Source organism: Arachis ipaensis, chromosome B05 (genome assembly GCF_000816755.2).
Source record: "Arachis ipaensis cultivar K30076 chromosome B05, Araip1.1, whole genome shotgun sequence".
In the NCBI taxonomy this organism is placed as follows: domain Eukaryota; kingdom Viridiplantae; phylum Streptophyta; class Magnoliopsida; order Fabales; family Fabaceae; genus Arachis; species Arachis ipaensis.
Genome location: NC_029789.2, coordinates 75,502,707 through 75,569,845, shown reverse-complemented (window position 1 = coordinate 75,569,845; position 67,139 = coordinate 75,502,707). Strand labels below are relative to the sequence as shown.

The 67,139-nt window shown below is 38.7% G+C and overlaps 1 long non-coding RNA gene and 1 pseudogene across 2 annotated transcripts; both read right to left on the bottom strand.

Moving 5' to 3' along the window:
* Window positions 8,758–26,366, bottom strand: LOC110272042 (annotated as a pseudogene).
* Window positions 54,544–57,972, bottom strand: LOC107641906. 2 transcript variants are annotated; one of them, XR_001620503.2, is made up of 4 exons: window positions 57,515–57,972; window positions 57,246–57,413; window positions 57,022–57,165; window positions 54,544–54,579 (listed from the first exon to the last, which is right to left on the bottom strand). It is a non-coding gene; the product is annotated as an uncharacterized LOC107641906 (long non-coding RNA). The 2 variants fall into 2 exon arrangements; XR_002363106.1 differs by having other exon boundaries at window positions 57,266–57,413.

Below are 67,139 nucleotides of genomic sequence, written 5' to 3'. Positions count from 1 at the left end.
TTTTTGAAAATGATTTTTGAATTGAGTAACTTTAACAAAAGAGATGTGTTTCGAATGCTTTTATAAATTATTGAAGAAGATCGGATTCTTATGATTTTGTTAACTTGTTATTTCAAACTCATTAGATTTCTAAAAACGAAGAGAGTTTTGATTAATTAGTCAAAAACTTTAAAATAGCAATTTATATATAAATTTGAGGGTTTGGGAATAAGAAAGTAAGTATATATATATATATACAACATCCCAGACCCTGACCTGTTCAAGAAGTCCCTAAGCTGGCACCCAGGCTAGCCTAGACTCTATTCTCACCTAGTCCCTCTAAACTACTAAAGCGAGGGAAAGTATGTTCTAAGTCTTCAAAACTCAAGTCAGGTGAAACTTCATCAAAAGGTGGAACATCATCTTCTACTCCTCTGCACGATCAGATATTGCCATATGACATCACTCCAGTACCTCATCAAGTAGCCACATAACAAGAGTCTCGTACATAGGATTTAGGTTAAAGTTCGCGTACAAACGGGGTGCAGACGTTGGCTGGTCTCACAGTATATACATATGAACAGAGAAGGGGATTCACCCTAGACTCAGAAGACTACCTAGAGTAGAATCCTCTTTGTGAACGGTCATCAGCGAACTACGGAAGTGTACCGAAGCTTCCATCTGAAGGGGGAAAGGAGAGAGAAGGGGTAAGAACTTGGGAGTTCTTAGTAGGGTCGGGGTTATTAGTTAAGTTCATTAATTCCATGTTGTTTAGCAGAAGAATAGTAAAATACCGAGAAGTAGTGAACAGAAGATACAGGTAAATAGAGAAAATAGAGAAAACAGAAAACAGAACATAAACAGAAAAATACAAGAAAATACAACACAGACACAAAGAATAGAATACAAACAAGAAAAGCATACATTCATACAACAATCATAACAGAGGAAAATGCACAGCCAAGTATGATGCATGTCTAGCCCTAGCGCAGGTAATGAGCTCATCTGTCGGTTACATACCCGCTCCCGACGTTACCCAGCAACCTCTGTCTGGAAAAGGCTTTCCTGTTGGCAATATCCACTGCAAGCAACCTTTGTCTTGCAGGGTATCCACTGCAAGCAACCTTTGTCTTGCAGAGCGGCACTTATTAGCCGATATACGCCCAACAGACTCACTGTAAGCAACCTCTGTCTTACAGGAGCAACAAGATACTCACATTAAGCAACCGCTGTCTTACAGGAGCAACAACACACTCACTGTAAGCAACCTCTGTCTTACAGGAGCAACAACACACTCACTGTAAGCAACCTTTGTCTTACAGGAGCACACTAATCTCGATACCTCTGTAAGCAACCTCTGTCTTACAGCAAAGCATTATAGCAAGGTATCCCAGGAAAGCGTTCTCAATGGTCGTACCACCATCTATCTGATTGCCTTCACGCAGCAGTTCATCACATAATCATTCTCATTACCATCGTTCATTATTAGTCTCTTTATTCATCATTACTATCACATTCTTATGCAGTATCTCTTTCTTTCTCTGTTCAATCATGCTATACAAACTTTACAGCTTTTACTTTTACAACATCGTAACTCAAACCATTTCTCTTTATCACATTACTCTTTTCTCTTTGTCTTTTTACTTTGCTCTGATTACCCTTTTCTTTGTATCACTTTATTTTTCTCTGGTTACTCTTTTCTCTATATCTCTTTACTTTTCTCTGGTTACTCTATTCTCTGTGTTTCTCTACTCTGCTCTGATTTCTCTGTTTAACGTATATATTTAAAGCTTATGTAAATTTCGATATGAATAGTTAGCCTGTCCCAAGTATAGGTTCATTAAGTTTATACTGAAACAGTTTAACCTTTTATATAATACCTAACCCTAGTCGCAACTCAAGTACTAATTAAGTTGCCCTAGTTCGTTCACTAGTCTCTGTTTGTTTTTCTGTCGTAAAAATTTTACAGACTTTTTCTTTGGTTTTCATCTTTTCTTTAACTTTTTATCTTTTATTTATATTTGCCTCACTAATATGTTATTACCACTCCCTAAGTGTTTTATGAAGGTAATTATGAGATTCTGCGCTTAAAGTTGTCTTTCTAAAGCTTTTACAGAAAACTGCATTTTTCGCATTATTTTATTATTTTTATTAAAATATTTTTTTAATTAAATATTATTATTTAATATTTTATTATTATTTATTATTTTATTAATATATTTTTGAAAATTACCCCACTTTAACTTTTAACCTTTAAAAATTCACTTTTTACCACCCGTAACTTTTAATATTTTTACTTTAACCATCCTAACTTTCAGTAATTACAAAATAACCCCCCAAACACCAAATTAATTACTTCCTTGCCCTTTTATGAATCAAAAAGGTGTTCTTCATTGTTCTTCACTACACTCAAAGTGTTCTCCATGTTCTTCATAAATTCTTCAGATTCTTTCTCTGTTTTTACCCGTTTTTCAGTCTTTTCAGCAACCGATTTTTACTATAATTCATAATAAATTAGCAGCCACAAAAACCCAATCTTTTCTACATGATTTCAACATAAATTGAACCTCAATTTAAGCTTAGGGTTTCGTTTTTCCAGCTGCCCAAGAACATGAACTTTAAAGCTTGAATTTCATCAAATTTCATCAAAATTTCACCAAATTTTCACCAAGAATCAATCATATATGCAACCAATTTTTAGCACAACCCATTTATACAACATTCACACAACTCAAACACAAATAATCAAGATTAATTTCGTGACACCCTACCTGGTTTTGCTGCTCCTAATTCAATTAAACTTTTAGGTGGTCCTTAAGCACTTTTTCCTCCTAAATCACATCAAGAAAACACATATTTAACCATGTTTCCTTGAAACCGAATCAAAAGAGAGATGGTGCAGCCAACTCACCTTGATTCTAGCCTTGATAAGTCATATGATCATGTAGAGAAAGAAGAGAGGATCATTTTGGTCTGATTGAAATTTTGATTTGAGTTTTAGTTCAGCAGAAATCAAGCTTTGAAGATTTGGAACTAAGAACTTTTCTCTCTTTTTCTCTCTACCTATTTCCGGCCACAAAGTGAAAATGAGCCAGCCTTGGGAGTTTTGGGGGTGTAAGGTGAGTTGTGATTGGTTGGCTTGGAGGTGGATTAAAATAATATTAAAATATCTCAGGTGTATAACTACTAAAACTAGATGTATCGGAACACTTGCAAAAACATCTCTAAAAATTATTTTCTGAGCTACTAGCATAAATGACACTAGTAACATATTTATTATGAGAATAAAACATGAATAATGAGGCCTTAGCATTGCTAAAGTCATCAGAGAGTGCTGGTGCTAAGCTGCACCAGTAAATTGTGAACCCGGTTAAATCGATTTCCTGTTTTTAACTAAAACAGACTAGGTAACCTTATAATATCATTCAAGAAGATTCTAATACTAATATAATGATAATATCACCCTATTATCTCTCTTCTCTCATAAATCGAGTCCAGTTTGTCCAACTGAGACTATTTACGAAAAACCGAATCAAAACTCCTAACCGATACGGTTCAAAAACTAGGTTCTTCGTGACTGCGTTATTGAGCTTGCCTCATAAAAGGTTCTATCTTAAAGATGACATAATGACAATGAGGATTGAGATACTTGATGATATATCAGAGGTTCTTCCCTTACTGATCTTCCGGAGGATTCCGTGCCTTCGAAAAAGATCTCGTATACTCGAAAATCAGGGTTGTTACACCAATCCATTAATGCACGCTAAAATGGCATTGCTAACTAATAAAGCATGCATGTATTTAATTGAGAATGATTTAAATTAATGCCAAGGGGTTAATAGCATTATACATGCATGCATGAATTGACATATAAAAGAGAGCTTCATGGTAAAGCATGCATGCATTAGGCAAAGCATTATTCAAAGCATGCATTTAAGTGCCAATGAATGAAACCAATTGCCCAGCATTCATTATGCAAGGAAATGAATGAGCTAGCATTCATCAAATCAAAGGGAGCGCTCCGTTCAATAATTTAACTTCCTCGGGCCACCAAGAATTGCTAAGCCAAGGAAAAAGCAACGCGCACCAAGGGAAAGGGTGTTAAGTTAAATATTTTAACTGAGCGCCAATGCTTCACAAGGAAATTGGCACAAGGAAAATGTTGGAGGCAAAGCTTGAAGTTGGAGCTCCATTCCACAACAAAGGGCGCTTAGTTCCCTTACTTCACTGAGCGCCACTCCTCATGAATTATTAGCGTCAAGTTTGCTTCACCAAGGCCAAGGGAGCAAAGGTCTGGCGCTAAGTGAACTCTCTTAACTGAGCACCCAAGGAACCCAAGAAAATCAATAACGCTCAGTTAAGAGAAGTTAACTTTATCGTGGCTTGGCAAGAGAAAATGCAAGGCGCAATATTTGCTAGTGAAGCCACCAAGGATCGAACCTTGCACATGAGGAACCAAGAGGAAGCGCCACTACTTTAACTCCAAGGAAAATTAGCCCCAAAGTGGCCTCAGCAAGGATTCGAAGCTGGGAACCTCAAGGCACCAAGGGCGCTGAGTTAACCTTGTTAACTTATCGCTATGAAGGCACACACAAGGAGCTTGGACGCAACAAATTTTTGAAGGCCAAAAGCAAAGGGGGTGCTTAGTTGGATTAGTTAACTGAACACTCCCCTGGAGGTGCCTTGGTCCATTTTTCAATTTCAATCAAAAGCCAACTGAATCCACTCCTCTTCAAATCTAAAGCAAGCAAAGCCCATTGACTCAAAGGCACAAGAACAAGCTAGATTAGGAATTTCATTTATTTGTAATTTGTTTTCAATTTCAATTTCATTTTCATCTTGTAAAGCCTATATAAAGGTATTAATTTCATTTCATTAAGGAGACTGGCTCTATTAGAGCATTAGGAGTAGGGTAGAATAGAGAATTCTCTTTGAAACACTTTTACTTTTTCTGCAATTGTCAATTTGGTTTATGAAGTTTAAGTTTCTGAATCTTCTCTTCTGCAAATTCCTCTTCTGCAATTTTTCAATTCAGTTTACATTGAGCTTGAGTTTAAATTCTCTATTTACATTGCTCCCAATTTAGTTTATGCAATTTACACATTCCTGCAAATTCTGTTCTTCTGCACTTTCACATTTTCGTTTCCCTTGAAGCTTGATTTACCTTTCTACACATTTATATTCTACACTTTACCTTTGAGCTTGCTGCAAATCTGATTTACTTTTCATGCCTTGGATCTATTGCTTTCTTTAAACTTCTAGCACCCAGCCCCCTTTACATTTGATGAAATTTACATTTCTTGTCATTCATGATTCTGTCAATTTACATTCCTTGCTCTTTAAGTTTTCTGTCCATTTACATTCTGTCGTTTACAATTTCATCCAATTTCACTTCAATGTTAGCTTGACTAAATTAATCACCCACTAAGGTTTCTTGATCCATCAATCCCTGTGGGATCGACCTCACTCTAAGTGAGTTTTACTACTTGATGCAACCCGGTACACTTGTCGGTGAGTTTAGGTGTTGGAAATCCGATTCCAACCCATCAGTTGCATCACGTTTAGGGGCGCGCACGTGCACTGTATGCGTACGCGCCGATGGGTGCACATGATTCACTTAATGCAACTCATGGCCAGCGATTTTAGAAGCCTTGTGGGCCCAATCCAACTCATTTCTGATGCTACTTAACCCAAGGATTGAAGAGGAATGAGACATGTTAGACACTAGTGTAGTTTTAGATTAGTTTTTGGAGGGAAAGTTAGGTTTTAGAGAGAGAAGCTCTCACTTCTCTCTAGGATTAGGATTAGGTTAGATCTAGATTAGAATTTCTTAGATCTAGGTTAATTTCATGCTTAGATTTACTTTTCCTTTTGTAATTCTTCTTCTTCTACATCTCTTCTCTCTAGTTTAGCATTTTATTCTTGTAATTCTCTACTTTTATATTGATGCACTTTTGTTCTTCTATTTCTCTTTAATGTAATTTATGTTTTCATGTTCTTTTATTGTTCATTTGATTTGTTGTTGGTTAATTCCTTGCAGTTGAGTAATGTAGATTTACTTTTCTTGAAATTTTACTATACTTTCCTTTTATGCCTCCCAAGTGTTTGATAAAATGCTTGGTTAGATTTTAGAGTAGAGTTTTATGTTCTTGGCTTGGAAAGGTAACTTAGGAACTCTTGAGTTACTAACGTCCAAGTAAATGACGATTGGGAGCCATTAACTCTAGATCTCACTAATTGAATTAGTGGAGAACTAGGACTTATGGACTTGGATTGACATAGCTCATTTGACTTTCCTTTACTACTAGTTAGAGGAGGATTTAATGGGGTTGATCCTTGCCAATTCTCATGTTGTGGTTAGTGATTAGGATAGAGATCCTTGACCACCAATCCTTGCCAAGACCTTGTTAGTTGTTAGTTTATTTTCATTGCCATTTACATTTCATGTCTATTACCTCAGAAACCCCGAAACATAATCCGTAACCAATAACAAGACACTTTATTGCAATTCCTTGGGAGAACGACCCGATGTTCCAATACTTCGGTTTATAAATTTAGGGGTTTGTTTTAGTGACAAATAATCTTTTGTATGAAAAGATTATTGTTTGGTTTAGAAACTATACTTACAACGAGATTTCATTTGTGAAATTCTAGACCGTCAAAAATCCGTTCATCAGGGGAATTAGAATGAAATTAAACAGCAGAAAGTAAATAGAATGGGTAGATTAGAGAATGGGGAATTCATTGGGTTCAGGAAATGTATAATTCTCCAGATCAAATTCATTTTCATCTCTTCCCAATCAAAGCATTCATTGATCTCGTTGGCAATCTTAAGTGATTGGATCCCAATTCCTTGGCTCACCAACCTCTCTAAGAATGAACAATTGCCCAATTCCTTGATTTAAGTGCTCATGGGAAGAGATGAAGTTTGGTCACCAATTATACCACACAAATTCATAGATCAAAGAGTTGGTAGGATTACATGTCACTATATCTATCCAAACCCCAACCTAATCTAATGTGAGAAAGCAATTCTATATGATCTCCTCATTCCTCTTCCAAGGTTCCGAGGAGATCCAATTATGAAGAGCTTCTTTCCCACGATAACTATCAATTTGGATGAAGACCAAAAGCTTTCTAGTAAAATAAAGAGAAAAGAAAGAAGAAGATGAATGAAAACTACTATTGATCCATTGAATTATACAGAGCTCCCTAACCTAATGAAAGGGGTTTAGCTATTCATAGCTCTCAAAATGGAAATTACAATTGGAAGATACATTCTGAAATTGAAATTGAACAGAAAATTCTAAAGTGAAAAGTGCAGTAGTGTAAAGAATAGCAAAAAATGGAAAAAAGGTCCTCTTTAACTCAAATTCTAAGCTATTTATACACTTTCTTCCATTGATCTTCAATCACTGAATTGGGCTTTTGGCCTAGATGAAATTGGGTTGAAAATGGCTCCAACTGATTTCTGTTGCTATTGAGAAGATTGTTTGAATTGTGAGTTCTGATGCTTCATGTTGGAGTCAACATTTGATGGCCAACGTTGACTCAAACACCATTTAGAACAAAACCAGAAAAAACCAGAAAGTTTGCTGTTATTGGCATTTGACTCAACATTGGAGGGCCAACGTTCTGCTAACCCATGCGTACGCGTGCATCACGCGTGAGCGTGAAATCTGAGATTTTGCTTATTCACGCATACGCGTACACCATGCTTACGCGTGCATTGCCTTTTTTTCCATCCACGCGTACGCGTCACTAACGCATACGCGTCGATTCAAAATTCTCAACTCCAACTTCTGGGCTTGGCATCGCGGATGTTGGAGGCAGCGTTTGAGGCAACGTTGGACCTCCAACGTTCGCTTTGTGACGCATACGCGTGAGCCACGCGTACGCGTGGATGGTCAATATTGCCATTCCACGCGTACGCACGACACACGCTTGCGCATGGATCTAAAAATTTTGCTTTTTCACGCGTACGCGTCATAGGCACGTACGCGTCGCTCAAAATTTATTTAGCTCCAAAATTGAATTTTTTCATCACCACGTTGGGGGTAACGTTGGAGGTCCAACGCTCCCTCAAACGTGAGCATCAGCCAATTGTGCAGAGACTTGCTCTGCTTCTCTTGCACGTTGGAGTCAACGTTGGTGGTCCAACTTGGCCACCAACGTTGCTTCTTCTTCATCTTCTCCAGGCTCCTTCTTCAACTCTTTCCATGCCTTTCTTCACCTGTCATCAACCACTATATGCATCAAAGCCTTGCTAAAGTCATGGGAATTCTCATCATTCTTAGCACACCAATATTTATAGCAAAATACTCATGAAATTTCAACCAATTAACCATGATTGAATGAATCTAGGCATACATGAATTTCTACCCAATTTGCTTACTTATAACTCAAGAAAGTGCATAGAACCTATTAAAAACAAAGAAAAAGGCTAGTGAAACTAGCCTAAGATGCCCTGGCATCGCAACACCAAACTTAAATCTTGCTTGTCCCTAAGCAAGCACTGAATTATTAAAGGTTATAAACATGGTGGATTGATATCACCTTGTCTCCAGGGGAGAAACCTTCTGTAGGAACCTTCTTGTTTCTCCATCCCCTTGGCAGTCTCTTCACAACTCTTTTCTCTTCTTCCAGTAGTGCTCCATTGACTCTTGTTGTGTTAGGGAGATCTTTGTTAGCTGCTCTTCTTGATTCGTGTGGCTTTAGCTCTTTCTTGAATTCTCTTGGTTGCTGTATCTCTTGAAATTCTTGCTTGTTCACCAAGGACTATTTCAGTGGTTCAGCTGCTGATTCACTGTTGCTTTCCCTTGTGCACATGTTACTGTGATCATCCTTTGGCTCCTTTGGTTCTGGCTCAGATTCGGATGGAAGTTTGAATGCATAAAAGGTAAGATGTTCATCATGTATTCTCAGGATTAACTCTCCTTGTTCCACGTCTATCAGGGCTCTAGCAGTGTCTAGAAATGGTCTCCCCAGAATAATGGGAGGAAGATAACTTTCCTCCATGTCCAAAATGACAAAGTCAGTGGGGAGGAAGTAGTTCCCCACTTTCACCAGCACATTTTTTACTACTCCTTTGGCTTGCTTCTGAGTTTTGTCTGCCAATTGGATGATTACATCCGTAGATCTCAGCTCATGGATTTGCAACTTCTTCATAAGAGATAGAGGCATCACATTTATGCTAGCTCCTAAGTCACAAAACCCTCTGTCAATTTTTGTTTCTCCTATGGCACATGGAATATGAAAGCTCCCTGGATCTTTTTTCTTCAGGAGTACGTCCTTCTGAATAAGAGCACTACATTTCTTATTCATCACCACTATTTGGCCACCCTTCAGGTTGCCCTTTCTGGCTAGTAGCTCTTTAATGCACTTGATGTATGTGGACATCTGTTGGAGAATTTTGATGAAGGAAATGTTGACACTGAGAGATGCAAACATATCTAGGAATCTTGAATATGACTTTTCTTCCTCACTTCCCTTTAGTCTTTGAGGAAATGGTGCTTTTGGCACATAAGGTTTCGGAGTTTCCTCCCTTGTTGCTTCTTTGTTTTATATAGATCCAATTCCTTGTTCCTTTTTCTCTTAGTTGCTTTAGAAGCTTCCTTTGATGTGCTCTGTTGGTTTGCTGGTATCTTCATCTAGAATTTATTCATTTGCAAGTGTAACTGCCTTACACTCTTCCCATCTCACCTTCTTCATTTCCCCTCTTGCATTCTTCTCAGTGTCACTTGGGAAACTATCAGTGGGCTTCGGAATCTGCTATAAAAGATGTCCTACTTGAGATTATAGATTCTTAATAACCTCTCCTTGGCTTTTTAGACTCCCCTTCACCTCTTCCTTGAATTTCTTCATGTCTTCAAATTCCTTGCCTAGTGTTGCAAGCATAGCTTCAATCCTGGCCATTCTGTTCTCATCATGTGGTGCTGATTGGTTGGAATTGGGGTGTTGAGATTGGTTGTTGTGACTTTGGTATGGTGGCTGTGAATAACTATTTTGTATGGTCTGATATGATTTTCGGTTGGAGTTTTGGTGAGTGGAGTTATTGTACTGGTTAGGATTATGAGCTCTGTGGTCATGGCCTTGGTTTTGTTGGATCTCCCACCCAAAGTTTGGGTGGTTCCTCCAACCTTAATTATAGGTTTTAGAGTATGGATCATTAGTTTGCCTAGATGAATTCTCAAGGTAATTAGCTTCCTCCTAGTTAACTCCTTCTTCTGTCTTCAACTCTTCTTGGGGTGATGATTGAGTGTGGATAGCTGCAGCCTGATTCTTCTCCATGCGCTTGGTCAATTCAGCCAGTTGCTTGGTGATCATCTTGTTCTGGGCCAGGATTGCATCCATATGGTTCAATTTCAAGACTCCCCTGTTGTTGCTTCTGTCCGAGGCATAAAAATACTCATTGTCAGCCACTGTCTCTATAACATCAATGGCTTCTTCAATGGTCTTCTTCTTGTTTAGGGAACCTCCAGATGAGTGATCTACAGCCTTTCTTGATTCATAATTCAGCCCTTCATAGAAGATGTAAATTTGCACCCACTCATTAAATACATCACGGGGGCATTTCTTTGTTAAATCCTTGAATCTCTCCGAGGCTTCATAAAGAGTTTTACCATCCTACTGTCTGAATATCTACACTTTAGTTCTTAGCCTGTTTACTCTTTGTGGAGGGTAGAACCTTGTCAAGAATCTGTTCATTACATCTTCCCAGGTTATCATACTTTCCTTTGGGAATGATTCCAGCCATTTTGATGCTTTGTCCCTCAAAGAAAATAGAAACAGTAGCAATCTATAGGTGTCAGGATGAATGCCATTAGATTTAACTGTATCACATATCCTTTGGAATTTAGTGAGATGCTCATTAGGATCCTCTTGTGCACTACCCCCAAAAGAACAGTTGTTCTGGACAAGAGTTATGAGCTGAGGCTTCAATTCGAAATTATTAGCATGGATAGTTGGCCTTTGAATGTTGCTACCATAATTTCCTGGATTTGGATTGATGTATCATCCCAGGACTCTCCTCTCTTGTCTAGCAGGGTTGGCTCCACCTCTTCTGGCATGATTGTTCACCTCTCCTTCATGATGGTTTTCCATATCATCCTCCATGGTTATATCAATGTATTCCTCCTCTTCTTCTACACCAACAACCCTCTTTCCTCTTGCTTCCCTCCTTAATCTCAGGAAGGTTCTTTTCGGTTCACTATCAAATGAGGTTGAAATTTTCTTTCTCCTACTTGTCATACAATGAACAAGTACAAGAAATGGAAATTGCAATATCCACTAAAACAGAGTATAGTTAGCTTGGTTAGAGCAATTTATCAAATGGTTAGTGGGTTAGCTTGCTGGAAAGTAAAGAAGCAAGGTAAAATTAATGAAAAAATAACTAAAATTTGCAGAAATTAAATGTAACAAAAGAAATTGGAATTCAAGTAACAAAAGAAAATAAAAGTTCTCAATCTAGTTATCCTACAATTTAGTAATTGTCAATACAAAATCAATCCCCGGCAACGGCGCCATAAACTTGATTCACGAAAACTCACCTCTGAACAAATTTTCTTCCGACAAGTACACTGAATTGTCGTCAAGTAAAAACTCACTGTAGAGTGAGGTCGAATCCCACATGGATTGGTAGATCGATCAATTATAATTGGTGAATTGTTCTAGTTGAGCAAAATCAGAATTTAATTGGGATTGCAGAAAGTAAAATTGGCGGGAAACTTAAATTGCAAGAATTTAAAGGAACAGAAAATTAAATTGCAGGGAATTAAAGTGCAGAAGCTTAAATTGCAAGAAATTAAATGGGAAGGGGGAATTAGCATGAAATTAAAGAGCAGAAAGTAAATAGAATGGGTAGATCAGAGAATGGGGAATTCATTGGGTTCGAGAGATGTATAATTCTCCGGATCAAATTCATTTTCATCTCTTCTACAATCAATGCATTCATTGATCTCCTCGGCAATCTTAAGTGATTGGATCCCAATTCCTTGGCTCATCAATCTCTCTAAGAATGAACAATTGCCCAATTCCTTGATTTAAGGGCTCATGGAAAGAGATGAAGTTTGGTCACCGATTGATAGCACGGAAACTTGTCTCTCAACAATTTTCCTTCGGCAAGTGTACCGAATTATCGTCAAGTAAAAACTCATAATAAAGTGAGGTCGAATCCCACAGGGATTGATTAGTCAAGCAACTTTAATTAGAGGAATGTTCTAGTTGAGCGAAGCAGAATTTGGTTTGAGAGTTGCAGGAAATTAAATGGCGGGAAAGTAAATTGCAGAAAATATAAATGCTGGAAGTAAAGAGCTGAAAGTAAATGACGGAAAGTAAATTACAGAATTGTAAATGGGAATGGGGAAGATGCTCATGAAAGTAAATTGCAGAAATTAAAGAGAATGGGTAAGATCAGAAATGGGGATTCATTGGGCTTAGGAGATGTTGCATTCTCTGGATCAAGTTCATTTTCATCCCTTCCTCAATCAATGCATTCATTGATCTCCTTGGCAATCTTAAGTGATCGAATTCCAATTCCTTGGTAATTCAATCTCTCAAATCTTGATCAATAGCCAATTTCTTGGTCAATTGCTCATGAGAAGAGATGAAGTATGGTCACTGATTATACCACATGCATTCCCAGATCAAGTGTTGGTAGGATTATAGTCACCATACCCAACAAAACCCAATTTGGTCCAACATGAGAAAGCATTTCTAGCATGATCTCTTCATTCCTCTTCCAAGGTTCAGAAGAGATTCAAGTATGAATAGCTTCTTTTCCAAGATAACTACCCAATGGGATGAAGATTGAAAGCTTTCCAGTAAAATCAAGAGAAAAGATAGAAGAAGAGTAATGAAAATTAGTATTGATCCATCAAATTACAACAGAGCTCCCTAACCCAATGAAAGGGGTTTAGTTGTTCATAGCTCTGGAAATGGAAAACAAAGATGGAGAATACATCATGAAAACTAGAACTAGAAGTGCAGAGAAAGTAAATTATCCAGAGAGTAGTTCTCAATTTCCCATCCCCCCAAAAGCTGCTTCCTGATTCAAAACTACCCCTATATATACTACTCTTCTGATCTTCTAGTTGATTCTTCAAGTCTTGGATATGGGCCTTTGGATCTTGAGTTTGAAGCAGTTATCTTCTGCATTGGGCTTAGCTTTACTTGCAGAGAGAAAGTGTGAAGTAGGAAAGGTCTTTAGCTCAGGACGTTAGTGGTGTTAACGTTAAGTGAGAGTGTGGGTTCGAGAACGTTAGTGGCAATCACCTTTTTCACTAACGTTCTTCACCCAGGGATGATCCACGTTAACTTCAACGTTAGTGGCACCAACGTGACTACTAACGTTGCCTCTTGGTCCTTTGCACACATTATTGGAGCTCACCTTTTCCAATAACGTTGAGAGTCCTCCATTCCCCTTACGTTAGAGTCCACGTTAGCTTAGTTAACGTAGCTCTTAACGTAGGCTTGCCAATCCTTTGAGAACGTTAATGACACTTACCTTTGTCACTAACGTTCCAAGGTGCCCCTACTTCCCACGTTAGAGTCCACGTTAACTAAGTTAACGTGGCTTCTAACGTGGTAATGATAGCCATCTCCAACGTTAGTGACAAAGGTGAGTGTCACTAACGTTGGCTCATCATCCTATCCTCAACGTTAGCTTCCACGATAACTATAACGTGGGAGGAGTTAACGTGGCTCATAGTGGCTCATTGTGGCTCATTCCAACGTTAGTGACAAAGGTAAGTGTCACTAACATTGGTGATCACTTGCTTTCTCCACGTTAGCTTCCACGTTAACTAAGTTAACGTGGCAACTAACGTGGCTCATTGTAGCTTGGCCAACGTTAGTGACAAAGGTGAGTGTCACTAACGTTGGCTCATCATCCTATCCTCAACGTTAGCTTCCACGATAACTAAGTTAACGTGGGAGTTAACGTGGCTCATAGTGGCTCATTGTGGCTCATTCCAACGTTAGTGACAAAGGTAAGTGTCACTAACATTGGTGATCACTTGCTTTCTCCACGTTAGCTTCCACGTTAACTAAGTTAACGTGGCAACTAACGTGGCTCATTGTAGCTTGGCCAACGTTAGTGACAAAGGTGAGTGTCACTAACGTTGGCTTCTCTTTTGCTTTCCAACGTTAGAGTCCACGTTAACTGAGTTAACGTGGCTCTTAACGTGGCCAGTTGTGAGCTTGGTCCAACGTTAGTAACAAAGGTGAGTGTCACTAACGTTGGCTCCACTTTCTTTCTTCCACGTTAGTGTTCACGTTAACTTAGTTAACGTGAATCTTAACGTGGGCTATGATGGCTTCGAGGACGTTATTGGCGATTACTTTTCTCATTAACGTTTTAAGCTAGCTCCCATTCCACGTTGTTGGTCATGTTAGTTAGACTAACGTGGCTGCTAACGTGGCTCTTTCTTGCTTCCTTTGTCCTGAAATCAAGCAATAAAGTGCATCAAAGTTCTAATCCACATCATGAGACATGCATCATCCAATTTGTCATCTAATTCATGCAAAATTCTCATGAAATCATGTAAAGTACACAATGTATGCTTAAATCAAGATGTAAGTGAATTTCTACCCAAAACTTGCTTATTTCCTAAGAAAATGCATGAAACTACCCTTAAACAGTAAATAAAAGGTCAGTGAAACTGGCCAAAATGCCCTGGCATCACAACACCAAACTTAAAGCTTGCTTGTCCCTAAGCAAGTGTTGGAACAAGAGAATGATGAATGAAATGCCAAGAGGAATGAGTCATTATTGTGGAAGTCATGTCCTTGGTTTTATGGTGGTTTCATGAATAGAAACTTAGATTCATTCCTTCACTGGCTTTCAGACCTTTATCATGTCCTGGATTACTCACTTAATTGCACCCTATGAGACTCTTATTCATTGATCCTTTTATTATTTTCAGGGCTTATTTGTGTTCTTAGGCTAAGTGCTCTGTGAGGGGGCGACTCTTTAAGATAAGCTTTCAGCCAGCACTCCCGAACCAGTTGGTTCAAGGTGCTAGGTGTTAAGACACCCCTAAGGACTTACTCCCTCAAATCTCTTTCCCCCATACATACACACCACAGGCACATGGTTTGTTTATTTTCTTTCTTGAGACTTTGGTGTCCAGCACCTCTTTGGGTTACTAAATATTCTGTAGCAAGGTTGCTCTTGATAGTGGACTTTCAGCTGATAATCCCGGGTTAGTTAACCCAAGTTACCAAGTGATGAAGCACTCCTAAGAACTTATTCATCCAAGCAGATCCTTGGTACAGGAGCACCACAGACACATCTCTCAAGTTTCAAACCCTTGGTGCCTAGCCTTATTCTTTATTAACTTTTCTTTCTTTTTCAACTCTTATTGTTCTTTTTCCCTTTTTTCTTATTAGGATCTTGTTATTTAGCTAGTCTCATGGGGTGTGTTTCAAGCATATGATTCAGGACAGATAGTTGTCTTCCCACCCTTGTTGGTGTACCAACTTAGCTAACTTATGACCACATCACACACTAAGGAACTTACTCCACAATATGAACTCCACTCTGGTCTTTGATAACAATCATTCTGTTTTTATTTGATTCAAAAGGAGACAAGCATACAAGTAAGCAAAGTGAAAATCCAGCAGGTATCGTGGACAGCACACATATGACAAAAGCAATAAAGCAACATTAAACTCTAATCATCTAAACTAATGAGCAACTATAAATCAAGTTCCTTCGGACTTCCAATTTTTTTAGCATTTTGAGTATATGGAATTAAGTAACAACACAACCTTCGGGTGATGGTTTCTTGCTATCCCCTTGTTGTCCTTACCCATAGTTTTTGCTCCTTCACTTCCTTGGATGATGGTGCACTATTTCCACAGAAGGTTCCTGCAAAGTTATTGGAAGTTGCATGTTTCCAAAGTACTTGAGACATAGTTAGCTTGCATGTATGCTTGCGAATTTCTAAACTTAATTTGGTGTGTGAACACCAAACTTAGCTCCTCGCAATACAGGGGAAACAACTTGTGATTTTTATTGAAATGACGATGAAAAAGAAACTACCTCAGGTTGGGTTGCCTCCCAACAAAGCGCTCTTTTAGCGTCGCTAGCTCGACGATTCCTCCATTACTTGAGATGATACTTCACTTTGGGGTTTTCCCCCATGTTGCCCATATAGTGTTTGAGTCTTTGTCCGTTCACAGTGAAAGTCCTCTCCGAACTTTCATCCATGATTTCTATGTGCCCATATAGCGAGACTTTTGTAACAAGAAAGGGTCCTGACCACCTTGATTTGAGTTTGCCAGGGAACAGTCTCAATTTGGAGTTGTAGAGGAATACTTGCTGTCCCTTTTCGAAACTCCTTAGTGCCAGATGCAGGTCATGTCTTCTCTTCGCCTTTTCTTTATAAATCTTGGCATTTTCATAGGCTTGAGATCTAAATTCCTCCATCTCTTGTAGCTGCAAGATCCTCTTTGCACCAGCAGCGATGCTGTCAAAATTTAATAACTTGAGAGCCCAGAGAGCTTTGTGATCCAGCTCCAGTGGTAGATGACAAGCTTTTCCATACACCAGTTGGTATGGGGACATCCCTAGTGGCGTTTTGAATGCTGTTCTGTATGCCCAAAGAGCATCATCCAGCTTCTTCGACCAATCCTTTCTTGATATACCCACAGTCTTTTCCAAAATCCTTTTTAGCTCTCTGTTAGATATCTCAGTTTGCCCACTTGTTTGGGGATAGTAAGGTGTGGCAACCTTGTGTTTCACCCCGTATCGTAGGAGAAGAGTTTCTAGTGGTCTGTTACAAAAATGGCTCCCTCCATCACTGATGAGTGCTCGTGGGACTCCAAACCAGCTAAAAATATTCTTCCTGAGGAAGTTAATGACCACCTTGTTATCATTTGTTGGGGTTGAAATAGCCTCCACCTACTTGGAAACGTAGTCCACTGCCACCAAAATGTACTTGTTTGGATATGAGGTTGGGAATGGTCCCATGAAATCGATTCCCCATACATCAAACAGTTCCATTTCTAAGATGAAATTTTGTGGCATCTCATTTCTTTTGGGCAAGTTCCCAGATCTTTGGCACTCATTGCAGCTCTTTACTAGTTCTTTAGCATCCTTGAAAAGGGTAGGCCAAAAGAATCCGCTTTGTAACACCTTTGCTGCAGTTCTGTCCCCTCCAAAATGGCCTTCATAGCATGAGCCGTGACAATTCCACAGGACTTCCCGTCCCTCTTCTTCTGAAACACATCTTCTCAGGATTCCATCTGAATATTTCTTGAAGAGATATGGCTCATCCCAGACAAAATATTTTGCATCATTTATGAGCTTCCTTTTTTGATGTTTATTGATCATTGGAGGTAAGGCCCCAGTTGCCTTGAAGTTGGCAATGTCTGCGAACCATGGTGCTTTGTGAACTGTCATCAACTGCTCATCAGGGAAGAGCTCATTTACACTAGTATCATGTGTTCTACCTTCAGCATGAGGGATTCTGGATAGGTGATCCGCTACTTTGTTCTCTACTCCCTTCTTGTCTCTTATTTCAATATTGAATTCCTGTAACAATAAAATCCATCTTATTAGTCTTGGTTTTGATTCTTGCTTGGCAAACAAATATTTAAGTGCTGTGTGATCTGTGAAAATAATCACTTTAGCACCAATGAGGTATGATCTAAACTTGTCAAATGCAAAAACTATTGCTAGCAACTCCTTTTCAGTAGTGGTATAATTTCTTTGAGTTTCATTGAGGACTTTACTAGCATAGTATATCACATGGACTAAGTTATCTCTCCTCTGCCCTAACACGGCCCCAACTGCAAAGTCAGATGCATCACACATCAATTCAAAGGGTAAGTTCCAATCAGGTGGGGAAATGATAGGGGCAGAGGACAATCTTTTTTTCAAATTCTCGAATGCTTGCATGCATGTTTCATTGAAGATAAATGGTGTATCAGATACAAGGAGATTGCTCAAGGGGTTGGCTATCTTTGAAAAATCTTTAATAAATCTTCTGTAAAAGCCAGCATGCCTTAAAAAGCTTCTAATTGCCTTGACATCACTAGGTGGAGGAAGTTTTTCAATAAGTTCCACTTTAGCTCTGTCCACCTCAATGCCTTGGATAGAAACCTTATGGCCAAGGACTATTCCTCCTGTCACCATAAAGTGACATTTCTCCCAGTTCAAGACCAGATTAGTCTCTTGGCACCTTTTCAATACCAAGGCTAGATGATTCAGGCAGCTATGAAAGGAATCTCCGAATACCGAGAAATCATCCATAAAAACTTCAATGAATTTCTCTATCATATATGAGAAAATAGAAAGCATGCAGCATTGAAAAGTCGCAGGTGCATTACATAGCCCAAATGGCATGCGCCTGTAAGCAAACACTCCATATGGGCAAGTAAATGAGGTTTTCTTCTGGTCTCTAGGATCAACCATTATTTGGTTATATCCTGAATAACTGTCGAGAAAACAATAGTATGAGTGTCTTGCAAGTCTTTCCAACATCTGATCCATGAATGGAAGGGGGAAATGATCTTTTCGTGTAGCTTCATTTAGTTTTCTGTAGTCTATGCACATTCGCCATCCTGTGACTGTCCTGGTGGGGATTAGTTCGTTCCTCTCATTGGGAACTACAGTGATTCCTCCCTTTTTCGGAACAACATGCACGGGACTAACCCAGGGGCTGTCTGAGATCGGGTAGATTACCCCTCCCTGCCACAACTTCATAACTTCCTTCTGTACCACTTCCTTCATAATTGGGTTCATCCTCCTTTGGGATTGAATGGATGGTTTGGCATCATCTTTCAATAGTATTTTATGCATGCATATGGCCGAACTGATCCCTTTTAGGTCAGCGAGGGTCCATCCAATGGCATTTTTATGCCTTCGCAACACTTGGAGCAGTTCATTCTCTTGATCTTGGCTGAGGGATGAGTTTATGATCACTGGGTAGCTTTCATTCTCGCCTAAGTATGCATATTTGAGAGTGGGTGGCAGTGCTTTGAGTTCAAGTTTGGGTGCTTCTAACTTTTCATTCTCTTCCTTTGGTGCACCTTGTATATGAATCTCTACTGTTGCAACCTCTTCACTAGATGTTGACTCCTCCTCTGTTAACCTTTCAGGTTCTTCTTCGTTAAAGCTCTCCTGCACTACATCTTCCAATGAGTCCAACCTCATACATTCTCCCAATTGTTCTGGTGGGTAACTCATGGCCTTGAACACATTGAATGTCATCTTTTCATTGTGTAATCTTAAGGTGAGGTCACCTTTTTGGACATCAATGACAGCTCCAGCAGTAGCTAAGAATGGTCTTCCCAAGATGATAGAGGCCTTGGCTTCCTCCTGCATGTCCAACACCACAAAGTCTGCTGGAAAGATGAAATCCCCCACCTTCACCAGCAAATCTTCCACTACACCATGAGGGAAATTGAATGATCGGTCTGCCAGTTGTAGGGCCATTTTTGTTGGCTTAGCCTCCTCGATCTTCATTTTCCTCATCATAGCTACTGACATCAGATTTATGCTGGCTCCTAAGTCACATAGAGCTTTCTCCACTGTGATCTCCCCTATAATACAAGGGATCTAGAAGCTCCCAGGATCCTTCAATTTCTGGGGTAGTTTATGCTAAATGATAGCACTACATTCTTCGGTTAGTATCACAGTCTCGTTGCTCTTCTAACTTCTCTTCTTAGTCATCAATTCCTTCAAGAACTTGGCATAGAGCGGCATTTGCTCTATTGCTTCAGCAAAGGGTATGTTAATCTGTAATTTCTTGAAGATTTCTAAAAATTTGGAGAACTGGCTGTCATCCCCTTTCTTCTTCAGTTGTTGAGGATATGGTACTTTTGGAGCATATGGCTTCAGCTCTCCTTCCTTTTGACGTGAGTTGGAGGTGGGGATTTGAACTTCATCTTGTTCCTCCTTCTTTCCAACTGAATCTTTCTCTTGGGGTTGCTTGGGAATATCCTTTAATTCTTTTCCACTTCTGAGGGTTATAGCCTGACACTCCTCCCTTTGGTTTGAGTCTGTATCGCTGCGAGGGTTGTGGCTGGAAATTCTCTTGAATAGGTAGTCAATTTGTGTCTCAAGTTTCTTGATGGTAGCATCTTGATTCTGCATATTGGACTGCACTTCTTCTCGGAATGCCTTATTGTCTTGAATCTCTTTGCATATGCCTTCAAGCAAAGTCTCAATTTTGGAGAGTCTTTCTTCAGATGATGGTGAGTTGAGAGTGGATGGGTGAGTTGGGTCATTTTAGTTTTGGTATGGATGTGGAGAGGTGTTGTTAGGGTGGTGTTGATATGATCTCTGCGTAGAGTGTTGGTGAGCTGCATGGTTGTTGGGGTTGTGACGTCTCTGATCTTGGCTTTGATCTTGTTGATTCCCCCACCCAAAGTTTGGGTGATTCCTCCAACCAGGGTTGTACGTTTTGGAGTAAGGATCATGGGTCTGCCTAGGTGAGTTTCCAATGTAGTTGGCTTGTTCTGGCTCCTCCTCTGCCTCAGCATTCACTCCCTATTGGGTTGCTGATGAGGTGGTGATTGCTACTACTTGGTTCCTCTCCATCTTCTTGGTGAGGTCAGCCAGCTGCTTGGTAATAAGCTTGTTTTGGGCCAGCAGTGCATCCACATTGTTTAGTTCCATCACTCCTCTAGTGTTGCCTCTTTCAGAAGCATAGAAATAGTCATTCTCTGCTACAGTTTCAATGACATCTATGGCCTTCTCAATGGTCTTCTTCTTGTTCAGAGATCCCCCGGATGAATGGTCTACTGCCTTCTTTGATTCATAAGAGAGGCCTTCATAGAAAATGTGTAACTGCACCCATTCATTGAACATATCTGGTGGGCACCTTCTTGTCAGGTCCTTGAACCTCTCCCATGCTTCATATAGAGTCTCACCATCCTGCTGCCTGAATGTTTGCACCTCAGCTCTCAGCCTGTTGATCCGTTGAGGAGGATAGAATGTTGCCAAGAATTTGTTCACCACATCTTCTCAGGTTGCTAAACTCTCCTTTGGGAAGGATTCCAGCCATTTAGATGCCTTGTCCTTAAGTGAGAAAGGAAACAGAAGTAGTCTATAGGTGTCAGGATGAACACTATTGGACTTCACAGTATTGCATATCCTCAGGAAGGTGGTTAGATGTTGATTGGGGTCTTCTTGGACGCCTCCTCCGAATGAACAGTTGTTCTGAACAAGGGTGATGAGCTGTGGCTTTAGTTCAAAGTTGTTGGCATGTATGGTTGGCCTTTGGATGCTACTCCCACAGTTTCCTGGGTTTGGGTTGATGTAAGAGCCTAGAACTCTTCTCTCTTACCCAGCATGATTTGCTAGACCTTCTCTGCCATGGTTGTGAGCCTCTTCTTCATGATGGTTCTCCAAATTCTCCTCCATGTCTGGTTCAAAGTACTCTTCCTCTTCCTCAGCACCAACTACTCTCTTTCCTCTTGCTTCCCTCCTTAATCTAAGGAAGGTCCTCTCTAGTTCAGAATCAAAGGAAGTTGAAGCCCCGCTTCTTCTCCCTGTCATACAACCAACAAGGCACAAGCAAAGAAATAGATGCAGAAAGTACTCTTATTAAAATTGCTGTTAGTGTGAGAGATGCAATATATCAAACAGTTAGTGGGTTAGTGAACTGAATGGTAAATAACTAAGAAAAAGGAGTAGAGGGGAAGAGAGGAAAATAACTAAAACTGAAAGTAATTAACTCAAACAGAAATTTAAATCAAACAAAAGAAAAATGCTCAATCTAGTTATCCTCCAATTTAGTCATTGTTGATACAAAATCAATCCCCGGCAACGGCGCCATAAACTTGATAGCACGGAAACTTGTCCTTTAACAAATCTCCCTCGGCAAGTATACCGAATTGTCGTCAAGTAAAAACTCAAAATAGAGTGAGGTCGAATCCCACAGGGATTGATTGGTCAAGCAACTTTAATTGGAAGAATGCTCTAGTTGAGCTAATGATAGCACGGAAACTTGTCTCTCAACAATTTTCCTTCGGCAAGTGTACCGAATTATCGTCAAATAAAAACTCACAATAGAGTAAGGTTGAATCCCACAGGGATTGATTGGTCAAGCAACTTTAATTAGAGGAATGTTCTAGTTGAGCGAAGCAGAATTTGGTTTGAGAGTTGCAGGAAATTAAATGGCAGGAAAGTAAATAGCAGAAAATGTAAATGCTGGAAGTAAAGAGCTGAAAGTAAATGACGGAAAGTAAATTGCAGAATTGTAAATGGGAATGGGGAAGATGCTCATGAAATTAAATTGCAGAAATTAAAGAGAATGGGTAAGATCAGAAATGGGGATTCATTGGGCTTAGAAGATGTTGCATTCTCCGGATCAAGTTCATTTTCACCTCTTCCTCAATCAATGCATTCATTGATCTCCTTGGCAATCTTAAGTGATCGAATTCCAATTCCTTGGTAATTCAATCTCTCAAATCTTGATCAATAGCCAATTCCTTGGTCAATTGCTCATGAGAAGAGATGAAGTATGGTCACTGATTATACCACATGCATTCCCAAATCAAGTGTTGGTAGGATTATAGTCACCATACCAAACTAAACCCAATTTGGTTCAACATGAGAAAGCATTTCAAGCATGATCTCTTCATTCCTCTTCCAAGGTTCAGAAGAGATCCAAGTATGAATAGCTTCTTTTCCAAGATAACTACCCAATGGGATGAAGATTGAAAGCTTTCCAGTAAAATCAAGAGAAAAGATAGAAGAAGAGTAATGAAAATTAATATTGATCCATCAAATTACAACAGAGCTCCCTAACCCAATGAAAGGGGTTTCGTTGTTCATAGCTCTGGAAATGGAAAACAAAAATGGAGAATACATCATGAAAACTAGAACTAAAAGTGCAGAGAAAGTAAATTATACAGAGAGTAGTTCTCAATTTCCCATCCCCCCAAAAGCTGCTTCCTGATTCAAAACTACCCCTATATATACTACTCTTCTGATCTTCTAGTTGATTCTTCAAGTCTTGGATATGGGCCTTTGGATCTTGAGTTTGAAGCAGTTATCTTCTACAGTTGGCTTAGCTTTACTTGTAGAGAGAAAGTGTGAAGTAGGAAGGGTCTTTAGCTCAGGACGTTAGTGGCGTTAACGTTAAGTGAGAATGTGGGTTTGAGAACGTTAGTGGCAATCACCTTTTTCACTAACGTTCCTTTCCCAGGGATGATCCACGTTAACTTCAACGTTAGTGGCACCAACATGACCACTAACGTTGCCTCTTGGTACTTCGCACACGTTATTGGGGCTCACCTTTTCCAATAATGTTGAGAGTCCTCCCTTCCCCTTACGTTAGAGTCCACGTTAGCTTAGTTAACGTGGCTCTTAACGTAGGCTTGCCAATCCTTCGAGAATGTTAGTGACGCTTACCTTTGTCACTAACGTTCCAAGGTGCCCCTACTTCCCACGTTAGAGTCCACGTTAACTAAGTTAACGTGGCTTCTAACGTGGTAATGATAGCCATCTCCAACGTTAGTGACAAAGGTGAGGGTCACTAACGTTGGCTCATCATCCTATCCTCAACGTTAACTTCGACGTTAACTAAGTTAACGTGGGAGTTAACGTAGCTCATAGTGGCTCATTGTGGCTCATTCCAACGTTAGTGACAAAGGTAAGTGTCACTAACGTTGGCGATCACTTGCTTTCTCTACCTTAGCTTCCACGTTAAATAAGGTAATGTGGCAACTAACGTGGCTCATTGTAGCTTGGCCAACGTTAGTGACAAAGGTGAGTGTCACTAACGTTGGCCTTATTTCTTTCTTCCACGTTAGAGTTCACGTTAACTTAGTTAACGTGACTCTTAACGTGGGCTATGATGGCTTTCGAGGACGTTATTGGCGATTACTTTTCTCATTAACGTTGCACGCTAGTTCCCATTCCACGTTGGTGGTCACGTTATTTAGACTAACGTGGCTGCCAACGTGGCTCTTTCTTACTTCCTTTTTCCTGAAATCAAGCAATAAAGTGCATCAAAGTTCTAATCCACATCATGAGACATGCATCATCCAATTTGTCATCTAATTCATGCAAAATTCTCATGAAATCATGTAAAGTGCACAATGTATGCTTAAATCAAGATGTAAGTGAATTTCTACCCAAAACTTGCTTATTTCCTAAGAAAATGCATGAAAATACCCTAAAACAGTAAAGAAAAGGTCAGTGAAACTGGCCAAAATGCCCTGGCATCACCGATTATACCACAGAAATTCATAGATTAAAGTGTTAGTAGGATTACATGTCACTATATCCATCCAAACCCCAATCTAATCCAATGTGAGAAAGTAATTCTAGTATGATCTCCTCATTCCTCTTCCAAGGTTCCGAAGAGATCCAATTATGTATAGCATCTTTCCCAAGATAACTATCCAATTGGATGAAGACCGAAAGCTTTCTAGTAAAATAAAGAGAAAAGAAAGAAAAAGATGAATGGAAATTACTATTGATCCATTGAATTACACAGAGCTCCCTAATCCAATGAAAGGGGTTTAGCTGTTCATAGCACTCAAAATGGAAATTACAATTGGAACATGCATTCTGAAATTCAAATTAAACAGAAAATTCTAAAGTAAAAAGTTCAGTAGTGTAAAGAATAGCAAAAAATGGAAAAAAGGTCCTCTCTAACTCAAATTCTAAGCTATTTATACACTTTCTTCCATTGATCTTCAATCTCTGAATTGGGCTTTTGGCCTTGATGGAATTAGGTTGAAAATGGCTCCAATTGATTTCTGTTACTGTTGAGAATAGATCTGTTTGAATTGTGAGTTCTGATGCTTTACGTTGGAGTCAACGTTTGATGGCCAACGTTGACGCAAACGCCATTTAGAACAAAACCAGAAAAACCAGAAAGCTTGTTGTCATTGGCGTTTGACTCAACGTTGGAGGGCCAACGTTCTGCTAACCCACGTGTACGCGTGCATCACGCGTGAGCGTGAAATATGAGATTTTGCTTATTCACGTGTACGCGTACACCACGCTTACGCGTGCATTGCCTTTTTTTCCATCCACGCATACGCGTCACTGACGCGTACGCATCGATTCAAAATTCTCAACTCCAACTTCTGGGCTTGGCATCGCGGATGTTGGAGGCAGCGTTTGAGGCAACGTTGGACTCCAACGTTCGCTTTGTGACGCGTACGCGTGACCCACGCGTACGCATGGATGGTCAATATTCCCATTCCACGCGTGCGCATGACGCACGCTTGTGCGTGAATCTGAAAATTTTGCTTTTTCACACGTACTCGTCACAGACGCGTACGCGTGGCTCAAAATTTATTTAGCTTCAGAATTGAATTTTTCATCACCACGTTGGGGGTAACGTTGGAGGTCCAAGGCTCCCTCAAACGTGAGCATCAGCCAATCGTGCAAAGACTTGCTCTGCTTCTCTTCCACGTTGGAGTCAACGTTGGCGGTCCAACTTGGCCACCAACGTTGCTTCTTCTTCATCTTCTCCAGGCTCCTTCTTCAACTCTTTCCATGCCTTTCTTCACCTGTCATCAACCACTATATGCATCAAAGCCTTGCTAAAGTCATGAGAATTCTCATCATTCTTAATACACCAATATTTATAGCAAAATACTCATGAAATTGCATCCAATTAACCATCATTGAATGAATCTAGGCATACATGAATTTCTACCCAATTTGCTTACTTAGAACTCAAGAAAGTGCATAAAATCTACTAAAAACAAAGAAAAAGGCTAGTGAAACTAGCCCAAGATGCCCTGGCATCATCATCCCCAAACACCACCTTAGCCCTTTCACACAAACGAAAGATGCTGCTAGGGTAGCCAAGCCGAGCTTCAAGATCATTCTTCTCGGCCATTTTTCGAGTATCTTTTGCTATGAGTTCATGAACCTTGATTTCCCCTCCTTTCATTATACAATGCACCATAGTTGCTCTGTTTATATTAACCTTTGAATTGTTCGAGTTAGAGAGAATGGACCTCCTTACTATCTCGAACCATCCCTTGGCCTCCGGGATGAGGTCTCCTCTTCTAATGAACTTAGGTGCTCCATTGGATTCCTTCACCAAATTGACTCCTATGACACAAATATCATTTACAATTTCGTCATGGTTAGGATTACCACTCATCCTTGATTGGTAACTTGCTTCATCAAATGGTACAGCTCGTAGCTTGAGTGCTCTCATGATGGACATTGGACTGAAATCAACTATCACCACCCTTACATAACTCTTGTAGGAGTCATCGTTCCTGTCTTGTCGAACTGCATTTGCATAGAACTCTCTAACAAGAGTTGCACTCACTTTTGTGACTGGATCAACAAGGAGTTCCCACCTTCTCCTTCCAATTTTCTCCCTAATTTCTGGACATTCATTATCCCTAAATTGAAAGGCCAACTCATGTACTATCTTTTTATCTGCCATCCATCAAAATTGTAATGCATCTGATGAGCGGATATTTTATACGCTTTTTGGCATCATTTTCATATAGTTTTTAGTAGTTTTCTTCAATTTTTATTGAGTTTTTATAGGTTTTAGTTTTAAAATCACATTTTTGGATTCTACTATGAGTTTTTGTGTTTTTGGACAATTTCAGGTATTTTCGGGCCAAAATTGAGGAGCTAGAGCAGAAGTCTGATTTAGAGACAAAGAAAGCACTACAGCTGTTGTCCAGATCTGAACTGCCTACATTCAGAAGAGCTTTTCTGGAGCTAGAGAAATTCAAAAGGAGTGCTCTCAATGGCTATGGAAAGCTGACTTCTAGAGCTTTCTAAAAATATATAATAGTTCATACTTTGCTTTGGATTAGAAGGCCCAAAACGGGCATCCAACGCCAGCCACCTGCCCCCTTCCAGGCATCCAGCGCCCAAAGAGCAGATACCAATATACAAACACCCAAAGAGGACCCCCTTGCTGGTGGTCCATGCCCCGGAGACCTCATAGCACATGGATCTCACCAAAGCTCAGCCCAAACACTCACCAAGTGAGCCCCAGAAGTGAATTTTAGCATTAAATAGACTGTTTTACCCTTACTAGTCATCTGTTTAGTATTTAAGGGATTTTATTTATGTAATTCAGAGAGTTTGGAGACACTTTCAGTCATCATACACATTTCATCATTGTTTTTACTTTCAGTATGACTTTCTAAACCTCCTAGGTTGAGGGGAGGAGCCCTGCTGAGTCCTATGAATTAATAAAAGTATTTATGCTTCTTCTTCGATATGTGTTTGATCTATCTCTAAGATGTATATCCGATCTTCATCATGGTAAATAGGATGATCTGACAAATTAGCTCTGTTCATCACATTAAGATGAACGTGCCTGACAAACACCTGTGTCTACTTGAGTTCGTGTGAATACATGGAAGGAAAGCACGAGCCAACAACTATGTTTATAGATCTCTCAGACGGTTAATCCACGATTTCATTGGGGACTTCTCGAGACTCCAGTTCAGCCAATTTCTGGGGAGATTAGGGTCTTCGTGGTATAGGCTAGAATCCAAAGAAGCAGCGTTCTCTGATCCGGAAGATTCGACATTGTCTATGGCATTTTGAGCAGGATTGCTAAGAGAATGACTTGCTATAGGAGAGGAGATCAATGACCACGAGCAATGGCTTTAATCACTTACAGCCGGCCATAGAAGAAGATCATTCACAAGCAAGGAGGACAGTAATACCAGAGTTCATTCAGAAAGAAAAAGCAACTCTGACTCTCAACTCTATTCCTATACTTTTTTCTACTTAACATCCAAATATTTAATTTGTGATATATAATCATTCAAGGTTTACATAATATAATCTAACTCCTTCTGATTCCGCCTGACTAAGACCTATAAGACAACCATTGCTTGCTTCAAGCCACAATCCTCCTGGGATCGACCTTGACTCACTCAGGTATTACTTGGACGACCCAGTGCACTTGCTGGTATTGCTGCTGTACGAACAGTGTGGGGTTTGCATACACGCGCTTCAGGTTTTTGGCGCCGTTGCCAGGGATTGTTGAGTTTGGACAAACTGCCGGATTGACTTGCTCCCTAGATCAAGTAAGTTTATTTTACATTATTTTAATTGAGTCTTTTATTTTTATTCTCTTCTTCTCAATTTTCAAAAATCATTGAAAACCTTTTCAAAAATATTTTTCTTTTCTTTGTTCAATTTATGTTCTTGTTGAGTCTTTGATTTTTGCAAAGGTATAACTTTGAGTTGAGTCATACTTTTTATTTTCTTCTTCAAAATGTTCGAAAAAAATTTAAAATCCTTTTCAAAAATATTTTTATTTTTCTTTGTTTAGTCCTTGTTCGTTATTTGAGTCTTTTGTGTTTGTTCTTGTTAAGTTTTTCGTTTTTCTTGAGTCATATTTTCTAAAAATTTTCAAAAATAATTTTTCTTTGGTTTAATCTTGTGTCAAGTCTTTAAGTTTGGTGTTTTCTTGTGTTTTTCAAAAATTTTGTTTTGGTTTTCTAAAAATTTTAAGTTTGGTGTTCTTTTTATGTTCTTGTGTTCTTGAGTCTTTAAATTTTGTTCTTTGTATTCTTGTGAATCTTCAAAGTGTTCTTGAGTCTTGTATGGGTCTTGATCTTTAAATTTTTAGGTTTGGTGTCCCTTGGTGTTTCCCTCCAAAAATTTTCGAAAAACAAGGGTGCGATCTAAAAATTTTAAATCTTGTGTCTTTTTTGTGTTTCTCTCTTTCATCAAAAAATTCAAAAATAAAAAAAAATAATATCTTTTCTTATCTTTTTACATTATTTTCGAAAATTTTAAAATAAAATTCAGATTTTGATTTTAAATTTTTATCTTTTCTTTGTTCTTATATTTTTAGTTGTCAAGTTTTCAAAAATCAAATCTTTTCAAAAATAAAAAATCTTATCTTTTTCAAATCTTTTTCAAAAATTAAAAATCCTATCTTATCTTTTTCAAAATTCAAATTTTTAAAATCATATCTTTTTCAAAATCAAATTTCAAAATCTTATCTTTTTCTAATTTTGAATTTTAACTTCAAATCTTTTCTTATCTTATCTTCTCTCTCTTATTTTTCAAAGCTACCTAACTAACTTTTCTCTCTCTCAATTTTTGAAAATCATATCTCCTTCTTCTCTCTCTTCTTTTTCAAGATCACCTAACTAACTCTCATCTCTCTTAATTTTCGAAAATTTCTTCTTCTCTTCCCTCCTCTATTTTTGAAAATTTAAGAATTAAAATTCAAATTTTTTTAAATTAATTTAACTTAATTTTTAAAAATAAATAATTAATTAAATCAAAACAAAAATATTCTAATTGTTATTTACTTTTTCTATTTATACTTCTTCTCTTCTCATCTCTATTTATTTGAACTCTACTTCCTTCTCTTCCTCTACCTTAACTTCTTTATCTTCTTTTCTTTCTTTTTCACATCTCACTGGAAGCTCTTTGATCCAAGTGGTACAAAAAGCCTTCTTGTGATTTCTTTTCTTCTTGTTTCTTTACTTCTGACTTTAGGGAGGAGCTTCTTGCCTATTGGCGGAAATAGTCTTCTTCTTATCTTTTCTTTTCCTTTTCTTCTTGTTTATGACCAGGAACAGGGATAAAGAACCCCTCTTGACTCCTGATCCTGAACCTGAGAAGACTCTGAGGAGGCGTTTACAACAAGTTAAAGCACAACACTCCGGAAGAGACCTTTCAGAAAGTTTTGAACAAGAGAGGATATGACCGAAGCACAAGAGGAGCTCAGAAAGGTCCTTGGTGACTTTACCATACCTACCTCTAATTTTTATGGCAGAAGCATTGTTGTACCTGCCATTGATGATCAAATTTTTGTGTGGTTTAGAATTTCACAATAAGTTCTCATGGCAAGTATAGTTCTAAACCAACAATGAATCCTCACATGAAAAAATTGTTTGTCACAAGTAACAAACCCCAATAAAAATAACCGAAGTATTCAAACCTCGAGTCGTCTCTCAAAGGAATGGCAAGAATTAAACTATTAGCTAAGAAAGCTCTTGGCAAGGAATGAGAACTAGAAGTTTTATCCTCATTATCATCCTCAATTGTGACAAGAATTGTCTGTTGCTCCACTTAGTTAACCTCTAACTATGAAGGAAAGTCAAGTGGAAAAAATCAGTTTGATTGCTCAAGTCCTAGTCAACTCCTAGGAAAAGACTAGCTTTAGTGGAATTCAAATCAACTAGCAACTTTCAATTATTAACTAACAAAAGAGTTTGATAATTCAATAGTCTCCAATTGCTCAACCAAGCCAAGAGGAGAAAAGTCTACTCTAGCATCCTTCCAAGCATTTAATCAAACACTTGGAAGGCACAAAAGGAAAGTAAGATCAAATTGCAAGAAATATAAATCTACAACTACTAATTGCAAGGAAATTAACAACAGCAATTAAAATCAACAATAAAGGAAATCAAACATAAATTGAATTAAAGGAAAATAGAAGAAACAAGAGTGCATCCATAACAAAGTAAACAATTACAAGAATAAAATGTTAAACTAGAAAAAGCAAACGTAGAAGAACAAGGAATTGAAGAGGAAAAGTGAATCAAAGCATGAACTAAACCTAGATCTAAGAAATTCTAATCTAGATCTAACCTAATTCTAGAGAGAAGAGAGAGCTTCTCTCTCTAGAAACTAACTAAAACATGTTCAAAACTCAACTATGTGTTCCCCCCTTGACTCTCCTCAATTCTGCATGTAATAGGCTCAGAGAATGAGTTGGATCTGGGCCTGGGAAGCTCAGAAATCGCCCTCAGCATTTTCACTTTAATGAAGTCATGTGCGATGACGTCGGGTTTTCTACCAATAAAGAAATTCATAGAAACGGTTGCGTTGTAGATATAGTTTCTAAACCGGCAAAAATCCCTTCGTACAAATGTGTTGGGTGTCACAAGTAACAAACCCCTTTAAAAATTGTTAACCGAGTATTCAAACCTCCGGTCGTCTTCTCAAGGAACTGCGAGGAAGTATGTTCTTATTATTGGCTATAAAGGTTATAATCGGGGTTTAGAAGGTGAGAAGCAAGTATTTTAAATGACGAGTGAATTAAATGGCAATTAAGAATAAATAATAACTGTAAAGCAACTTTTAGCAGGGTAGAGAAATTAGAGGTCCAACTTAGTTATCTCTCTCAACAATAATGAAAGTTGAATCTAAACTCCACTTGGTCAACCTTCACCAGGAAAAAGGAAAGTCAAGGGACTAATTAAATTGACTTTCGAATCCTAATTATTTCCTCAGAAAAGGTTGGGATTATTTAAGTTCAGCTCAATTAGCAAGATAACGATTATCAATTATATTGAGTTTAATAACTGTTGAGTTACTAAATTCTTAACCAGAACTAAAAGGGGAAAAGTAAAATTGCTGGAATGATAAAGAGGTCCTTAGATGGGAAGCAATGGTAACTTAAATCAAAGAGAACAATCATAAACTGAAAATACCTCAATTATCATTAATTCAAATAACAGTCTGTAACATGGGAGAATTCATAAATCAAATTATAATAATCAATTCAAATGTTGGAATAAATAAAATAGAAGTAATACTAAAAGAACATTAAACCTGGGATCCAGAGTTACTCTTAAAACAAGAAGAAATCCTAAATCCTAAAAGAGAGAGAGAAGATCTCCCTCTCAACTAAATCTAAATCATTGAAAGGTAAAAATATACGATCTCCCTTTTGAATGGAAGCATTCCCACACTTTATAACCTCTGGTCTATGCTGTCTGTACTTGGATCTGGGCCAAAAAGGGCTTCAGAATTTGCTAGGGGCTTATTCTGTAATTTCTGGTGCGTGGCCTCTATCACGCGTCCGCGTGGGTCACGCGGTCACGTCATTCGGAGCTTTTCCTTGCCACGCGGTCGCGTCAGTCATGCGACCGCGTCATATACGTTCTGCTTAAGGCGCGCAGTCGCGTCAGTCATGCGGCCGCGTCGCTGCTGATTCGTGCTTGGCACGCGATCGCGTGGATACCAGTTTCTTTAAAGCTCCATTTTGCTTGCTCCTTCCATTTTAGTATGTTTCCTTTTTCATCCTTTAAGTTATTCTGCCTTAAAAAATCTGAAACTACTCAACACATTAATCACGGCATCGAATGGAAATAAAGGTAATTAAAATAATTAATTTTTAAAGCTTAGGAAACATATTTTTCACAACATGACATAACAAGGAAGGGAAAGTAAAACCATGCAATTAATGTGAATAAGTAGGTGAAGAGTTGAATAAATCACTCTAATTAAGCACAAAAGAACTCATGAAATATGGGTTTATCATGCGAACAGCGACGCGTACGCGTGGGTCACGTGTACGTGTCGTTTGGCGTTTTTGCTATCCACGCGTACGCGTCATGTACGCGTTCGTGTCACCGTGCAACTTCGATTCCATGCGTGCGCGTCTGCTACGCGTGCGCATCGGTGAGTGCATCCCAAATCCTTGATTTTCCATGATTTCTCCACTTTGCATGCTTTTCTCTTAATTCCTTTGCTCCATTCCTAGCCCTTTTCAATCTGAATTCACTAACAAATACCTCAAGGCATCTAGTGGAATCAAAGGTGAATTAAAATTTACCAATTAAAGGCCGAAAAAGCATATTTTCACACTTAAGAACAAGTTAGGAGAAAATCATGAAACCATGCTATTTCATTGAACAAATGTGAGAAAAGTTGATAAAATATACTCAATTAACCATAAAATGTACCACGAAATAGTGGTGCATCAGCCATTGGAGCTAATAATTTTGAGCTTAAGCCTCAGTTAGTCTCTCTTCTGCAGTAGAAGTGCAAATTCCATGGACTCCCAATGGATGATACGCATCAGTTCTTAGCAGAATTCTTACAGATCTGTGATACTGTAAAGACTAATGGAGTTAATCCTGAAGTTTACAAGCTAATGCTTTTGCCTTTTGCTTTAAGAGACAAAGCTAAGTTTTGGTTGGATGCCTAGCCTAGAGAGAGTCTGGACTCTTGGGAAAAGCTAGTTAATGCTTTTTCTAGCTAAGTTCATTCCTCCTCAAAAGATGAGCAAGATTAGAGTGGAAGTTTAAACCTTCAGACAAAGAGAAGGTGAATCCCTCTTTGAAGCTTGGAAAAGATACAAGCAACTGATCAGGAGATGTCCTCCTGACATGCTCTCAGAGTGGTCCACCATAGGCGTGTTCTATGATGGTTTTTTTGTGATGTTCCAAAATTCATTAGACAGCTCTGTAGGTGGATCTCTCCACTTGAAGAAAACACCTGCAGAAGCCAGAGAACTCATTGAGATGGTTGCAAACAACCAATTCATGTACACCTCTGAGAGGAATCCTATAAACTATGGAATCTCTCAGAAGAAAGGAGTTCATGAAGTTGAGACTCTGAATGCCATCCTAGCTCAGAATAAGATCTTGACCCAACAGGTCAACATGATCTCTCAACATCTCACTAGGATGCAAACTGCACCTGGCAGTAATCAGGAAGCTTCTCTTGAAGAAGAAGCTTATAATCCTGATCAACCAACCATGGAGGAGGTGAACTACATGGGAAAACCCTATGGAAACACTTACGACCCTTCATGGAGGAATCATCCTAACCTTTCATGGAAGGATCAACAGAAATCTCAGCAAGGTTTCAATAACAACCAAGTTGGTAGGAACCAGAATAGGTTCAATAACAGACCACCATTCCCATCTTCTCAAGGGAATACGAAAACCTCTAAGCAAAGCCTTTTTGACTTAGCCACTCTAGTCTCCAGCCTCACTAAGACCACTCATTGTTTCATTAATGAAACAAGGTCTTCCATTAGAAACTTGGAGGTACAAGTTGGTCAACTGAGCAAAAGGATCCCTGAGATCCCTCCGGACACTCTTCCTAGTAATACTGAGGTTAATCCTAGAGATGAATGCAAGGCCATAACCACAGAGGTTGAGGCCGAATTTGAGGAGAATGGGAAGGCATTGAACGCTAGTGAAGAAGCCTTCACTGGGCGTTCAACACCCACAATGGCAGCAAGCCTGGCGTTAAACGCCAGTAAGGAAGTCCTCACTGGGCATTTAAAGCCCATCCTGGCAGATAAGCTGGCATTGAATGCCAGCCAAAGAGCACTAGCTGGGCGTTCAACGCCTAAACAGGAAGGCTTTCTGGCACTAAACGCCAGTGAGGCACCCCTCACTAGGCATTCAACGCCCAACCAGGCAGCCATTCTGGCATTGAACACCACTGGGCGTTCAACGCCCAGGATGCTAGAGGGACTGATGATCAGATTTTTGTGTGGTATAGAATTTCATAATTGAAATCTCGTCGAAGTATAGTTTCTAAACCAACAATAATTCTTTCATACAAACATTTCTTTGTCATAAGTACAAACCCCTAAAATTATAAACCGAAGTATTTAAAGCTCGGGTCATCTCTCAAAGGAATTGCAAAGCAGTGTTCTTGTTATTGGCCATGGACATGTATATTTTGGGATTTTGATTGGGAAACAAGAAAAGTAAATGATAAAGGAAATCAAATGAGAAAAAGGTCTTGGCAAGGGTTGGTGGTCAAGGATCTCTATCCTTATCACTAACCACAATATGATAATTGCAAAGATCAATCCCACTAAGTCATCCTCTAACAAGTAAAGGAAAGTCAAATGAGCTATACCAATCCAAGTCCATAGGTCCTGGCTATCCACTAATTGAATTAATGAGAGCTAGAGTCAATGGCTACCAACTATCAATCACTTGGACGTTAGCAACTCAAGAATTCCTAAGTTACCTTCCCAAGCCAAGAGCATAAAATTCTACTCTAACATCTTCTCAAGCATTTTGACAAACACTTGGAAGGTATAAAAGAAAAGCATAGGAAATCTACAACAAGAATGAAATCTAACAACAATTATTGCAAGGAATTAACAACAACAATAAAAAAGAACATTATTGACATGAATTACCTCAAATTGAGTTGAAAGAAAGTAGAAGAAACAAGAGTGAATCTACAACAAAGCATGGTAACAAAATAGAAGAAATTGCAACAAAGGAGTAAAAGAACAACATGTAACAACAAAGAATTGAGAAGTAGAAGTAGATGAAGACATGAGTCAAAACCTAGATCTAAGCTTATTGACCTAAACCTAATCCTAATTCCAATCCTAGAGAGAAGTGAGAGCTTCTCTCTCTAAAACTAACTCTCAACTAATCCTAATGTCACTAATGTGTAAAAATGATGGAATCCCCCCCCCCCTTTTGCTCTTCAATCCTTGGTCCTTTAAAGCATTTTGGCGCCAAAGTTGGTTTGGATTGGGCCCCACAGCTCTTCTGAATTCGCTGGACACGTTTTCTGTTTAAAAATCACGTGCGGCCACCGACACGTATGCGTACAGCACGCGTGCGCGTCCCTTGAAGTTTCGCAACCTATCTAAATACAACTACCTACATGAATGCAAATGCTTGGTCAAAACATATCAACTTCCAAGAGAGCATATGTAAGCATAAGGGCTAAAGTAGTAGGAATCAAATCCAACCCACAATTGTATTGAATCATCAAAAAGATTTATAAACTTGCATGAATAAGGATGATTATGGTGAAAACATGTAATTGAGCAATCGAACCTTCACCGAATGTGTATCCGCTCTAATCACTCAAGTGTTTAGGGGTTGATTCACTCAATTCTCCTCTATTTCATGCTTTTCAAAATTTGTTCTTCATCTAGCAATCAACAATTATTCAATGCATGCATACAATTATCATGAGGTCTTTCCCAAAGGTTGTAATGGGGCTAGGGTCAAGGTAGGATCATATATGGTTAAGTGAGTTTGAAATTTGAATCTTTGATTAACCTAGACTTTCCCACCTAACCTATGATAACCTATACAATTAAGTTCTAACCTAACTACCCATTTTTCACTTTTTACATATTCATGCTTTTTCTTTACATTTCACAACACTTATGCATTGATTCTTATTGACTTTACTTCGGGACATTTTGTTCCCCTTTTTATTGCTTTTTCTCTTTTCTTTTTTTCTCTTTTTTTCTATTTTTTTATTTTCTTTTTCTCATTTTTATTTTCTTTTTTTTTTCTTTCAACTATATACAAAAACACCAATGCATAGGGTCCACATTTGATTAATACATGAGCATGCACCCAATTTCCAAATATACAAAAATTACAAAATACCCTTTTATCCCAACCAATGTTCCCCCAAACTTGAATAATAAACACTCTTACTAGCCTAGGCCAATCAAAGATCCAAACAGGGGACTTTTATTGTTTTTCACTTTAGGCTTGTAATGTGCTAAAATAAAGAGCAATTGGGTCAAGCATAGGCTAAAAATTGGCTAACAATAGGGATAAAAGGTAGGCTATTTGGATGAGTGAGCTTTATGAAACAATGGCCTCAATAATGTAAATGCATAAACACAAGGAATAATGGACATACAGAATTAAATAAATCAAGGATCACAATCATAGAAAGAGAACAATTGCACACAAGAAGGAACATAGGTGGTTGTAAGATGTAACCACATCATTAGGTTCAAATCTCACATACTTGTGTTCTTTAGCTCAAAACATGCTTCACAAAATTTATATGATTCAAGCAAGTTCTACAAAAATTTCCAATCAATTGGAGTGGCGCCCTATAGATAAGTTCTTTGGAAAAATTTATTGTTTGACCAAACTTATTCTAAATGCAATGCTGTGATTTAAAAAATTTAAAATTCCTTAGTTTATCCCTTCTTTTTTTTTCCAAATCAAACTAAATTCCTTATGAAAAAGGGTAAACTAGGTCTCAACAATCCAAAATAGTTTCAAATCACAACCAAAGAGCCAAAACACTACATAAAGCAAAAATATACTAAAATATGAAATGTCTACTAACTAAGGTACAAAATGCAACAACCAAGATAAGAGTAACAACCAAAATAAAAGTATCAAAGTAACAAATATATACAATAATCCAAAAGTGCGACAAAAATAAAGTGCAAAGTACTAAAATAACGTAAAATAAAAGATAAATGTCCGACTTTTCATCCAAAATAGCTACTCCACCGACGGCGACGACGGTGACCCCCCCACACTTAAAATGGAGCATCGTCCTCGATGTTACTGCTCGGGCTCATGGTGAGGGTCAACTGTCGCGTCTGGCTGGGTCTCAGGCTGTGGCGCCTCAGGTGACTACTGAACCTCCGGGGTAGCCTGTGTCTGTGAGGGTGCCTCTGTCTGAGCTGGCTCCACCGCATGCTCCTTGGCATGCACCTCCTCGGATGCAGAAGACTGGGAAAGAAGGGGCAACTCAACGCCCAATGCTATGAACATCTGATCCATCTTGTCCAAGCGTCGCATAATACGGTGCTCACTACGCTCCATGAAGCGGATCAGGTGCTGGACTAACAGATAGGTCGGCTGGGGAGCTGGTGGTAGTATCGGTGTTGCTGGGGCTGCGGGTCCTGCTGCTGCTGAGGATGAAGTGCCGGGTGTCGCGGCTGCTCTGGTTCTAGAGCGGCACCGAGATGGGGGCTTCTCGTGCACCCACTCCCCCCACGGAATCACTTCCTCCTTTCCATGGACCGGGGGTGGTATCTCATGATCTGCCTCCTATGGGGCGCCGGCTAGCTGAATAATCGTGGTGACCAATGTGGGGAAGGAATGCAAGCCATGGACATGGGCCCGCCACATGTATCGCCTGATCAATCGAGGGAAGTATACCTCCTTCCCCTCCATAACGCATCTGATCAGGACGAGCATGTCCATCGGTATCTCTGTGAAATGGGTGGTCGGCATGACATAATGGGCAAAGATCTGCTGCCACGCCCTGGTGACCCTAGAAAGGTGAGTGAATAGTAACTCCTTGGGCTTCCTGTTGTCAGCGTCCATCATCCAAGGGGCATTTGGGGTGGCAATGACATCCCTCAGTGCATCATAGTCAAAAGTCATGCAGTGTATGGCTACCTCGGCCTGCTCAATGGCATCTGTAGTACCGGTCCTAGGCAGGCAGCCGAGTCTATCCTGAATAGCTACCTCCGTAACCAACACTTGCCCACCTCGCAGGTGAACCGACTCTAGGGTGTGTCTAAAGAAGTTACAGTAAAATTCCTTCATCAGGAGGAGTTCACCCTGCCTAGCTCCCTATCAATGAATCACATGCCCATCCCCTGAATACGTGTCGTAATGGCTCGTCTCACGTCATTCGGGAGGACCAGTTTCTTTTCAATGTTTAAATTCTTCTTCTGGTATGTTTGGAAATGGAGCTCGCAATATAGGTTAGGAAACCTATATGCTTCTGTAGGCGGCAGCTGTTGATTCGCTTTGTCCTCATCATGTTGAGCGTTCTTTGCATAGTCATAGTAGGGCGAAAGAGTGAAGGGTTGAGATTTCTTGCGCTTTCTAGAAGTAACTTTGGCCTTTCCTCTATCGGCCATCCTGAAAAATAGATATACAGGATATATACAATTAAGCCACGTAGAGGAAAACAAAGTAAAGCGTGACATATTCATAAAGTGAGTTAAAAAGAAATGAAAACTTGGAATGCAAGCAACCAAAGTATAGAATTCAAATCCAATGATGCAAACCAAGAAGTCATGTAACAATGATAGAATGCTTGTTTGTTAAGCAACCATAGTCATCATGCCCTAAAGAACGTGAGTGATAGTGAGAAAATCAAAAGGAAAGTTAGAAGGTTAACAAGGTTAAAAGTGAGAAAATTAAGTCATGTGTTAGTGGCATGACAATTATGGGACTTAACTAAGAGAAGCTCAAATGAGTACATAAAACAAGCATGCTCACAATCATGAGGATGATGCAGTCATTGATGATGAAATATGAAATATTGCACAGAAGCATATAAATGGAAAAGCGGTTCATCAACAATTAGTTGGTCACCAAAGATGATGCATACAGGCGGGAAACAAAGTAAACATGGAAATGCCACCCAAAGTAACTCGAGAAATGAACTTGGTGCAAGTCAAGTGAATCTCATGTTAAAAGTGTCAAGTCCAATTTTCTAGAAATTTGGGGAGCATTCCGGTAGTAAATTGGACGTTCCCGGAAAGCAAACAGCAATTTAATACATATGACATACCAAAGCATAAGTTCAGGCAGCAGCAAGCTCAATTTCACAAGTAATTTTCAGCAAAGCAGCATTGAAAAAGCAGCAAAATAGCACCATGATTCACATAAAATACCACACCAGCATCATTCAACAAACAAGCAGCATTTAGAAAGTAAACAAGAATAGAGCACTTATCAGGCCTAGGATCTTCTAACCACATCCTATCTACCTAATAGCATGCATTTCTATCTATCCTAACAAACAAAATTAATCCACTAAGATAACTAAAATTAAGAACAAAACTAAGAAAAGACAATAAGAAAATAGAGCAGAAGGCAGGGGCATGGTGAACCTGGAATGGAGACAGGGATGGAAGGAAATGGTAAATGGCAGGGAACCGAAGTAGTGCCACCCAGGAAAAGTGGCGACGTGGCGGCGGAGCAGAGGTGGTACAGGCAGAGGCGCGGTGCAGGGGTTGAGTAAGGGAGTGGGTGCGGGTTCTGTTCTGAGAGAAAGAGGGGGTGACTGAGGGCGAAGAGAATGGTGGTTGTGGTGGTAGTGGGAGGAGGGTGTAGGGCTCGCCGGCGGTGCTGGAGTGGGCGCGGTGGTGATTGTGCAGAGGTGGAAGGAGAAATGGGCAGTGGAAGGGGGAAAGAAGTAGAAGGAGAGGGAAAGAAAGGAAGAGAGGCGAGAAGGAGAGGGGTAGTTGACGGCAGCGATTTCAGCGTCGGACGGTGGCGGTTGTTGATTAATGGTTGGAGAAGAGAAGAGGGAGAGGAGAGGGAGGTACGCGAATGGCTAGAGGGAGTCTCGCGTGGATGGGGTTAGTGGATTTGAATCCACGCGAGCACGTACAGTGCGCGTCCGCGTGGATGGGGGAAAACATGATAGGTGCGTAAGCGCGATTTGCGCGCACGCATGGGTGGAAAGGGTGTGCTTCGACGCGTATGCGTATTTTGTGCGTCCGCATCGGCAGAGGCTTGCGTGAGACGCATAATACTCGTGCCACAATCGCGCAACTCTCGGGTGGGAGTATGGGATTTGTGTTACTCCATCCACGCGTACACGTGTTATACACGTATGCGTGCATGCCTTTGTGCGCCACGCTCAACGTTTGCACAGTGCTCGCCTAACTCTCTGAAATTTGAATGAGGGACTCTGTTCACCCATCGACGCGTACGCGTATAGAGCACGTACGCCTCCCTACCTCTTTTTTTTTTCAGAAATACTAAAAATAGCTAAAAGTCTCCCTAACACTACCTATAACTCAAAACTAGCTAAATTTCACAAATGAACAAAAATTGTCAAATGCATACAAACCTAACTTGCACTCTAAGCAACAAACAACTGAAATATTAATACAAGACTACATGAAGAGGAAAATTACCTACAATGGTAACTGATAAACCACTATTTCATGGTTTATCTTGTGCTCAATTGAGTGATTTTTATCAACTCTTGACCCACTTATTCATACTATTTGCATGGTTTTACAATTCCTTCCCAGAATTTGTGCTATGATTGAAAACATGCTTCTTTGATCTTATATTTGCTAATATTAATCCTCTCTTATTACCATTCGATGCCTTGATATGTGTGTTAAGTGATTTCAGAGATTACAGGGCAGGAATGGCTTGGAGGATGGAAAGGAAGCATGCAATAGTGGAAGGATTACAAGAAACTAAAGGAATTGCTAAAGCTGTCCAGCCTGACCTCTTGGCACTCAAACGACCATAACTTGAGCTGCAGAGATCCAAATGACGCGGTTCTAGTTGCGTTGGAAAGCTAACATCCGGGGCTTCGATTTGATATATAATTTGCTATAGCTGCCCTGAATCCAAGTGACGCGAACGCGTGGATCACGCGGATGCGTGACCTGGCAGAAACGCAATCCACGCAAACGCGTGGACGACGCTTCCGCGTCACTTTCCCGCGACCCATACGTAACAGAATACACTGGGGGTGATTTCTGGGCTGTTTTGAACCCAGTTTTCAGCCCAGAAAACACATATTATAGGCTATAAAGTGGGGAAATGCATCCATTCATTAACATGTCTTCCATTATTCACTTTTCATAATTTAGATGTAGTTTTTAGAGAGAGAGGTTCTCTCCTCTCTCTTTGGATTTAGGATTAGGATTCCTCTTAAAGGATTTAGAACTATTTCTTCTCAATTTCCAGGTTCAATGTTCCTTTTATTTATTTTTGCAATTTGGTTCATGAATTCTCATGTTTAACTTGATTTCTTTTATTTAATGCAATTTGAGGTATTTCAGATTTATCACTTCTTCTGTTGTTTGTTTTTAATTGATGTTCTAAGTTAGATCCTAACTTGATTTTGGGAGTTGATTAATATTTGGAGACCCTTGAGTTGAATTACTCAAGAGTTAAATTATAATTGGGTTCATTGTTGGCTGGCTCTCTAGTCACTAACGCTAATCCTTCCCAAGGGAGAGGATTAGAACTTGTGAATAGAAGTAGACTTCCAACTTACTTGACTTTCTTTTACTTTACTTGGTAAAGGATAACTAAGTAGAGGCAACCTTCAATTATCAATTGATCTTGAAAAAATCCAACAAGGATAGAACTTTCGATTAATCTCTCCTAATCAAGGCTTTTTATTGTTATTATTTTATTTCCTCTGCCATTGCTATTCTTGCTTTTTATCTTAATCAAAAAATCCCAAAACACACTTTTTCATAACCAATAATAAGAACACCTCCCTACAATTCCTTGAGAAGACGATCCGAGGTTTGAGTACTTCGGTTATAAATTTTAAAGGGGTTTGTTACATGTGACAACCAAACATTTGTACGAAAGGATTTTCTGTTGGTTTAGAAGCTATACTTACAATGCGATAATATATTTGTGAATTTCTTTACCGATAGAAAATCCATTCGTCAAAATGGCGCCGTTGCCGGGGAATTGCAAACGTGTGCCTTATTATTGGTTATTGTAAATATTTACTTTTTGCTTGTTTATTTGTTTTTATTTTTGTTTTTATTTTTGCTTTTTCATAAATTAAGAGGTTATTGCTCTTTATTTTAATTGATTTTTTTCGAAAATCACAAAAAAAATTATATCTTTTTTTTCAAAATTTTATCTTATCTTATTTCAAAAATCAAATTTCAAATTTCAATATTTAAATTCAAAAATTCAAAATCCAAAATTTAAATCTTTTTCAAAACTTTATCTTATATTGTTGACTTTTACATAATTCAAATTTCAAAATTTAAAATTCAAATTTCAAATTTCAAAATTTAAAATTCAAAAATCAAATTTCAAAATTTTAAAATTCAAATTTCAAATTTCAAAATTTTAAATTTCAAAATTCAAATTTCAAAATTTAAAATTCAAAATTCAAAATTTAATTTTTCAAATTCAAATTTTAAATTTCAATAACCTTTTAATTTAAAATTATTTTTATTTTTATTTTTAATTTTTATTTGTTAGTATGAACTCTCACCCCTTCGGCTATGAGTCTGGTTACAGTTATGTTGCAGGAAGAGGAGATTACAATGAGAGCAGGCATCAAGGTTGGAACAATCAAAGATGGGAGGAGCCACAAGGATTTGATCAACTCTCTTGGCAACAACCTCCTCCAATGCACTATAACCAACAACCATTCTGTGATGCGTACCAAGATGATGACTATGGTGGACCCCCTTGTAGTTACCGACAAGCCCCACCATATGCTTATGAACCACCTCCTCAACATAACTCTGGACCACCATACTCACAAGCCCCTACAACCAAACACCCCCATATGACCCTAACCCGTATCCACCATACCAACCACCTTATGAGCCAAATGAACCATACACAGAACCACCCCCATTCCAACACAACTACTCTCATGAACCACCACCTCAATATACACCATCTCCTTATCATTATCAAAATGAACCACCTTCCTACCATGAACCCTTTCTCCCAACAAATGAACCCTCATATCCACCCCAAACCTCCATGGAGAAAGCACTTGACGATCTAAACTCTACTATACAAGCTCTCGTCGCCCAAATCGGACCACCAAATACCTTCAACAATCAACCCTCAAGCTCTAGTGCACTTCCTTTTCAACCACAGAATGATCTCCCCATCCCATCACCACCATCCATGGAAGAGCACCCACATCCATCAATCCAAAAGCAACATGATCCCAATGATGCTATTGACATGGAACAAGAGAGAAGGGATCATCTTCGTGAATCCATACTTCATAAGGAGCTAGAGGAGGCCCTTAAGGTGAAGGTAGTAAAAACCCTTGAAGTCGAAGGAGTGGTTGAAGAATTAGTGAAGGAGGACATCAAGCAGGAGTCTGATTTTGTCTTAGAGTAAGTGGAGGCCCAAAATGTGGAGATAGGAGAGACCCTTGAAGATGAAAGAATAGTTGAAAGGAGTTGTCATGGAAAGAAAATCATCAAGGATGAGTACGATTTTATATTAAAACTACTGGACAAAGCAGTAATTATTGAAGAGGAAGAAGTGGTTGAAGACTTAGGAGATGCTGAACCTCCATGGGAAAGTCAAGACATAGAGCCTCCTTCCAAGACGGTTGCATTTGATGTTGAGGAGGGTGTACAACTTCGAAGGCATGTCATGGTTAAGGACTTGGAAGAGGTCGATCAAGAGATGGAGATTAAAGAAGAAGAAGAACAACCTCCCATGCCCTTGGAAAGCAGTGAAGAAGAGATTGAATTGGAAGAAAGCTACCAAGAGCAAGAGGTTGAAATTGAAGAAGCTTACAAGGAGGTGGAAGTTGTCAAAGAAGAGCACAAGGGAGCGGAGCTTGCAGGATCATTAGAAATACCTCTTCCAAAGCCATTACTGTCCAATACAATGTTCAAGTGGGTAAAATTCTTATCCTTGACCTTTACTTTCTCACTTGAATATGGGCTCCTTGAGACAGATGGTCAACTTAGAGCTCTTTGTGGCATTAAGAGTAAGAGGAAGATGGTTAGTGGTTGGAGTTGTCAGGCAAGGTTCATTAAGGTTCCACATTCCGCACTGGAGTACAAGTGTTGGCGCAGAGCTCAATTGAATGGGTCGAGGATGTGTTTGGCCGCTTCAGTGAGAATTCAAATTGCTTGCCACCCAGATGGAACAATGATGATCAACTTGAAGACGGGTGTAGAAACAAGATTTGGGATCCGGGAATATATGAGGATCAATTTTGGGAGCTCAAAGCCTGTGAAGAACTCCATCAAAGCTTGAGGAATTTACTTGGTATTGATAGAGCTTATTGGAAGTCCAAGCATTGGTGGAAGTTTCAAGACGAGTTCAAGCACAAGCCACCATAACAGGGAGCTTACCAAATGTCCAACTTAAGGATTTTAACTAAAAGTGCAAGGTGGGAGACAACCCACCATGGTATGATCGTCCCTTTTTCAGTTTTAATTCTAGTCTATTTTGTTTGTTTTTGAGTTTTGATTGGACCTGGAATCATGCATAACGTTCATATTAGCATTGCATTCTGCATACTGCATTATTATAAAAAAAAAAAAAGAGAAAAGCACGCACGCGACGCGGCAGCATGGCTGATGCGTCCGCGTCACCAGTGCATTGTGAAGAAAAGAAAGTAAACAGAAAGTCACGCGAAAGCGTGGCTGGAGGCGCGCTTTAGGCACAAACATGCCCACGTGTCTGCGTGACCCACGCGGCCGCGTCATTTGGAAAAATAGCCTCCCACGCGTCCGCGTCACCCACGCGAATGCGTGCTAGAACAAATCGACGTAAAAGGGGTGCATGGCCAAAAGTTGTGCTGGAGTAGGGCTGGACTGGCACTAGACGCACAAGCCTTACCACGCGAACGCGTGCTCTACGCATCCGCGTCATCCTCCACTCTTGGCCATTCATGCGATTGCGTCCACCATGCGAATGTGTCACCTCAAAAATTGGCAACAATGAGTTTTGAACAGAGAGTTGTGCGGGCGCGAGGGCAGTAGCACAGAACGAGTCACGCGTCCGTGTGACCGACGTGCCAGCGTCGTTTCATCTAAGCGCCATTCGCGCGAACGCGTACCCCACGCGTCCGCGTCGCTTGCACCGCACAACTTATCCAACTCAGCGCCAATTATCTTATCTTTTCTTTTCTAATCCTAATTTCTTCTATCTTTTCTTCTTTCTCTCTCCTTCTTTACTTTCTTTTTCTTCATCTTTTTAACTTCTCATCCTTTTTCACTTTCATTTTATTTTATTTAATTTATTTGCATACTTTCATTCACTGCATTTTAATTTTGTGCATATTTTTATCTTCTTTTCTAAATTTATTATTTTACCATTGGTGTTCAAATGTTCTTATTCAACTGTTACATCTTTTCTGGTATTTTCTTGGTGCTTATGACTTGTTTTATTCTGATTGGGTAACATTATTTAAATCAATGCTAATCTTTTCTGATACTTGTACTTCTCCTGCATTGATATGAACTTATACTATCTTGCATTACCCACATTTCCCTCTCATTTGTTGCAAATTTTGCACCACTGGTATGCCATGTGCTTCTATTGTTTTCTCACTTTCATGTTGTAGCTACCATGTAATTGAGACCCTCATTATTTGGCATTAACCAACCCATGTTTTATTTGTTTTTTATCTTTGTTTTGGGTTACTTTTCTTCCTTTTTTTCTTTCAGGATGGCCGCCAGGAAGAGAACCGGAAGACGTTTACATGGGAGACACAAACAAGTTCCTACGCACATTCCTTGATGAGAAAAGCGTCAGTTGAAGCAACCCATCCACTTGCACATCTTAGCATGCACCGAGGACGGTGCAATCTTTAAGTGTGGGGAGGTCGATACCAATCTCCATGGGTTAGTTACCTTCTTTTCAACACTAATACTCTATTTTCTTTGTTTGTTCATTGTTGCATTTGCATATTTAATTGCATGTTTCTTTGATTTTATGCATTTAGTTACTACTTGGTTGAAGTAATATTTTCTTTTTCAAAAATTTTTTTATAGTATTTCACTAATTTAAATTGAAAAATTTTTTATGTTAAAACTTGTTTGAAGTTGTATTTGGAACATAGTTTAAAAAGCCAAAGAACACACAACCTGTGAGAATTTGAGCTTATTTACATGGTTACATTATTTAACCATAAATTTTTTCTTGTGTGTTTTCTTCTCTATAATTGCAATCTTTGCTTTGTTCCATTCTATATGTCCATTATTTAGTGTATTTACATGCTTGCATATGATTAAGGCCATTATTTGTTATTAGCTCACTTATCCCAAATAAGCCTACCTTTTACATCACCCTTGTTAGCCACTTTGAACTTTTTAACCCCCTTCTATTTCATAACCACATTACTAGCCTTAAGCAGAAAAATAAAATAAAAATCCCAAGTTGAATCCTTGGTTAGCTTAAGATAGATATTGTGTACAATTTAAGTGTGGGAAATTTTATGGGAACATAGGATGATATGAAAAAGTAGGGAATTAAATTGAATAATTTATTTGAAAATTTGGGAAGCATGCTCATGTGAAATCAAAATAATTAAATTACCATGTGCATTGAAAAAAAAATATTAAGTAATTAAATAAGGGGATACAAAAAAAAAAAGAAAGAAAAATAATATTACCCCAAATGCAAAATAAAAAGAATCAATGCACATGGGACAAAATTCAAAAATAAGTTTGATACATGAGCATGTAATACAAAAGTGAAAAAAATTTGGGTAGCTAGGTAAAGCATTTTAAAAGTATATAAAGTATGTATATTAAGGTGAGATCTTAGACTAATCAAGGATTCACTTTATAAAGCTCACTTGGCCATACATATATCCTTACTTTTACCTCAGCCCCATTACAACCCTAAAAAGACCTCATGATGTTTGTATTGGTACATTAAATATTTGTTGATTGGTTAGATGAAGAACAAAGTTTAGAAAGCATGACTAGGGAAGAGTAGAGAGATTGACCCTAGACACTTGAGAGTTAGAGTGATATACACTACCAATAAGGGTTCAGTGCTTAATTCTATGTTCCCTACTTTCATGAGCTATCTTCTTACAAGTTTAATTGCTTTTTATTGTACGATTTGAATTAGTGGAATTTGGGTTATATTTGTCTTGAAGAACTTATTCACTTTTAACCAAGTAGGTAGAAACATTTTGCATGTAGTTGCATTCACATAGATAGGTTGTATTGCATACTCTCTATCATTCCTCTTCACTCCTTTATAGCTTCTCTTGAGCTTAGCATGAGGACAAGCTAATGTTTAAGTGTGGGGAGGCTGATAAACCACTATTTCATGGTTTATCTTGTGCTCAATTGAGTGATTTTTATCAACTCTTGACCCGCTTATTCATACTATTTGCATGGTTTTACAATTCCTTCCCAGAATTTGTGCTATGATTGAAAACATACTTATTTGATCGTATATTTGCTAATATTAATCCTCTCTTATTACCATTCAATGCCTTGATATGTGTGTTAAGTGATTTCAGAGATTACAGGACAGGAATGGCTTGGAGGATGGAAAGGAAGCATGCAAAAGTGGAAGGAATACAAGAAACTGAAGGAACTGCTAAAGCTGTCCAGCCTGACCTCCTGGCACTCAAACGACCATAACTTGAGCTACAAATGTCCAAATGACACGGTTTCAGTTGCGTTGGAAAGGTAACGTTCGGGGTTTTAATTTGACATATAATTTGCCATAGCTGCCATGAAGCCAAGCAATGCGAACGCGTGGATCACGCGGACGCATGACCTGGCAGAAACGCAATCCACACAAACACGTGGACGACGCTTCCGCATCACTTTCCTGCGACCTGTACGTACCAGAATACACTGGGGGCGATTTTTGGGCTGTTTTTGACCCAGTTTTCAGCCCAAAAAACACAGATTAGAGGCTATAAAGTTGGGAAATGCATCCATTCATTAACATGTCTTCCATTATTCACTTTTCATAATTTAGATGTAGTTTTTAGAGAGAGAGGTTCTCTCCTCTCTCTTAGGATTGAGGATTAGGATTCCTCTTAAAGGATTTAGAACTATTTCTTCTCAATTTTTAGGTTCAATGTTCTTTTTATTTATTTTTCCAATTTGGTTCATGAATTCTCATGTTTAACTTAATTTCTTTTATTTAATGCAATTTGAGGTATTTCAGATTTATCACTTCTTCTATTATTTGTTATTAATTGATGTTCTAAGTTAGATCCTAACTTGATTTTGGGAGTTGATTAATATTTGGAGACCCTTGAGTTGAATTACTCAAGAGTTAAATTATAATTGGGTTCATTGTTGGCTGGCTCTCTAGTCACTAAAGCTAATCCTTCCCAAGGGAGAGGATTAGAACTTGTGAATAAAAGTAGACTTCCAACTTACTTCACTTTTTTTACTTTACTTGGTAAAGGATAACTAAGTAGAGGCTGATGGTATTTTTTGTGGAAAACTGAATTTCCCAAAACACCTAAAACTCACCGGAAAGTGTACCGGGTCGCATCCAGTAGTAAAACTCACTTAGAGTGAGGTCGATCCCACAGGGATTGATGGATCAAGCAACTTTAGTGGGTGATTAGTTTAGTCAAGCTAACATTGAAGTGAATTGTGTGAATTTGTAGCCAACAGAAAGTAAATGATAATGAATTTAAAGTTGCAGAAAGTAAGTGTGCAGAAATTATAAAGTGCAGTAAGTAAAATTGGACAGAAACTTAAAGAGCAAGAAATGTAAATTGCAAGAATCTTAAATGACAAGAAATGTAAATTGCATAAAATATAAAGGGCTAGGTGCTGGAAGCAATGTAAACAGAGAAGCAAAATTTCAGTGAATAAGAACTTAGAGCAATTGCAAGAGTTGTAAATTGCAGGAAATGTAAATTGGAAGCAATGCAACAGAAAGTAAAACTGCTTGAAGAATGAAAACAGAAAGACTATGCTTAATTTGCAGCAATTTAAAAGAAGGTGATAAAATGAAATTGAAATGAAAAACAAATTAAATGAAAATCCTAATTCTAGCTTGTTCTTGTGCCTTTGAGTGATGATGTGGGCTTTGCTTGCTTTGGATTTGAGGAGAAATGGGTTTGGTTGGCCTTGATTCAATTTGGTGAGGAATTGAATTTAAATGGAATTTTGGTTGAATTTTTAGCCCATGGGTGTTGCTTCCAGGGCAAAGCTCAGCTCTTGGCAAGAGCTTTGGCCAAGAGCTTTGGTTCCCTTCCTTGCCAAAGTGTGCGCATGTTCCTTCCTTGTGACAAGAGAACAAAGCTCTTTGCAAGAGCTTAAAAGATCTTGGCAAGGGCTTTACTTGTCCTTGAGGTCCTTGGTTCAAGTCTTGGGCGGAGCACTTTGTGGAGCAAATTTCCTTGGCACAAGAGTAGCGCCTAGTGTCTTCCCTTGGTATCCCTCTTCGAATCCTGGTGGAAGCACTTTGATTCATTTTCGCTTGTTTTTGGCCCTTAAAGATGCCTTTCACCCGTGCCTCAATTCTATGTCAAATATGGATTTCCATATATCGTTAGAAAGCTCTAAATGTCAGATTTCCAATGCAACTAGAAGCACATCAATCGGATATCTGTAGCTCAAGTTATAGCCCTTTGAAGGAGGCATGGTCATGCTATGAGCGCCCAAGTTTAACTTAGCCAAAATTTTTGCTTCCAAGCTCATTTCCCTTGATTTTTCCTTGAAGAAGCCCAAAAAAAGCTCTTTGGCAAGAGCTTCAAAGCTCTTTACCAAGAGCTTGGCTCTTGGTTCCTTCTTCATGTGTTCTTGATAAAGCTCTTGGCAAGATCTTTTAAGCTCTTGGCAAGAGCTTTGTGTTCTTGCTCCTTGTTTTGAGCCACGCTTTTCTTCCTTTGGGCCACACTTCTCTTCCTTGATTTGGTCATGGGCCATGCTTTTAAAAGCGTGGCCTAAGCCTCCAAAGTGTGCTCCAACTTCAAAGTGTGCCCAAAATTCCTCTTTTCTTCTTTTTAGCTTATTTTGTGCTCTTTTTGCTTCTTTTTCTTCTTATTTCCTACAAAGTTTATCAAATCAAAATATCAAAGAAATATACCATTTAAGCACCAAAGAATGCAATATTTAAGCACTAATTATAAATTTCTTGTATGAAAAAGCATAGAAAAACATGACATGGTGACATGTCATCACAACACCAAACTTAAACCTTGCTTGTCCCCAAGCAAGAAAAGAATCATGCAATTAAGATTGACAATCCAAGGTAAGAAGAATAGCAACTCAATGTTCATGGTAGGCTAGTTTTCTAAGCATTCTACAATCACAAAAGAGATGTAAATGATTGATGCTTCTATCTAGCTCATTTTATGAAATCTTTCTCTTATATTTTCTTCCTTGAAACAAGCTTTTGATTTTCTTATTAGCTTCTCCTTTTGGGTGCTTTACCCCATGAGTTGATAACAAAGCTACGATTCTAAATGATTTGTTTTCAAGTATTACCACTTGATACATAAGCACCACAAGCATTTGATTTAGAGGACTTCATTAAGCTTATTTTTCTTTTCTTTTCTTGACTCTCTAATCATTGATGCTCAGAACCTTGAGCTTTGAGGGAGTGCTTTTGCACTTGAGCCTAGCCTTGACTTCTAAGTGTTTTCTTTTCAAGCATTTGGCTTGATACATAAACACCACAAGTACTTAACAAATAAATTGCCATTGGTACTCAGAGCCTTCAGCTTTCTCATTCTTTCCCTTTTTCTTTTTTTTTGCCTTAATTTGTATTTGCTTCTTCAAGGTTTTCATGATTTTCAAAAGATTTCACAAAATGTACTAGATGAAAACTTCAATTAAATAAAATCCAATGCAATTGAGCAACAATTAATCATACTAGCTTTCCAAAACTTATATGCACATGCTAAACTCTTCTTTAATTCCTTGTTTGTTTATGATCATGATACTTTACTGCTTTAAGCTTTACAAAACTCAAGTTGGTAGTCATAATGGCATGGCAACATGTTACAAATCAATATTCAAGCTATGCTTATTCATACCACACATGCATACAGAGAATATAAAGACAATCCTGCATTTTAAGTGTTTTTATTGAATTTAAACAAAGTAAAGAAAGAGAACAAAGCATAGAAGAGAAACGTTACCTACTGTTGGCATGTTGTTCTTTACTTTCTTCCTCTTCTTCTAGTTTGTTAAGAGGAATGACCTCAAGGGAGGAGAAGATCAGCTATTGCCCCCTCTCTTGGTCTCTCCTCAGCAAGCTTTCTTTTGTTAATGGCTTAATTGAGCTTGCTTGCTGGATCAGCGGGAGGATTGCTTGTAGTTGACCTTCTTTTCTTCATGAATATTGTCCTTTGTAGCTTGGTCACAATCCTCTTCTCGGTGCTTTTGTTAATTGCCTTCACTTTCTTGAATCCAAGTCTTGGTGGTTGTGTGATTGTTGGAGTTTTATCTTCATCCAGAGCCTTTTGAATTGGTGGCTCAATGAGCTCTTCCTTCATGTACTTCTCTGCCCCACTTGAGTGTGAATTTTCTTGAATGACTTCCTCACTTTTTGGTTCCTCCACTCCTTTCTTTGCACTCAACATTTGACTTAATAGTTCTTTTATGGAGGAGGTTTGTTGTTCTTCCCAAGATTTCTTAATCTCCTCTTCATATTTTTCGATCACAGATTCAAGGGAAGTTTGTGAGGGTTGTGAATGCTCATGTTCCTTTGTCACCTCAAGTGCAGTTTCATTTTCAACCACCTCATTCTTCATTGAAAGTTCACTTGATGCAGTAGCCTCCTCATCTTGCTCTTCCACTCTCTCCCTTGCACTTAACATTTGGTTTACCATCACTTCTATATTTTTGAATGAACTTTCTTGCTCGTTCCAGGATATCTGTGCCTCCCTCTCATATTTTTCAAACATGGTTTCAAGTTTTGAGAGGCTTTGGTTCATGGAAGTTTGTGTGGGTGGTGAGTTTTGGCAAGGATTTTGTGTGGAGACAAAGTCCAGTGATGAAAAATTTTCAGATGAAAAACTGGAAGGTGAGGTTGGACAATTTTGCATAAGTGAATTGAAGGCACGTTCAAATGAAGATGGCTCTTGATAAGTGAAATATGGGCTCTCAAATTTTTTCTGGTTTTGCTCCCCCCAGCCACCATTAGAATAGCAACTTGCATCATTTTGGGGTGGAGGAAGATATCCCATATGATTCTCTTGCTCATCTTGTGTTTCTGAAACAAATCTCCATGGATTGGAGTGCTCAGACTTTGTATTTTCTTGGTGATATTCCCAGCCACCATTAGAAATTGGTGATCGTGGGCAATATCCCATAAAATTTGTTTGATTATAAGATGAGTTGAACTCCATTTGAATTTTGGAAAACACAACACCAAGGAAAATTGAAATTACTCATATCAGATATGAGAATTTCTTAGTGAGGCAAAAACTCAAACACCTTAGTTTCAATTTAAAACAGAAAACAAAAATAAAGAAAATACTTGATCTAGACTTCTCACCCACTTAATCATTGTTGATCTAAATCAATCCCCGGCAACGGCGCCAAAAACTTGATGGTATTTTTTGTGGAAAACTGAATTTCCCAAAACACCTAAAACTCACCGGCAAGTGTACCGGGTCGCATCAAGTAGTAAAACTCACTTAGAGTGAGGTCGATCCCACAGGGATTGATGGATCAAGCAACTTTAGTGGGTGATTAGTTTAGTCAAGCTAACATTGAAGTGAATTGTGTGAATTTGTAGCCAACAGAAAGTAAATGACAATGAATTTAAAGTTGCAGAAAGTAAGTGTGCAGAAATTATAAAGTGCAGTAAGTAAAATTGGACAGAAACTTAAAGAGCAAGAAATGTAAATTGCAAGAATCTTAAATGACAAGAAATGCAAATTGCATAAAATGTAAAGGGCTGGGTGCTGGAAGCAATGTAAATAGAGAAGTAAAATTTCAGTGAATAAGAACTTAGAGCAATTGCAAGAGTTGTAAATTGCAGGAAATGTAAATTGGAAGCAATGCAACAGAAAGTAAAACTGCTTGAAGAATGAAAACAGAAAGACTATGCTTAATTTGCAGCAATTTAAAAGAAGTTTGAAGATCTCAGGAGTGGAAGAGACTAGAAAACAAGTCTAGATCTCAAGTCCTTCCTTGATCCAACAAGAAAACAATATTGCAGAAGAAAAAGAAGATGAAAGCAATAAAGGAAACTCAGATTTTATGCAGAAGAGGAACAAAGAGATTTCAGATCAAGTGAAACAGAATTCCTTCAATTCTTGATCCAAAATTTAAAAACAGAAAAGAAAACTAAGAGAGAAAGCAAAATGAAAACTAAAGAGTGCACAACTCCCTATTGGAGCTAGCCTCCTTTCTAATCGAGCTCCTTTAGTGAATTGAAGCAGATGCCTTTTTATAGGCTTTTCACAAAATGCAAATGAAAATGAAATTCTAAACAAATTACAATTAAAAATAAATTCCTAAGCTAACTTGTTCTTGTGCCTTGAAGTGATGGTGTGGGCTTTGCTTGCTTTGGATTTGAGGAGAAATGGGTTTGGTTGGCCTTGATTCAATTTGGTGAGGAATTGAATTTAAATGGAATTTTGGTTGAATTTTCAGCCCATGGGTGTTGCTCTCAGGGCAAAGCTCGGCTCTTGGTAAGAGCTTTGGCCAAGAGCTTTGGTTCCCTTCCTTGCCATAGTGTGCGCACGTTCCTTCCTTGTGACAAGAGAACAAAGCTCTTTGCAAGAGCTTGAAATCTCTTGGCAAGGGCTTTACTTGTCCTTGAGGTCCTTAGTTCAAGTCTTGGGTGGAGCACTTTGATTCATTTTCGCTTGTTTTTGGCCCTTAAAGATGCCTTTCACCCGTGCCACAATTCTATGTCAAATATGGATTTCCATATATCGTTGGAAAGCTTTGAATGTCATCTTTCCAATGCAACTGGAAGCACATCAATCGGATATCTGTAGCTCAAGTTATAGCCCTTTGAAGGAAGCATGGTCATGCTGTGAGCGCCCAAGTTTAACTTAGCCAAAATTTTTGCTTCCAAGCTCATTTCCCTTGATTTTTCCTTGAAGAAGCCCGAAAAAAGCTCTTTGGCAAGAGCTTCAAAGCTTTTTGCCAAGAGCGTGGCTCTTGGTTCCTTCTTCATGTGTTCTTGATAAAGCTCTTGGCAAGAGCTTTTAAGCTCTTGGCAAGAGCTTTGCGTTCTTGCTCCTTGTTTTGAGCCACGCTTTTCTTCCTTTGGGCCACACTTCTCTTCCTTGATTTGGTCATGGGCCATGCTTTTAAAAGCGTGGCCTAAGCCTCCAAAGTGTGCTCCAACTTTAAAGTGTGCCCAAAATTTCTCTTTTCTTCTTTTTAGCTTATTTTGTGCTCTTTTTGCTTCTTTTTCTTCTTATTTCCTACAAAGTTTATCAAATCAAAAGATTAAAGAAATATACCATTAATGTAACACCCTAACTACCAAAGCTCACACTTCCGACTGCGCAACTCTGATAGTTCGGATATTACGACGACTTTTATATTATTTAATACTAAAATATGAGCCTGTTTAAAACTTTAAACCGTGATGCCGCTCCCAAAAATACTTTCGTTATATATATAAATAATATTACAAGCATTACCCAATACAATTCCTATCCCTCTTACAGATTATACCAAGATAAAGGCGAGGGTACAATAAACCATAACTAAAACAATACAGAGCATCACAACAACAATTAAATAAGCTCTTCGTAACTTCTGCGCCCATATCCTGAAAGGGGAAAAATGTAGGGGGGTGAGAACATCATCCTCGAAAGGATTCTCATTAGAGGGTTTTTGGGAATTACTGTAATAGGATACATGAAGATAACCGCACCAGTGATTAATAACTGTCTTATGCCTCTTTTCAAAAACAACAGTTTTCAATAAGGTAAAGTCGGAAATCTTTTCTGAAAGAGGAACCGTTCAATTCTCAAAAACACGAAAAGCCTTTCAAAAAGGTTTATCTGTGTTGAACCAAAAGAGCCTTTCATATTTTTCCAAATCAGAAACACAAAACCGAAACCAACCATCGGTCCATCTCAATCCAACCACGGCCCTAGGCCCAAACAATCCAACCACGGCCCTAGGCCCAAACAATCCAACCATCAACCAGATCACCACAATCCAACAGAATCCCAATTGCAAACACAGATTGGAAGTTCAAGCACCAACAAACAGTTACAGCAAGTAGAACAATTAGCAGTTAATCACAAAGGCAAACCAATTACAATATGCACACCCAAACAATGTCACATAGATGCATATGATGCATGCCTGTCCCTAGTGGCTGATGATATCATCTGTCGGTTATATAGCCAACCCGACACGTCCTGGTAGCTAACCATGGACAGAAACACCCATCGCGGAGCAAGTTGGTTTGAGCTACAACCCCATTGCTACTACCCGCTCAACCCAGAACCAGTGGAATAACCACTACTGCGGCTACTACCCAGGCGGGTGTTTAACAGCTCAACCTGGAGCTAGTGGAATCACCACTACTACCGCTACTACCCAGGCGTCACAGTCTCTGACCTGGAGCAAGTGGGACGAACCACAACCCTTGCTACTACCCAGGTATCTCAAACATATATTCATTCAGTTCCAGCCATGGATCAACATCCATCTCAGCCATCCGGCTTAAATTCAAAATTCATAGTCAGCCATACGACCCATAACTCATTCGGCATTCAGCCATAAATCAATATCATACACAGCCATTCCGACTCACGGTTCAATCCAAAACCAGCCAATATTCATAATCATACACAGCTATTCCGGCCCATAACAAAACAGCACTTCCACCGTTCAACATCATTAAATTCATAAAACTGGAATTTAAGCCATAAATTACTTTTCTCAAGCCGTTTCACTCTGAAATCAAATTTTAACTCTTTTCAGCCTTGGCTTTAAAGATCTCATTTTCTCAAATCATCTCAGGCTCATAAGCCAAATTTACTCAAAGTGAGTCTCCTTTTGAAAACAAAGCCACTCTCGGCATTCTCTTTCCAAAACTTCCAAAACCATGGCAAGTTAAGGATTTACTTCAAAGTATCCAAAATCACCCACCCAGCGGTGGAATTTCATAACAAAAGTCTTTCGGCAGAGTCCAAAGTCTTTAGGGGAAGGTCAACTTAAATCAATTCCTTAAAATTCATTGAAACTCTTAAAATCATAGATTCTCGGTTCACGTAAATAAAATTGAATTTATTATGAAACTGAACCATACAAAATCACAAGTTCCAACCCGGTCCAAAAATCAACTCATTTGAAATGGAACCGGTTCATTTGAATCAAACCGCTTTCAGATTTCTTTTTGGAACCCATTTTTCCAACTCTTCCAAAATGCCTCAAACTTGATTACTCAATCAAAAGTCTAGGTTCCTTTAAAAATCACTAAAAACTCCTTTTTATATTGAAATCAATATTAGAGCATCATTATTTCCTTCAGTGATTCAAACGGTAAAAATAGTTCAGTTCTAAATAAGCCGAACTCAACGTATAAGGTTCATCAAATAAATTAAGCTGGAAAGCATAAATATCCTCTTAATAAATCAAATAATACAATTTCTCAAATCCAAACCTTTTAAATAACCTTTCAAACAAGACTATGATTTTATAAAAATTTCGGCAGCACCTCCCCTAAAACTTGGACTTTTGCCACCCGGTTCAGGTCCCAACTAAACCGTTCCTCATTCTTTTTCAACAACACAAAATCAGAAATCAATTCAAATCAAGTTAAATCCAACAATCGCCTCAGTGGCATATCTCAAGGATACTATTTCAAAATCAACTCAATATCAATCGATTTAACTCATTTCCAAAGCTTTAAAGAATCGATTCAGCAATAAATCATTTGTCCGAAACCAAGTCAATTAAAGTAAACCAGGCTGAATTCAAAAGTGTTCTATCTTTCACATCATCCAAATAATTGACTCAATTCAAACCAATCCTCAACGGATTAAACTCATTTCAAATCTTTAAAGAATCAACTTCCAAAGATTACATTTCACAAAGCCGCACAACAATTCAGCCAAACAAACATTCATAATCATCCGATACAATCAAATTATACATAAGGCCGATACAATCACCAAATACACATTTTCTCACAACATTATCCATATGTAATAATTCCAATACATAAAGCATAGTTTTTGGAAAGCGCCCCTACCTCAAAACGCAATTCCATAACTCAAACGCGCCACCGTAAGTCTCTATCAACCTGAAGTTACCGGCAGCTCGCATCACAGCTTTGTTCACATTCGCGGCAGCAATTACAACCCTTACGCGCAACATGTGGTCTGATAGCTTAATCCTAGAAAACAATATTATAGCAAAACCTTAAAACACATCACGGGATATGAACTGGCAAGGTCTCGAGGCAGAGGTACTTACGGTAGCTAAAGAATACTGACCGAACCAAAGAACACAAGCCTCAGCGATGGTTCCATTAGTAGTTCCAGCAACAGATGAAGCAGTCCCCAAAACGAATACTAGTTGTAACATACATCTCCAAACAGAGCCAGCAACCATCTCCAGTAAAGGCAGTGACAATGCAACTTACTATAACTATTTTATTCAATACAACTAGTGTCAGCAACAATGCTTCTAGGTAGGAATGAATTGATGGAACAAGAGAGAATCGGAAACAGGGTAAGGCTTACCCAACAGCAGCGGTTCCAAATGGAGCCAGGGCAAGACCAGAGCAACACTAACTCCACAGCGGTAGTGGCGCCTGGTCAGAATCCAAAACCCAGGAGCAGAGGCAGAAAGGCATCTCCTTTCCCTGATTCACGCGGCGCTGTTCTTTGTGGTGCTCAATCGGCGATGGCATGAGCTCCGGCGGCAGTGGACTCTTGAGAGGTCAACAGCGGCGAGGCAAGGCGTGGTGGTGACGCAGCTGGCGGTAGCTTTAACAGCGGCGACAACAGCAACGTCCTCCACCCCCGCGCGGGCATCCTCTGATCGTGGATCTCCGAGAACAACGATGACGGCGCGGCCACACGGAACGGCGACAGGGACTTCTCCTCCTCGCGACGGTGACGGGTCGGAACGGCGGATCTGCGGGGACGAGTCAAACCCGCGCCTCCTCTTCCCGCGGCTAAGCTCCCTCACTCCCGTTCTTCCTAGGGTTTTATTTTCAAAAATTAGGGTTAGGGGCATTTTAGTAATTTCAAATGAAATTGGGGAAATTATGGTAATTGAAACCCAATTTAAATCCAACACTATTTGTTGTATAAAAATACTATTTGCTCATCAATTTCATAAATTATTTTCAATAAAATGTCCCCACCAAATAATTAGAAATAATATATTTATTTTCTTCATTTTCCAAAATAGTAATATCAATATCTTAAAATATTAATTATTTAGTCTAAAATCATATAAAAATCTTTTTTATTTCACAACTACCAACTATGTGATTCAAATATAGAAAATAATTCAATAATTGTAAAATTGGATAATAACCATAACTTATCTCAAATTCAATAAATCAAAACTTGCCTTAATTATCTTTAATAAAATAATTTCTGAAATTAAGGCTATAAATAACTATATGATTTGAGACTTGATCATAAAAAGACTTTTCAAAGATTCTGGGTCTTACATTCTACCCACCTTATAAAAATTTTCGCCCTCGAAAATTGATTCAAAACGAAAGAAATTCCATAACAGTTCACCCTTGAACACATTTAAGGAAGAAGCAAAAATATCTCAAAATATAATCATATATACGATTTTCAAATACTTTGATTGTCATAAGCATAAGGATGTAAAGGTAGGAGTGTGATTGCAAAGCAAAAGTTACAAGGTAGGCTCAATGCACAAGGTCATATGATCTCAAAGCTTTACAAAACTTGAGGTGCCAAAATAGGGTGCAAATCAAGATAGGCGTTCACAAAGCAAAGATGACATGGTTCAAACATGTGATAGTAAAGCAAGGCATCGAAGGCTATAAAACATGATGGGGTTAAAACGACGTGCTTAACATCCGCACACTAATCCCATATCAACCTCAAGGCTTCAACTTTCCAACTTCGTCAAGCACTTTTCAACCTCATAGCCAATCATAAGCATAACACCCGCAAGCTCGTTTGCAAGGGACAAAACACCCACAACTCATCATAATGTTACACACCTACCGCTTCACCTTCCATATACACATATCACGTCTTAAAGAACTAACGCATCGCGTTACGTATGCGTCTACAAGTCGCACGTGATATCAAACAATTCTCGAGTCTACTCAGAAGGATACAAGATTTAGAACGGAGAAACAATATCAAGGATAATGCTCATAGATTTAAGAGAATGTATCCAATTCCCAGATAAACAAAGACGCTCAAGCAATGAAGTTTGCTAGAAATAAATCAATTGACAACTTCAAAGATAACCCTTGGATCCAAGAAATTCAATAGGACCAATAAGAAGAGAACCAGCGCCTTAGTTCGAAACAAATTCAAATTAAGTCGAAGAAGTAGGAGGTTTACAGGAAAGAATATCTCTAACCCAAGACAAAGCTCACAGAACTCAAGAGCACGATTAAAATACTTCCGAATGCTTTGTTCATAAAAGAATCGAAAACTTCCGAAAAAATCATTTCGCAGTCTGAAAGAAAGTCAAGTAATAAACATTCTTCAAGAGAGTGACAAAAGTATAAACGTGACTTTGCTATAATACAACTTCATGTTGAAACAGATCATGTAGAATTTTAAAAACAAGGTGCACACAAGTTTGGCTAAAAGTTAAAATATTTCCTCAAATATTTTAGAAAGATAATTAGGTGCACAACGTAACCAAAAACAGTTCATAAAAACTTGGAAGTGATCAAATGCTTGTTCAAAAATTTCCAAGGTTCATATTCAAACAAGCGTGTATAACATTCATAGCAAGAGTGAAAGAGGGAGTTAAACTCTCTTTAGAAAAAAAATTCTGAGGTAGAAATTTGCTTACAATTTGGTAAAGGAAATAAGTGGTGCGTTACAAACGAACCGGTTTCCACTAAACAAGAAAGCTCCAAAACCTCATTTAAAATAGCACATGCCAACTTTAAATTAACTTCGTCAAAATTGAACAATGGTTTCAATCTCAATCAAGCAACCGAAAATAAATTCCGTTTAATATTTCTTCAAAGAGAATTCAAAACTTCTTTAAAAAGTTCAAAACAAGACTCAAAAAGTGTTCTTGAAATCACGATCTCAGAAGAACATTCAAGAAGATTAAGATGTACTAAAAAGGAGTCAAGCCTTACAAGAAAGGATCTTAAATTAAAGTAGTTCAAACAAGATCCACTAGACATGAAACATCAAACAAGTTTTAAATTGATCCAAAAGAATACAAAGTCATAGAAAAAGACAACTCAATCATTTGTAACTTCTCAAGGATAAATCTTTGACTAAAACTCTTGTAAAGACAATGAGAGGATAAACGATGCACTATTTTGAAACGAATCAAACTAACTTATATAAGGATGAGATCCACAAGAGAGGACAAACCAAGATCAATGGTAATGTTTACAAGATGTAAAAGATTAGTTAAAAACAGAGTCACGTATGACATTCATAGAGGTGAAAAGCTTAAGAAGGAACGAGTCCGTTCATAAGAAGAAAGCTATGAGTCCAATATTTTCAAAAGAACAACAATGGCATAAACCATGTAGTATGCTAAACCAAACTCAATTCAAAATAAGTTAAGTAAAGCTTATCAAACTAAACTCAACCAGGATAAAAATGAAAAATTCTTTCTTTCCAAAATTTTGAAAAATATCCAAATACATAATCAAATGAAAATGTGCATTGGAACTATAGTAAAGTTACTAGAAAGTCAAATTGTAATTTTAAAGTAAAATGCAGTTCCGTAAACCAGTAAAAGTACAGGCGAGGTATTAGAATTAAATAGTTGTCAAACTGTGTAAGAAATCTTCAAAGTTTCATATATAGATAAGTATACATCTATTCAACAGCAATTTTCATAAAAGTCTCAAAACTGGCTGTAATCACTGTCAAATAAGAGAAAAACCGAATCAACAATTTCTCTAATAATGGACTCGAAATCCGGAGTAAAAATGCACAGTGCAGTAGGACAAGTTCAAAGTCATGTCAAAGGATACATGAATCAAGAAGAACTCAAACAGAGAAAGATAGATACAACAAGGAGTTCAACCAAGCATATGCACTTAAGATCAAACAAGAATGCATATGAATAGAGGAATAGAGTTGAAAAGTCAAACTATTTTTCAAGGATTAGCAAACAAGAACTTCAAGTTAGGACATGAAAGAACAGGTCGACTCGAACAAAATCCAAGACACACAACTGAATAGCCTCGAGAAATAGTTTTTAACGTTCCCAAAGCCCGCGATTCGCTTTACTCAACTCGTATTTCATCTATGATAACCCATCAGTGCTTTCATATACATAATTCACTAGTATTAAGCCGGCCAAACTTAATACCAAGAATCATGCAATGCAAGACTAACAGCGTTAATCAATAGATCGTCATGTGCATAAAGCTCTAATTCTCGTCATCCGACAAGACCTAATACATGACAAAAGCTTAGAGTATGCAATTGAAGCATAGTCGGTCCATTCCTCAGGCTCTACAGGAAGGACTGCTCTGATACCATAATGTAACATCCTAACTACCAAAGCTCCCACTTCCGGCTGCGCGACTCTGATAGTTCGGATATTACGACGACTTGGGGAAAAATGTAGGGGGGTGAGAACATCATCCTCGAAAGGATTCTCATTAGAGGGTTTTTGGGAATTACTGTAATAGGATACATGAAGATAAACCGTGCCAGTGATTAATAACTGTCTTATGCCTCTTTTCAAAAACAACAGTTTTCAATAAGGTAAAGTCGGAAATCTTTTCTGAAAGAGGAACCGTTCAATTCTCAAAAACACCAAAAGCCTTTCAAAAAGGTTTATCTGTGCTGAACCAAAATAGCCTTTCATATTTTTCCAAATCAGAAACACAAAACCGAAACCAACCATCGGTCCATCTCAATTCAACCACGGCCCTAGGCCCAAACAATCTAACCACGGCCCTAGGCCCAAACAATCCAACCATCAACCAGATCACCACAATCCAACAGAATCCCAATTGCAAACACAGATAGGAAGTTCAAGCACCAACAAACAGTTACAGCAAGTAGAACAATTAGCAGTTAATCACAAAGGCAAACCATGTACAATATGCACACCCAAACAATGTCACATAGATGCATATGATGCATGCCTGTCCCTAGTGGCTGATGATATCATCTGTCGGTTATATAGCCAACCCGACACGTCCTGGTAGCTAACCATGGACAGAAACACCCATCGCGGAGCAAGTAGGTTTGAGCTACAACCCCATTGCTACTACCCTCTCAACCCAGAGCCAGTGGAATAACCACTACTGCGGCTACTACCCAGGCGGGTGTTTAACAGCTCAACCTGGAGCGAGTGGAATCACCAGTACTACCGCTACTACCCAGGCGTCATAGTCTCTGACCTGGAGCAAGTGGGACGAACCACAACCCTTGCTACTACCCAGGTATCTCAAACATATATTCATTCAGTTCCAGCCATGGATCAACATCCATCTCAGCCATCCGGCTTAAATTCAAAATTCATAGTCAGCCATACGGCCCATAACTCATTCGCTATTCAGCCATAAATCAATATCATACACAGCCATTCCGGCTCACGGTTCAATCCAAAACCAGCCATTATTCATAATCATACACAGCCATTACGGCCCATAACAAAACAGCACTTTCACCATTCAACATCATCGAATTCATAAAACCGGCATTTAAGCCATAAATAAACTTCCAAAATCATGGCAAGTTAAGGATTTATTTCAAAGTATCCAAAATCACCCACCCAGCGGTGGAATTTCATAACAAATGTTTTTCGGCAGAGTCCCAAGTCTTTAGGGGAAGGTCAACTTACATCAATTCCTTAAAATTCATTGAAACTCTTAAAATCATAGATTCTCGGTTCAAGTAAATAAAATTGAATTTATTATGAAACCGAACCATACAAAATCACAAGTTCTAACCCGGTCCAAAAATCAACTCATTTGAAACGGAACCGGTTCATTTGAATCAATCGCTTTCAGATTTCTTTTTGGAACCCATTTTTCCAACTCTTCCAAAATGCCTCAAACTTGATTACTCAATCAAAAGTCTAGGTTCCTTTAAAAATCACTACAAACTCCTTTTTATATTGAAATCAATATTAGAGCATCATTATTTCCTTCAGTGATTCAAACGGTAAAAATAGTTCAGTTCTAAATAAGCCGAACTCAACGTTTAAGGTTCATCAAATAAATTAAGCGGGAAAGCATAAATATCCTCTTAATAAATCAAATAATACAATTTCTCAAATCCAAACCTTTTAAATAACCTTTCAAACAAGACTAAGATTTTATAAAAATTTCGGCAGCACCTCCCCTAAAACTTGGACTTTTGCCACCCGGTTCGAGTCCCAACTAAACCGTTCCTCATTCTTTTTCAACAACACAAAATCAGAAATCAATTCAAATCAAGCTAAATCCAACAATCGCCTCAGTGGCGTATCTCAAGGATACTATTTCAAAATCAACTCAATATCAATCGATTTAACTCATTTCCAAAGCTTTAAAGAATCGATTCAGCAATAAATCATTTGTCCGAAACCAAGTCAATTAAAGTAAACCAGGCTGAATTCAAAAGTGTTCTATCTTTCACATCATCCAAATAATTGACTCAATTCAAACCAATCCTTAACGGATTAAACTCATTTCAAATCTTTAAAGAATCAACTTCCAAAGATTACATTTCACAAAGCCGCACAACAATTCAGCCAAACAAACATTCATAATCATCCGATACAATCAAATTATACATAAGGCCGATACAATCACCAAATACACATTTTCTCACAACAGTATCCATATGTAATAATTCCAATACATAAAGCATAGTTTTTGGAAAGCGCCCCTACCTCAAAACGCAATTCCATAACTCAAACGCGCCACCGGAAGTCTCTATCAACCTGAAGTTACCGGCAGCTCGCATCACAGCTTTGTTCACTTTCGCGGCAGCAATTACAACCCTTACGCGCAACATGTGGCTCTGATAGCTTAATCCTAGAAAACAATATTATTGTGAAACCTTAAAACACATCACGGGATATGAACTGGCAAGGTCTCGAGGCAGAGGTACTTACGGTAGCTAAAGAATACTGACCGAACCAAAGAACACAAGCCTCAGCGATGGTTCCGTTAGTAGTTCCAGCAACAGATGAAGCAGTCCCCAAAATGAATACTAGTTGTAACATACATCTCCAAACAGAGCCAGCAACCATCTCCAGTAAAGGCAGCGACAATGCAACTTACTATAACCATTTTATTCAATACAACTAGTGTCAGCAACAATGCTTCTAGGTAGGAATGAATTGATGGAACAAGAGAGAATCGGAAACAGGGTAAGGCTTACCCAATAGCAGCGGTTCCAAATGGAGCCAGGGCAAGACCAGAGCAACACTAACTCCACAGCGGTAGTGGCGCTTGGTCAGAATCCAAAACCCAGGAGCAGAGGCAGAAAGGCATCTCCTTTCCCTGATTCACGCGGCGCTGTTCTTCGTGGTGCTCAATCGGTGATGGCATGAGCTCCGGCGGCAGTGGACTATGGAGAGGTCAACAGCGGCGAGGCAAGGCGTGGTGGTGACGCAGCTGGCGGCAGCTCTAACAGCGGCGACAACAGCAACGTCCTCCACCCCCGCGCGGGCATCCTCTGATCGTGGATCTCCGAGAACAACGATGACGGCGCGGCCACACAGAACAGCGATAGGGACTTCTCCTCCTCGCGACGGTGACGGGTCGGAACGGGCGGATCTGCGGGGACGAGTCAGACCCGCGCCTCCTCTTCCCGTGGCTAAGCTCCCTCGGTGTGCCATGGCGGCGGCGGCTGGCAACTCGGCGGCGTCGGCGATGCCCACCGTTGCTAGCCGTGCCTCTCTTCCTCCCCTGCCTCCCTCTGTTTCCTCACCGTTTCTTCCTAGCCCTTTCTTTCTTGTGTTTTCGTTTTGTTTGCAGCTGCTGCTGCTGTTAGGGTGCTAGTGTGGTTGAAAGGGAACCGGGTAGGGTTTTCAGGGTTAGGGTTTCTCTTTCAAAAATTAGGGTTGGGCATTTTAGTAATTTCAAATAAAAATAGGGATATTATAGTAATTAGAAATAAATTCTAATCCATTAATAATAATGTATAAAAATACTATTTTCTCATCAATTTCATAAATTATTTTCAATAAAATGTCCCCACCAAATAATTAGAAATAATATACTTATTTTCTTCATTTTCCAAAATAGTAATATCAATATCTTAAAATATTAATTATTTAGTCCAAAATCATATAAAAATCTTTTTTATTTCACAACTACCAACTATGTGATTCAAATATAGAAAATAATTCAATAATTGTAAAATTGGATAATAACCATAACTTATCTCAAATTCAATAAATCAAAACTTGCCTTAATTATCTTTAATAAAATAATTTCTGAAATTAAGGCTATAAATAACTATATGATTTGAGACTTGATCATAAAAACACTTTTCAAAGATTCTGGGTCTTACAATTTAAGCACCAAAGAATGCAATATTTAAGAACTAATTATAAATTTCTTGTACGAAAAAGCATAGAAAAACATGACATGGTGACATGTCATCAGAGGCAACCTTCAATTATCAATTGATCTTGAGAAAAATCCAACAAGGATAAAACTTCCGATTAATCTCTCCTAATCAAGGCTTTTTATTTTTATTATTTTATTTCCTCTGCCATTGCTATTCTTGCTTTTTATCTTAATCAAAAAACCCCAAAACACACTTTTTTATAACCAATAATAAGAACACTGATGACAAGTCATCTTAGCCTAGTTTCACTAGCCTTTTTCTTTTGTTTTCAATTGAATTATGCACTTTCTTGAGCTACAAGTAAGCTAATTTGGGTAAATTCTCATGCTTCCTTTGATTGAATCGACCATGTATGAATTCATGCTATTTCATGAGGTTTTATGCTATAATTGTCACATATTATGATAAAATGAATATCTCATGATTTTAAGCATAGCTTTGATGTGTTTGGTTGATTAAGGATAGGTGAAGAAAGCTTGGAGAAAGGTTGAAGCAAGAAGGAATGGCTAGGAGTAAAGAGAGGACAATGGAATAAGGGAAAATGAACCAGGAAGCAAAAAGTTGGACCAAAAGTTAGCCTCAAACTTTTGCACAAACTTTTGGGTGACAAGTTAGCCCCAACGTTAGCCCCTAAGTTTTGGGCTAACGTTGGCATGAGAAAAACACCCCCTGGCCACCAAAAGTTTGCGCCAACATTAGCCTCTAACTTTTGGGCTAACGTTGGCACATGAAAAACACAAAGGGGAAGCAAAAGGCAAATCCAACTCCCAATTCCCTTTACAATTCAAGCTATTTACATTTCTTGCACTTTAAGATTCTGCAATTTACATTTCTTGCGTTCTAAGTTTCTGCCATTTAATTTCTTGTTCTTTAAGATTCAGCATTTAAATTCCTGTTCTCTTTAATTTCATGTCAATTACCCATTCCCTTTACTTTCCATGTAATTTAAATTCTGCAAATCACAAATCACTCAACCAAATCTTGATTCGATTGACTAAATCAACCACTAAACTAAAATTGCTCAATCCTTCAATCCCTGTGGGATCGACCTCACTCCCGTGAGTTATTATTACTTGATGCGACCCGGTACACTTGCCGATTAGTTTTGGGTGTTTTGGAGAAATTCGTTTTTCCGCTAAAATATCCCATCAAGTTTTTGGCGCCGTTGCCGGGGATTGACTAGATTGACAATGATTAAGTGAGGTGGCAGTTTAGATCAAGCACTTTTTCTTTAATTTTTGACTAACCCACTAACTGTTTGAAGTTTTGTCTCAACTGACTATACTCAATTTGCAAAAGTATCACTGTGTGTTCCGTTGTTGATTTATATGTCATAGGGAAGAAGAGCAGCCAAAAGGAAGGATATCATCGAAGAAGGAGTTTCTGAGAAAGAAGAACATCACAACATGAAGCCATAACTCATTACACTAATAGAGAACAATTGTTCCTATGGTGGAAATTCCTTGGAGGACCCTACACAGAACCTATCCATTTTTCTGAAAACTTGTGGTGCTGTCAATCTCAATGGTGTAAACCATGATACCATTAAGCTCTTGTTATTCCCTTCTCACTCAAGGATGAAGCGGCACAATGGCTTGAAACCTTTCCCCAAGGAAGTATAACT